The sequence below is a fragment of the Acipenser ruthenus genome, chromosome 55 (assembly GCF_902713425.1).
Source record: "Acipenser ruthenus chromosome 55, fAciRut3.2 maternal haplotype, whole genome shotgun sequence".
Classification (NCBI taxonomy): Eukaryota; Metazoa; Chordata; class Actinopteri; order Acipenseriformes; family Acipenseridae; genus Acipenser; species Acipenser ruthenus.
This window is the reverse complement of record NC_081243.1, coordinates 5648940-5721028: the sequence shown is the minus strand read 5'-3', so window position 1 is coordinate 5721028 and position 72089 is coordinate 5648940. Positions and strand designations below refer to the sequence as shown.

Here is a 72089-nt window from a genome sequence, read left to right as displayed (position 1 = left end):
CCCCCGTGTCCCAGAACGCCGCGGGATTTGAATCAGCTGCTCCGAGTTTCAGCTTATCAGCAAAATACACGCAGCTGCAAGGCTTTAAGCTGCAATGTTTTCTGATTAAAGCAACTCCAAATTTAAAGATGTAATTCCTCCTTTCTGCTTCTAACTGCGTTGTACTTGTCCACTCGTACTTCTCCCACGATGTCGCTTCCACACGTTGTCGCTGGGAAGCTGGGAGTTAGAGATCACATACATTGTCTTTACTTCAGCTTCAGTGGTTTCAATATCTCCACACACAAAATCACAGCGTTAGCACTGAACACGGCATTCTTTATATTCCCTTGTGTGATCGAGTGGAAATCTGCTCTGCAGCGCACTCCATCACCCACACAGCTCCCTTACCTGGAGACCGCAGGACAATTGATGCACAAAAGCTGTTTTATCAGTCGCTGTTGTGGATTAAAATAGTATTGGTTTTAAGAATAAATAATTAAACTCACATGGGGAGGTGTCGGGTCGCGGGGCTTCCTGTGCTGTAAACCTGGACTTCATGGAGACGTGCAGAACGCAGCTCTCGCTATACCTTATCCAATGCTGCCATCGTGTGGCCATTTAGTAGAAATGTTAGTTCTAATAAAACTAACTTATTTATTTTATTTATTTTTTAAAATCTGAACACAGCTCAGTAGCCCTTTGAAATTACTCAGATTAACCTTAACTCCTGTACAAAAACAGACATTTCAGATACATTCTTAAAATACAGCAGACAGAATATTTACAGGATAACCAGGAGAGTATTGTGTATAAATAATAAGTCATTACTGAATTCACTAGCTGTACTACACACTGCCTAGTATGCTGGGGTTGAGGCTTGTTTAAGCTTTAGCTTTTTATTTGTTTTAGAAATACAATTGGTGTTTTTTTTTCAACGTGTTTAATGTGTTGCCTCTATTTCAGAAGCACTTGGGATTAGAATCCTACTTCAAATGTAATTTAATATCAAGCTAATCATTATTTGTAAGGCTGTAAACTGAAACAATGAAAACGACCGTATGTTTGTTTAATTGTATTGGTGAAATTACATTGAGCTCTATGGGAAGTTTTCGAAATTGATACTATTCAGAGGAATATGAGCTATAAGTATTATTTTATGCAGAGATGTTAACAAAATAATATGCATATGAATTACTGTAATGTGCAGAAATATATATTATTGTTGTGCTGTATCGTGAAAGTATACATTAGACACCAGTTTCTTGAGCAGCATAATGCCCAATGACAATAAATATATTTTCTATATTAACTTAGTAAATGTGTTGCCTCAGAATGGATGTTGCATTCTTAGAAGATGGAACAGTATTCTGAATGTGGGTGAAAGGGAGAAGCACAGAATTCCCAAAAAATATGATGTTCCTACAATTGTGTGTGTGTTTATTTTTATTGTTTAACCAGAAAAAGGCTCCTCACCACACAAATAGAGATACTAACAATTTAAAACTAGAATCAATAAAGAAACATTGATCCTGACATCCAGCACCAAACCCTTTATTTTAAGTGTAGTAACAGAGAAATACAACCAATGATTTTGTCAATGCTTTGTTGAAGCGAAGCAGTTTCACACTTTTCTCGGCTATATATCATGCATGAAGCGTTTTAATCTGGTATCAGATGTCGCAAACATGCGATTCATCAACTCTCTCTGACCCAAATTAGACTGGCTAAACTTATTTTACGCCCGCATTTCACAGGTCTCAGTCTCATAATCTCTATGTTGTTCACATTTTGATCATTTTCTAACCAGAAAGCCATGGAGCCAGTTGCATTTCCATTATTGACGCAGCAGAAGGCACTCCAGATGGAGCTGGGGATGGTCACGCGCTCATTCGTTATGTTGTTGGAGGGAATCGCACCAGTGAGAACAGCAGGAGAAAACCGGAAGTCTGCCATCTTGGGGGAAGTGCGTTAGCTGCAAGGACTCTAAGCATTTTAAAATAAATAGCTTTCTATAAATTACCGCATACATGTCTATAAATAGGTCTGTGGCTGAGCTGTTCCAATGATGACGTCACGGGCCAGGAAGAAGCAACACAAAAGCAATGAATGGGAGGTGGTGAAACTGAGCGCTACGGCACTCAGCGTATTTATTAAATAATAAAACAAACACAAGATTTAAACAAAACAAAACACATTAAACAAAAAGGCGCGTTGGCCAAACAAACAGAAACTAACGAGTATATTAAGCTACAGCAATTGTTAACTTTCGTTGTTCGAACACACTCACCTCTCTCCTTCTGACACTCTCTTCTGAGCGCGTACAGCTGCAGGTTTATATACAGTGACCATCTCCGGATTAGAAACAATTAATCAATGAATTAACTCGGGAGATGGTCACTGTCTGCACGAGTTTAATAAGGCTGTGTGACTGTCAGCTAGGTAAATAAATCACTAGCTGCTCAGTCACGCATCCTCACGAGGTTTTTAAATATAAAAACAATAACAAATAACCGGCGCTTCGCCGAAATATAAACATAAATCATAATATAAATAAATAATAAATAACGGGGCGGGACACTCCGCCACAAGGTCTTTTACATCGGCTTTTCTCTCCTTAAATGCAATTGATGCCTGTTAATCCATTCGTGTATCTCAATCACAACTGAGAAACGCGTTAATAGTAAAATTGGTTTAATTTACGGGTTTTTTTCTTCTGTGAAACCACTAAATGGGCTTTTAAATCTTACTTTTTCATTTAAATGCCGAAGCGACTCATATTTATTCATTTGAATTGTTACTCGTCACAACGATTGTAATAGTGTGACCAGCAAAATGCTTTATTTTGAATTACAGCTTTAATAAAGTTAAGTCGCTTATTAACATGTTGTGATCTCATTTGTACGTGAAAAATGAAACCTGTCTTCTGTAGGTAAGCCAGTGTAAATTTCATATCTTCCACAACATGTATTTAGTACCATACCATGAAGGTCACTGTATAAATTAAAGCTGTATGACTTTTGAATTTCAAAATTAATTTTTGTCTGACTTTTGTACAAAAAAATGGCAAATATACAGTGGTATTTGTTCTGTTCTCTGATTATGAAGTATGCAGTAACACTTTATTCAAAAGACAACTGAGAATTCACCACGCAAGTCTCACTCAGCATGTAATATATATATATATAGATATAGATATAGATATAGATATAGATATATAGATATATATATATATTCTCTTCACAAAACAGAAGAAAAACCCTAACTCCCTTTGGAGTACTGCCTATACTTTTGCAAAAAACTAACTATAACCGGGTGGCTGGTCCGCTTACCGGTAATCCAAATACTTAATTTGCTTTATGTTTTAACTCACAATCCACTTCCTGTCTTTAAACCTCCATAGCCAATAACCCACCTGAGGTTCATTTATATCTCCGCCAAGATCAGATGCAGCTGATTGGCATTTCCCATTATCTTTAATTAGTCAGTGCATTATTCAATTTAGGATGTTTTTACCAAGATGGCTCTCTATTGCCTTCAGTCATAGTAAACAAGTTAGAGGTGTCAATATGGGAACAAAAATGGGGCCCTCTTATGCCTGTCTTTTTATGGGATGGATTGAAAATAAAGTTTTTCAACAGTACAAGGGACATACACCAATTTTATATCTCAGATACATTGACGACACATTTGGCATCTCAGATAACACTAATGAAGATTTAATGGATTTCATACATTTTATTGACCAGTCTCATCCAGCTCTAAAGTATACTTGGAACATTTCTAAACAAATTTCTTTCTTAGACATTACCATCACATTTTTTAATTGTACCATCCATACTACAATTCTCTACAAAGAAACAGACTCTCATTCATATCTAAGATACAACTCCTCACATCCCAAAGCTTGTCGCAACTCCATTCCATACTCCCAATTACTAAGACTGAGACGCATTTGCAGTGATGATAGTGATTTTTTGAAAAAAACAAATGACATGTGTGCATTTTTCAGAAACTGTGGTTTTCCAGAGACTATACTTAGAGAAGCTCAGTTAAGAGTATCGACAATAAACAGAAAGGATGCCTCGTACAAAACCAAAACACAGAATACCAACAATCGCATTCCCCTTGTTCTTACATATCATCCTATGACCAAAAAAGTACAACACATCATACAAAGAAATTTGAGCATTCTTCAAGATGATCCTTCTACAGCTCTTATTTTCAATAACCCTCCTCTAATGTCATAGAGAAGAGACAAAAATCTAAGAGAGCATCTGGTCCACAGTAACATTCGACCCAATCTGGACAGTCTTAAGGGTACGTTTCCATGCAATAGGTCACGCTGTGCAACTTGTAAATACATTCACAGCAACCCAGTAGTTAAGGGAGCAAAATCCTCATTTACTATCCATGATACTTTTACTTGCATTAGAAAAGAAATAGTATATTGCATTGGCTGCATCAAATGTAACAAGCTATATATTGGTGAAACAAAACTACGCTTGGCTGATCGCTTCATGGAACATCTGAGAAGTATACGAATTAACACCTCTACCTTTCCTGTCGCCAGACATTTTAACAGAAATGACCACACTATAGAAGACATCACAATTTGTGGGATGGTTCAATGCTATGGAGCTAATGCTGTCAGGAAACAAAAGGAATGTGAACTTATTTTCAAACTAGGTACTTTGGAGCCATTTGGAATGAACATTCTATTCTGAGGTCATCATCATCATCATCATCATCATCATCATCATCATCATCATCATCAACAACATTCTGGAATTTTGTTTAAAAGACTACTTGTTTGTTTTTTATCAACTTCTTAAAGCACTGTTTTTTGTATTCAGCCGATAATTGATTTGTAATCAATTATTCTACCTTTTTAAGTACCTGACATATCCTTCTCTTTTTTCTTTTATATATATATATATATATATATATATATATATATATATATATATGCAACAGTGGCATCTGCTTATTAAACTAAATATCACGTTATAAGGGCAGCAGTGTGGAGTAGTGGTTAAGGCTCTGAACTATTGAGGGTTCAATGAAGTCATTGAGAGCGCAGTTGGAACAAAAACCAGCAGTACAGGGTGGGGCGCTCCAAGGTTGAGACCCACTGTTTTAGTGGGATTTACAGTTTTGGAATGGCCATTCATGTTTGTTTTTTTTGTCAATTTGTTCTGTGGGATTTTGAATTTTCTGTGACTGTGCTTTGGTTTATTGATTATTATTATTTGTTTATTTAGCAGACGCCTTTATCCAAGGCGACTTACAGAGACTAGGGTGTGTGAACTATGCATCAGCTGCAGAGTGACTTACAATTACGTCTCACCCGAAAGACGGAGCACAAGGAGGTTAAATGACTTACTCAGGGTCACACAATGAGTCAATGGCTGAGGTGGGATTTGAACCGGGGATCTCCTGGTTATAAGCCCGTTTCTTTAACCACTGGACCACACAGCCTCCTATATACATATCTATTTTTGTGATTACCTTTTTTGATGGGGACTATTCCAAGTATTTTTGTTATTGTTCTTTTTCTCTATTGCCATACTGAATTCTTTGTGTTTGATTTTTGTTTTGGTTTTAAATCCCTCTCTGATATCATTAGTGGCAAATCAATCCACTTTATTTGGTAACCTGTTTTGGCCCTTTTCATTTTTCTATTTCGCTGTGGCACTAGATTGATGGTCAAATCTATGCTGTTCCAACTGGAATGAAGTCCTATTCAACTAAGTTCCATATGAAACCTGGGCTGGATTCAACAGCACAGCTTATTTTACTACAACATTACAGAAGAAAGTTGTGAACAGTCACAGAACTAGTTATTCAAGTAGCCAGCTGTTGAAATGTGTATTAATGTGGGCAAACCCTCTTGTCAATACCTACTTTCAGTGACTCCACAGCCTGTTTCAGCTTCTCTAATTCTTTCAGTTTCTCTTGGATTCTCTGCTGTATTTCTGTCTGTGTGCCTCCGAGCTGCTTCTGTGTAGAAACACAGTGACACAGTGACATTACTGATGGGACATGGAGCCATATCCTGTCACACCCATACTGTCTGCTGCCTAATACTACAATTAAGAATAGGGTTAGGGTTAATGCTGTACACCCACTATTGAAAATCTTTGCAATCTTATCTAGCCTAAGAAGTTATCAAAGCCTATTAATTTGAAAATGGCCTCTCTTTGTCCTGTAAAATGCTATGAGGAACAGAAACAGTTTGTAAAAGCAAACACACAAGCATTATAAACCACAATCCACTTTTAAATGTCTGTTGAGCTTTAAAGAGCGTACTACTACTACAAAACAGAATTGCATACTGTATTTTGGACTTGATCTTCGTCCAACTTGCTCTTAATTGCTACTGAAGTTACTGTATGTCGTACTTGCTCTTTGAATTGTGGAGATGTCTTGTGGATTTGTTTATAGTACACAGAATATTGGGGTAGAGTACAGGCAGTTTTGATCCTATCTCTTGCCTACACCCCACAATCTTAAAAGCAAACTATACAACTCTCTCCATTATACACAACCTGTTAACTTCCATAAACAAAGTTGTTAAGTCACATCTATGTAAGCAAGGTTCATGCAAGCAAGGGCCAACCACAGAATTGTTTTTGGAACAATCTATCCCTGTCCTACATCAACAGTTCACCTACAAGTGCTGTAAAACCGTGATAGTCTTACATGTTTCCAAGTTTTGTGCTTTTCTTCTATTTCTGTAACTATTAGTATTAGAAAAATCAGTGGCGCAAAATCTCACAATCTCGCACAATTTCTTGCTGCATTCCAGTAGCCCTCTGCTGCCTTATCTTCTAGGATAGCTACAAAGAAATGGTTCAAACTCTTACCTGTTTCCCAGTCCTTTCTTTCTCAGCTGAGATTGTATCATGGCCCCTATGTTCCTCCTTCTCACACAACCAGCAAATACACATCTGATCGGTTCTGCAGAAGACCTCACATAATCTTTGGTGCTGATTACAAAGTTTCTGCTCCAGATTTCCAGTTGCATTGATCAGTTTGTGCCTCTTCAATACAGCAGTTTCAAGGTGGGGCTTGACGTGAGTTTCACAGTAAGAGGCCAGGCATGTCAAACAGGAGTTTACAACTTTGAACTTTTTCCCAGTGCAGAAATCACATGGCACAGCTCCAGGTCCAGCATAGCTTTGAACAGGAGGAGGAGGAGGATTGAGCCCTGTCTTCTTTAATTTCTCCACAATTTCAGCCAGTATGATATTCCTGCCCAGAACAGGCCTTGGGATAAAGGTCTCTCTGCATTGGGGGCAGCTGTAGACTCATGGCTGATCAGTCTGATCCCAGTGGTTCTTAATACACCCCATACAGTAACTGTGTCCACATGGAACAGTGACCGGGTCCTTCAATAGATCCAGACACACCGGACAGCTAAGCTGCTCCTCTGACCACAAGTTTGAAGCCATTCTTGCTGCAGTGAGACAGAGACTATTTCACAGCAAAAAAAAACGTAACTGTGCTTCTCATTTCCTGGAGTTGTGTGTGTAGCTCTAAGAGGCGCGGTTTGGGAGTGAAGCCAAGTTTAGAGAAGCAGGCTGAGCCGACACTGTGCGAGAGGGGTGGGGAGGAGAGAGAGCTTTGAATGGGACTGTGACAGTGATCCTTCCACATCTATGCCTCTTTTTCCCATCACATCCCTAATTCATAAGCACTGCTTATTATATGATTGTTTTGCAAATCCAATATTCATTTACTCAGATATAGATAAACCTTTAATTGTGTTGTTTTGATCTTGTTAAAAAGCTCTGATCACAAAATGGGTCTCGTCTTGACTTGACCTGACTGGGAGTGTATCGTATTATATATATTTTTCACTCAATCTTAGAATTCAGTCATTATTCACTGAACAAAACAACCAGTTTGAGATTTTATCACATTTTTCAAAGATTGAAATTAAATGTTATTTTGGTATTTGTGTAAATTATTTTGCTGAAATTGTGAAATATAAAAAAACAAAGAATAAAAAAGAAAAATTAAAAACAGCTGCATTGGTTTTTGTGTAAAACTATTTTAACAAACTGCAAAATGGGAAATGAAACACAAGCAGAGTGAATTCACTGAGTGACTGAATTCTAAGAGTGAGTGTAACATATATACTCTCAAGGCATTGTCCTGTTAGCAGTGTGTCAAATCTAGCCCTTTCATTAGGATTGCCATTGCATATATGCCCTAAACTGGATTTCAAGCTGTATATGTAATGAATTGTGACTCAGAACAGCAAGTTGTTGATTATTAGATGTTCTTTATTTGCAAGTTTAGAAGAATAACCAGGATTAACAGCCACACATCTGTAGCTTAGTCCAGCGAAGAGGGATCTGAGCCCCACAATAAAGGAGTTATCCTTCTTTATACAATTCAGTAATAAGCAACCACAGCCTCTTCACATCTTCCATTTAATTGCTAAAAGGAGAAATCTACTTTCACAGTAAATCACTATTCATTGTAAGAAGTAAAGTCTCCAATTAGAACCTTCTTTGTCACTGTGGGTAAACCTTTCACAGGGATTCTATATTCTCTATTGCAGACTTACTTTGTTGTCATGTAAGCTATGAAACATGCATTGAAACTTTGTAAAATAATATTCTAAATCACAATTTACAAACTGACTTGATCGGAAGGCTTGTACAATGAGCCCTTTGCAATATTTTATTTGATCAAGTGAGATGTTATATTTTTCTTAGTAAGGGTTCTTGGTAACCTCTCATTCCTCGGTCAAATAACATACTACATTTCCCATCATCCTTCTGCTCACGTACGTATGATGGGGGTGATGGAAAATGTAGTTCTTAAGTTCTTCTGATGGGTCGATGTGAAAGCCATCTTGGAAACAGAGCACTTTTTATAAAATCAAATTCCATAATTGACTCCCTAAAAATGACATTAATTTTACCTTAATTTCTCAATTTACTTCAATCATACTTTCAATAGAAAATTAAGGCATTCACCACTTCATTTTCCATTAATGTCCGCACAATTTATCCCTTAAATACACCCCTTAAAAAAGTGAAATGAAATTAAGGGGTTTTAAGTCTGAAGAGACACATTTTAATTTGTCCTTAATTTAAGTGAATGGATGATTTTTATTTTCAGGGATAAATTAATGACTAAATGAGGACATTTTAAGGGATTTTAGTTTCATAGAGACTGTAGACTGAATTTAATAGTGTACAAAAGATATAATAAAAGCAAACAATACACACCTTACTTAAACAGTTGTAACAACATATGAAAACATGTAACAAACACAAACAACTTGAGTTACATGTTTTATTTGCAAAGGTTTTATTGTTATATACTAAATATTAATATAACTTGGATACTTTTAATTGCATTGTAATATAATGTGCCTTAAGTCAATGATATCAAACAGAAAGAACTTTTATACATCCATCCATCCATTATCAATAACCGCTTAATCCTTCGCGATGAGCCGGTCCAAAACCCGGCAGACATAGGGTGCAAGGTAGGACTACACCCTGGACGGGACACCAGTCCATCGCAGGGCACTACACACACACACACACACTCACACAGAAGGCAATTTAGAGTGACCAATCAACCTGAACAGCATGTCTTTGAACTGTGGGAGGAAACCGGAGTACCCAGAGAAAACCCACAATGCAAACACATTGGGGCGAACATGCAAACTCCACACAGACAGACCCCTGAGGCCGGAAACGAACGCAGGACCCTGGTGCTGTGAGGCAGCAGCACTAACCACCACACCACCATGCCACCCAAACACAAATACTAATTAATTAAAAAATAAAACAACAAATGTACACAATATTAGATGTCCAGGGCATATGCCCAGACACAATTATTATATAGCCTTTAAATTTAGCATTTGCACCATATAGTTTGCTTTGCAGCACTGACTATCAGATGGTGGTAAGCATTGATGACATGATGTGCTTGCCAATACCATAACTGCTCCTCAGGATGATACTGTTTGAGCATGTCATTTTCATGAGATTTATACTCAAATGTATTATTGCACGGACACAGAGATGGTACAGTGGGATCAATCTGTATGCAAGAATTCACAACACTATCATCTTGAAAATCAACAAATGACCAGTTACCTTTAGGCATAGTAGAAAGATGTACTTTACTTTTCTTATAAACATCAAAAAACAGTCCTGGGTACTTAATAGATTGGATTGAGTTGGATTTTCTGGTCCACAATTGATTTAACACAAGTCTATCTTCCAAATCTCTAGGAGATGTTGAAATAATATGATATGAAATCATTTTGTCTTGGATTTCAATCAACTCTAATGCAAAACCTGAGTTGAGGTTAATAATCCGTCCGTTACTCCAGTACCAGAGCTGTAGTTCCTTTATACTTTCTCTGTAGCTTGTAGCACGGACGCATTCTCCGTGCTTTGATCCTGTGAGCAGTGTACAAGGTAGAGTATTGATCATAATAAAGAAAGGACAAGCTATCATTCCATCTTCAAGTTTATAGCTCTTAATTGGTACTAGTTGCCACTGTTGATCCTTAGTTGAAATTGATGGCTTTAAAAATATTGAGCAATGATCTAGACTTAAAGAAAGAACATTTCCATTGTTAACAGAACATCCTATAGGAAATTCAGAGAAGCTGTTAGGTTGGTTGATCATGTTTGTTTGACTGCATTTAATAGTTTCCATACTTGTCTTGCTTCTGGTAATGTTATTTTTTAATGTTTTCTCGTTTTCCCAGTGCCATACAAAGTTGTCAAATTTGTTTTCATCATAGTCTTTAGGCACAGGTAGACTGGTATTAAGATCACCGGATAAAAGTTTGCATTTGGTGGTTGATTTTAGAAAATAGAACTGCGTTACTGAATTTCTTGTTAAATTTAGGATTTTCGTGTCAAGTCTTTTGAAAAATGCCAGTTCCTCAATTTCTCCACTTTTATTGTTTGTGTCTCTTTGTTTTCGACTCACTTTGCACTGTGAATGTTCATCTTCACAAGAACAACCCTGATTGGAATCTGTTATGTATTGCAAAGAATTCTGTTGTTTTGGTGGCTCAGGAATAAAGGAGTCCATTGGTCTTGGACTTGGTGAGTTTTTAATAAAACTGCAAATTTGAATCAAAGCATCTCTTCTTAAAGAGCTCTTCAGTTCCTCTTCAGTTATGGAAGTTGAATACGTTCCATTGAGGAGTTCTCTTATGATTGCAGTAGTTTGAGACAAAACTGCAGGTTTTCTCCATACAGTGCAATACGTTTCCAGATCACCAACAAGATGCAATTCCTCATATAAAAAACAAACCTCCTTTAGTATTTCACTCACCAACTCACAGCCCATCTCATTCACAGCTTCCTCCAGTCGCTTGCCAGCCATACCAGGACAGTCACTAACAGAATAAAGCACTGCAGATAGAAGTGTGTAGAGATTTCTTGCTAAAGGTTGAGATTTCCAGAACTGGTACAGTTGTTGCTCTTCTGTGGAGTTGCACAAAGTTACCTGCTGGTTTTCCAATAGCGTTAATTTCCTGCATTGCTGAACTTCGGTCTCTTTTAAGATGTTTGCCAAGCAATCAGATGCCTTGTTAGTGATCACTTGCCTTTCATTTTGCTTTAAGCCAATTGTTGTATTTTGTTCATGGAAATCTGCAGTTGAAAATGAAGTGTGTCCATTATTCAAAACTGCAGACTCAATCAGAAGAAAGATACTACAGTAACCAGCAAAATGCTGGTAGTTTTGTCCCCTCATGGCTTTAAAACTCTTTGTAAATCTTTAAGCAATTGCTGTGTTGGATAGATCTTGGTGTTCTACAATACTAGGAAAGGAAATGCAACCTGTTTAGTCAGTAGGGAAGTGTATCTAATTTTACAGTGAAATCAGCGCAGAGTTCTGCTTTTTGTAAAGCCAGAAGCTACCGTTGTTATGATCTGTAGCACACTACAGTTGTACACTACACTATAGTAGTGTACACTACACCACTTTAAAGATGATAAAATGTTGAATTGCTGTTTGTGATTTCTACTTCAATATTCTGGTTATTCATTTAAAACTTCACTGTTAACGTCAAAGAAACAGACTTTCTCTTGTGATTATTGATATGAAGTGGGGGTGCAATGAATTGAATGTATTTTAAATTTGATAGATAATATTAAGTGTGACTATAAAAGAAGGAATCATCCATCCATCCATTATCAATAACCGCTTAATCCTTTACAGGGTTGCGGTGAGCCGGTGCCTAACCCGGCATACACAGGGCTCAAGGCAGGACTACACCCTGTACCGGACGCCAGTCCATTGCAGGGCACACACACACACTCACACACAGGGCAACTTAGAGTGACCAATCAATCTGAACAGCATGTCTTTGGACTGTGGGAGGAAACCGGAGTACCCAGCGAACACAGGGGGTAAAATGCAAATTCCACACAGACAGACCTCCTAGCCGGATTTGAACCTAGGACCCTGGCGCTGTGAGGCAGCAGCGCTAACCAAGGTGTGTTTTTGATATCCTGAACACATTAAATTGCAGTCTACTTGCTTAGTACATTTCCAATCAGCCCCACCATACATACATGAGCAAGAGGATGATGGGAAAGCTGGGAAAACTGCCAGCCATATCAGTCATATATGTAGTTCTTCTGAAGGGTACGTTTGAAGCCATCTTGGAAACAGAGCACTGTAGACTGCAATTTGATAGTGTATAAAAACCTGCATGATCTTAAAATGTGCATCATAGTTGCCTCTTCTTAATCCCTTTGATACTTGCCTCTTTTTCAATCCAGTTTTTTCCACATGCAGCTCGGTTTATCCATTTTCAGAAGTAAGCCTATTCTAACACTCACTACAGTGAATAATACACGCTTACACATTTACACCATTTCATAACTGATGTCTGAAATTACCGGTAGGGGGCTACAGACATAAGTGAGCATGTCAATTGGACTCAGAGCACAGTCAATTCAATCATTTTGATGTATACAATATGCATATTTCTGAAAGGTCTAATTAGGAAACATTGTTAGTTCAACCCTTTGCGGTCCATTGTTGGACTGGGTCCGACATTGCAATTATTCCTCACAGGTCCTTTGTCGGACTTTGTCCGACATCATTACAGCAACGCAATAAACGGGTGTTTAGTCGTTTTTTCTCCGGAAAAAGCCGAGAAAACCATTCAATTGCCGAGTGGGAGCGACAGGAGCCGAGACAAGTCGAAAAAAAAAAAAAAAAAAAAAAAAAAGGCGTATCTCATGAAGTCATACATGGTATCAGGTATCAGATAACGGGGCGTTCATAGTAAACAAGCTGGCTGAGTGCGTCAGCGCACAGAGACTATCATGGACATTTGTAGAGCTTTTTTCAGTTGTTATAGTAATAAAATAATGACTTGGATCGCATTAGTGATCCGGAGATGATCGATCGGTATGTACGACTATTATTATTATTATTATTTATTTCTTACATAGGTAAACGCTATAGCAAACGAAAGGGTGGGGCGGGGCTGGAGATACCTATTGAGTGCTTTGTTGATGTGCAGGGCCATTTAAACCCGTTTGACTGTGAAAAAAAATACTTTTAAACAGCGCGTATAAAATTAACTGCGCGTGTGAAAATTAATTAGACCTGGCGTGCCTGACGCGCACTTAATAAATGGACCGCAAAGGGTCAATGAAGTCATTGAGAGCTCAGTTGGAATAAAAGGACCAGGGTTGAGAACCACTGTTTTAGTGGGATTTGAAGTTTTTGAATGGCCATTCGTGTTTTGTTTTTTTTGTCAATTTGTTCTGTGGGATTTTGGATTTTCTGTGACTGTGCTTTGGTTTATTGATATATAGTATCTATTTTTGTGATTCCCTTTTTTAATGGGGACTACTCTAAGTATCTTTGTTATTGCTAGGGGGACCCAAGACCAGGGTGGAGAACCACTGATCTGGATGTTTTGTCTCTTTTACATGCATAATCCATAGCCACTTTATCCTATAGAGCAGTGGTTCTTAATCCTGGTCCTGGGGATGCTCTGTACTGCTGATTTTTATTCCAACTCAGCTGTCAATTACTCAATTGAACTAATAGCGTAATCAGAGGTTTTTATATTATTTTAAATAGTTGGATATTTCAAGTTCAATATAAAATGACATAAGGAACTTGAATTCTCTTTTTGTAAACTAAATAATTTAAAACGTCTAAGTAATTAGTTCAATTAAGTAATTGAGAACTAGATTGGAAGAAAAACATGCAGGGCAGTGGGTCCCCAGGACCAGGATTGAGAACTCATGTCGGAGCCTAACCCAGCAGACACAAACAGGGCAATGCAAGGTGGTTCTACACACCCTGGACAGGACACAGGTCCATTGCAAGAGCAACTAACAAGTCTGTTGTAGAGTTAATTTACAATTAAAAGCTTTATTTAAATGAATTTTGATTATTGGCAGGCAATCCATATGTTTTTTTTTTTCTAATAATCTCTTCTGCCTAGAAAAGGTCTTTCGAAGTATGACCAGACCCAAACTGATGTTTTCACTTCTCGAATTACACTGGAAGACAGAAGCAGTACAGAACTGAAAGTCAAGATATAGCAGCTATGAGGAAAACGCGTGTCTAAAGAATGCAGAACTACAAGTCAAGACTCTTAAAATAAAATATTTTTCCAAGAAATGCAGAAGTGAAATTCAAAACGAAAAAAAATATTATTTCGTTTTATTATTTTGGAATCAGCATTTTTTAACCCTTGTTTTCTCCTCAATTTGGATTAGCAATTTGTTTTAAGACCCTGTCTCACCGCTGCTGAAACCCCCGCAGTGACTCGGCTGGGAGAGGTGAAGACAGACAAGCGCACTCAAGCTTTAGTACTAGTGGGCATTAATATGTTAACAGTAGATGCCTGCTGGAACGTCTCAGCACCGACTGTAAATGACATTTAAAATCAATCCGCTCACATCTGCTTTTTTTTTTAATATAAATAGGGGGGTTGAAAGTTATTAAATAAAATACACACGCTTTTCTAAATAAATGACTCATTGCTTTTTTCTTTATATGCGGTCATTCTCACTTTTTAATCAAATAATGTTTTAAGGTGTTTTTCTTTTTCTTTTAAAGAAAATGCTAAAAATAATTTTCTAATAGCGCTAGTGCCTTCTCCATAAAGTGTTAATCAGCCACCATATAGCAAACACTAAAATGGTTTTATTCACAAGTTGTAAAAATAAAACAAAATTACGGAACAGCCCTGGGCCAGATGAAAAAAAAAGCATTTTAAATTTCGACTTTAAAACTCGAGTTTCGAAATTAAAAAAAAAAAAAAATTTCCTCTGGCCCTAGCGCTCTTCTGTACAAAATGGATGGCGACTGACATTCAATAACCTTATTTCAATGGATCACCAGAAACAGATAGGCCTACAGATTATCTGACAGCTCTTTGAATAAACTTTATGAACACAACAAACAGCACGGTTACTGAGATTTAGTTGGCTGCACAAATATGCACTCAAATCCTATTTAAAATATATCGATAACCATTCACAAAACAGCCTAGCCTATGAACAGCTGCAGGTCAGTAGAATATTTAAATTGAATACAGTACTAAGAAGTTGTTATATTTTACGCTGCAACTGGAAGTAGCCTACAGAGGATCCACTGCTTGGCTTAAACCAAAGAGCATGAACTGAAAACGGATGCTTTCTGAGAAAACTGCATTACTTATGGAATACTGAGTTAAACACTTATGAACAAAAACTAGTTCTTCATAAAACCAGGATAAAACTATTACTGTTTAGCGTATCCGTATTCTGGAAGCTTATTTGCCTTCGGCTCAGGCATGTAACTACACGAGGTGGGCATTACCACACGATTAAGCCTGCTCCTTCGGGCTCCAATGCTTAAATAATTTACCTTGGCTTTTGTTAGCCTTCAGCTCCCATTGCAGCCAATTATTACACCATAGAGCCATCATCGACGGACGCTATCGCTTAAATACTGCAGAATTCAGAAACATAAACCAACTTGAATAGACGAGATTGAAAACTGAAAATCAACTCAAGAGGCATTTCATTTTAAAAGTTGGTAAGAAGTCTTTCTAAGACAATTTGGATGTGGTGAATCCAAATATGGTTGTTACCAAGCTGTATTTTAAACCCTCAAAAATGCTTTTTACTGTATTTTAATCCTTTGACCCTGCAAATGAAAATGGCCACTAACATTTACATGACACATGCTATTGTATGATGAAAATATTGACGGCCATTTTTTATTTGCAATTTTGAGGGTGAAAGGGGTCAAATACAGCTTGGTAACAAGCATGTTTGGACTCAGCAGGTCCCAATTATTTAAAAAAAAAACAGTTGTTACCAACCTAATAAAAAATGCTGTTGTAATATCTGGTATGAATTATGAAAATGTTGGAGGTCATTTTGATTTTGATTATACAACTCAGCCATATTTGAATTCATCCATCCACCCGTTATCAAAACTGCTTATTCACCTAGAGGGTCGTGGTGAGCAGGAGCCTAACCTGACAGGCAAGGTGGGAATACACCCTGGACAGGCTGCCAGTCCGTCGCAGGGCACCTCACACTCACACTCACACACTCACACAGAGGGCAATTTAGAGTCAATATTCAACAGCATGTCTTTGGACTGTGGGAGGAAACCAAAGTACCCGGAGAAAACCCACAATGCAAACACATTGGGGCGAACATGCAAACTCCACACAGACAGACCCCTGAGGCTGGAATCAAACCCAGGACCCTGGAGCTGTGAGACAGCAGAGCTAACCACCACGGCACCGTGCCGCCCCTATTTGAATTCAGCACTCCCAAATTATCTTAGAAAGAATTGTTACCAACTTTTAACAAGAAATGCCTCAAAGTTGTCTTCTCTGAAAACCTGTCTAGTCTAGAAATACAGTACATTCAATGCACACACAAAAAAAAGGAAATATGGTGAAGTAACTTTGGATAATATATTTAATGTAGTTAGTTAACTTCATGTTCAATAGATATTGGTAACACTTTAAAATGTCTGTAACTCATAATGACATGAACTAATTCTGTACTTCAGCATAAGAAAATAGGAATTTATGATTAACACACTCATAATTTCTATATCTGTAATTCATGATGAATTACATATGAACCAGATATGTGGTCAAATGCATTCAAATGACTGCATGTATTTGAAATTCTGAATTGGAAAAATGTGATACATTTATTACCAAACTAAATACAAATATGTGACAAATACTAAATACATTTTAAATACTTTCCCATACATCTGTCAACTGACTGATTATTAGTTTTATTATCATTAATTTGGCAGAGGCCTTTTATCCAAGGTGACGTAGAAGGAGTCCAGTTTATATAATAGCAACATACACACAGTAATCATGTAGTTGATAATAATTACCAGGTATGTACAATAGAGGAAGCAAGTTACATAAAACAGTGTTCCCAGTTTTGGTCCTGGGGACCCAGTGTCTGCTGGTTTTTGTTCCAACTTGACCTCTGAATTACTTTATTGAACCCTGAAATGAAATAATAATTTGTCTAATCAGAGCTTTTGAATATTTTTTTAGCCATTAAATGGCTGGTGACACAGGCTCCAATTAGCACTAATCTTGGACTAGCTAATCTGAACTATTATAACTTAATATAAGGTAGTCCAGGATTAGTGCTAATCAGGGTCTGTGAAACCAGCCATTTGGAGATTTCAAGTTATGTCTAAAATTGTATTAAGTAACTAATTGTTAGTTCAATTGGGCATGAATTGAATAATTGAGAGCTCAGTTGGGAATAAAAGTAGATCTATATTTTAATTTATTCTTGTACAGGTACAAATGTATTGTCTCAAAGAGTTAGAAAAATCAGTGTGCTGTGTCTTCTTTCAGTTGAATTCAGAGAGGTTCTGTTGTCAACTTGTTTTACTGGATTTGTATATTTCCAGTCAGTATTGCCTATGAACCCTGCTGTTTTGGGAAGGAAACAGATGCTATTAGATTTATAACTTTTGCAAAATTGCAAAAAAACATTTCTCTGGTACTGTTTTTGATCATATGCAAAAGTTCCACTGAATTCAAGCAGTAAAGCAGAAGTTACAGTTTTGTTGGTCAGTAGATCCTTTCTTGGTTGAAAAGCCTTGCTATTGGGAATTGACTTAAGGTAAGTGATGGAGCTGGGTTGAAAACATATATCCAGCAGGAGAAATTGAATCTCTGTCTTGTCCTCTCTTGTCCATCAGTAACCACAGAGCCTATTCTCCCTGAACACAACCACTTGTTAGATGTGTATTATCCCAAATGCAACTAGTGCAAAATGAAGCAGCTTTTTTAAATGCAGTTTTGAATAAAAACAAATAAGTTTGATCACATAGCACCTAACCTGTCAACCCCTTTATGTATATTAAGAACATCTGCAAAAGTATCATTTTTTCACCTTTTTTCACATAACTCAACAGAGCTCTCAATTAGTTCATTGAACCCAGAATTGAACTAAAAATTTGCTCAATTGTACTTCTTAAATTGTTTATAAAAAGTTGGAATATTAAAGTTTCTTATGAGAATGTATACTAAACTAAAATCTCCAACTGTTTAAAAATAATGAAAAACTCTTATTAGGCAAATTATTAGTTTAATCGAGCGATTAATTAGGAGGTTGTTTGGAACAAAAACTAGCAGGGTAGACAGGGGGGTACTCCAACACCAGGGTTGAGAATCACTAGGTTATCCTTATTAGTAATTTGGCAAAAAGCTACAGTAACCAATTCAATTAAGTAATTACAAGCACATTTTGAACAAAAACCAGAAGACAAATGGTATCCCCCAGGACCCGGGTTGAGATCCACTATCCTCAACTAAAGATCAGATTCTGCACTGTGTGTTTCTGTTTCCCTAGCTACCTCTAGTGGCACTAATGCTTGGTTATAGCTAGAGGTTAATTCCTCTTTTTTTTAATTACTGATGACATTACAGAAATTAGAGCATAAATAGCTATCCCCTTTAACCAGACTTCAAGTAAAGATGTTCCGAAGCTGCATGAAACGCAGCCACCAGCGCTTTGCTGGTGTCTGGAGCATTTTTCTTTTACTTCAGCAGTTTCAAGTTGTCCTTTTGCAGAATATTCAAGGGACTTCATCTCCCTACTTACAAGATGCCAGCACCGTAGACAATTCCTGGATGCCATATTATTTCAGCACCCCAGACTATGCCAGCATTCCAGAGCATGGAGAGGAATACGGACAATGGGAGGAAGGAGGAGGAGAAGAAGAAAGTATATCAAATGATACTCTGAACTGTTGGGAAACCATCCGCAATCTTACAACAAGCATTTCAGCAGTTGTACACCAGCAGCAGAGTGAAACAGTGTCCAAAATTAATGAATGGATAACTTCCTGCAACTCCACAGATGAGCAACAACTGTACCATTTCTGGAAATCTCAGACTTTTCTAAGCACTCTGTACACAGTTCTGTCTGCAGTGCTTTATTCTATCAGTGACTGTCCTGGTATGGCTGACAATCGACTGGAGGAAGCTGTGAATGAGATGGGCTGTGAGTTGGTGAGTGGATTATTAGATGCAATGCATATGATGATGGATAATTCAAGTAATATTTCTGATGAAACAAATGCTACAGAGACAGAAAGCTGCTTGCCTGAAGAAGCGTTGCTTTTAGATGACCCAATGGAAAACGAATTAATGGAGAAGAAAGCTGAAGTTCTATCTGAGAGTGTTGTAGGAATGGGAGAAGTGCTTAATTTGCTGAAGTCACTTTTTGAAACCCAAGTGGAGTCTGAAAGGTTAGAACTGCAGGCTGAGATTGTCAAAATCACAGACAAAATAAAAAAATCAATGAACTCATTGGAAAAAACATATGAAGAGACTTTAAAGGGTAAGGACAATGCTTTCCAGAATGGAACAAGGCATCACGGTTCAAGACTATCCAAAAAATCCAGCAAATGTTTAGACCCTGCCAAATTGAAAGAGGCGTCTGTTCCAAAGCTTTCCAATTCATCCATAAGACAAGTCTCTCGAGCGAAAAGGAGCAACAGTGAAGCGTTTCAACAATACAAAGACAACAGCTTGAAAAAGGTAAGAAGAAAACGTGATATCGATTTCATCAGCCCAGGCTTTCAAAACTACACAGACAAAAACGCAACCAAAAATCTACATGCGTCACTCAACTCATATGCCAAAGCAATGACCAATCAGTCTGCACAGCAAGTGTTTTATTTCATGAAAGCAGTAGACAAATGTAAGTTGTTAACAACTGACAGCAAGACAAACTCAACTGAGGAACAGGATTACGATGGAAAAAAAATAGAAAATCATTTATGGTACTGGGAAAATGGGACAACATTAAAGAACAAAGGAAATGGACAGACTGTTAGCCTCAACTCTATTGACTGCAAGCAAATTAAATTTGCTTCTCAAACATTTGGGCTACCTAGTTTCCCTTTGGGCTGTGTTTCTAATGATGGAAGCACCTTTGCTGTGAATTACCATGACTGCTCAATGGTTTTTCAAACAAGTCAAACATCAGATCACCAGAGTGCTAATTCTGATCGTTCTATTGATAATACTACAACACCGAAATGGCAGCTGGTGTCTGTAAAAGACAAAGATGCATTTAAAGAAGTAGCTTGTCCTTTCTTCATCAAAACAAATACATTCCCTTGTATGCTACTAACAGGAGGCGATGAAGGAGACATTGTCAAAACCATGCCTTTTGATGAAGATTCAATGGAAAAACAACTTTGGTATTGGAATAATCAACGTCTCATTAATGTTTATTCAGGACTTGCATTGGAAGTCTCTCATGATGGACCAGATCAGCCCTCATATATTACATTAGGCACCCCACATAACTTAGAAGACAAAGAATTGCTTTCTCAAAAATGGACTACAATGGAAAACCAGATTCAATCTGTAATGTATCCTGGACTTTACCTTGAACTTTCCAAACACAAAACTGCTGAGAATTACGCTGTACACCTCTCTGATAAATCTGAGCTTCGATGGTCTTTTATGGATGCTCGAAATGAGGGGGACATTTTAATTGTAACAACCTGTGTGAATGTGTTTTATGTCAAAGTGAAAGCATTACCTTGTAAACTGCTCACAGTAACTGAAGAAGGAAAAGCACCTGAACTCAATACTTACAACAGTGACACAATTCTTAATCAGCTCTGGTACTGGAGGGGAGAACATTTGGCAAACGTGGCAACTGATTTAGCCTTTAATATTCAAACAACAGAAAACGTCACCTACTCAGTTATTCTACAGCTACTGAACGCATCTATGGAATCCCAAACATGGCAAACTAGCAAGAGCCTGATGAAATCAGAATGGACAGAGAGATGTTTATTTTCCATCAATGAAACATCAGCCAGTTATTATCTCAGTGTGGACTGCAATCCCCAGAACAGGAGCTTTTCTCAACAGTTGGAATTCATAAATTTCAATACAGGATTTAACAACATTGAAAAAATCAGCTGCTTATATTTCATAAAGAGTGGACACCCAGCTTGTGAATTTCTCACAGGTTTTCAAGATGAACACGTTGTTAAAATGAGGCCGATTACTGAAGAGCTGATGGAAGCTCAGCTGTGGTATTGGGATGGGCCACAACTCATCAACGTGGTAAGTGACTTGGTTCTGTCTGTTATTAAGGGGAATACTAGTGAAGAAAGCAGTCTGATTTTAGTAAAATCAAACAAGGACAAACAAAATCAAAGTTGGAAATCAGCCAATGATAAGATAATCCAGGTTTCATGGAATACTAGTGCCGTGACATTAAACATTAGCAATGGGCATGTTGCTCTCCAACCAATAGGTGATGGAAGCTTTCAGAGTTGGGAATTCATTGACAGCAATGAAGTCTCTTCTAATCCTGACAGACTTCATTGCTCGGACAGTTCACCACAGGATCGCACATATTTTTTTATCAGGAACAAACAGCTGCCATGTTTATTGCTTACAGCAACATCCAAGGGACAAAGCCCAGTATTTATACATTATAATACAAGGACTTTTGAGAAACAACTTTGGTACTGGGAACAAAACCATTTAATTAATGTAGATACTGGACTGGCGCTGCATATTGAACAACCAAATCAGTCCAGAGAGTCTCGCGTTGTTCTGTTGCCCATGTTTACCTTTGAAAGCTCTCAGAAATGGGTGTTTGAAGATGGGGTCTTTGAATCCATGTTTGATGAAGAATGTGTTTTAGATACTGTAAAGAATGACGAAGAGATGCATGTACTACACATTGTATGTTCCGGTGGAAGAAAAGTGTCTCAGTGGGAAATGATTATATTGAACGAAATCTCAAACAGGACAGAAGAGGTTGTGTGTCTCTTTTTTATTCAGAATAAACATTTTCCATGTGAGGTTCTGACTGGGTTTGCTGAATCCCAAGAGGTCAACCTCAGACCTGTAACTGATGAACTGATAGACTCCCAGCTCTGGTACTGGGATGGAAATTATCTTATTAACTCTAATAGCGGTCTAAGTTTGGGGATTGTAATGAATGAGAACAATTACGTTGCTTTAGTGAACATAACTCTTCAAGGAAACTACACTTGGGCAAAAGATGCTGACTATATCCAATCAGACGTTCTGAATAACAGTGTGCTTACATTAGATACTATCAATGATGGCAAGGTGCAAGTTGTGGGAGCATATTCTGACATGATTCATAGAGCTTACACTATTCAAAACTGGACATTCCTTCAAAAAAAAGATGCTTTACATAACTCTGATGTACTTTACTGTAAGGATATTGCAGAGAAAGTGGATCTATATTTCATAAAAAGTTCATCACAGCCTTGTAAACTTCTGACAGCAACAGCCAAAGGTGAAAGTCCTCAGTTCAAACATTTTGATGAAGACAATATTGATATGCAGCTCTGGTATAGAGAAGGAGATCAAATACTCAACAAAGCTTTAGGGCTTGCATTGCATGCTCATCAAGAACTAAAGGATGTGTCGGTTATTCTATGGGACAGTTTTGCATTTGCCACAAGCCAAAAATGGGATATACATTCAAGTACTCTGAAATCAAAAAAATATAACCACTGTGCTCTCACTGTTGAAAACGGGGCTCGTAACCCAGATGAGTTGACAATGACATGTAAAAAACATGTTCACCAGCACAAGCAACACTGGGAGTTTGTAGATTACACAATTGCTACTAAAAACCTTGATGCTGTCGCCTGTTTCTATTTCATAAGGAATGGACATGAATCATGTGAATATCTGACTGGATTTTCTGAAGGGCAGCAAGTTAAACTACGCCCAGTAATTAAAGAATTGTATAAAAATCAGCTTTGGTACTGGAATGGTGCTTATCTAACACATATGAAATCTGACCTGGTACTGGGTAAGAAAAATACATCTATCAATGCTATTTTGCAGAATAAACACTCTGGCTATACTAACCCTAATGCCCAGATGTTTTTGTATGATGATAACAAATTCCTTTCCTCATTTGATGACAAAAAGGTACTAGATATCAACATTGATGATGATGGTAACATATATTTTAATCGCCTGTCTTCTGGGGTTTCACAACATTGGACATTTATTGAAATGACCCGGGGTTTAGAAAATGAACATCAACTGTCCTGTGCACCAATCAAACAAGATCCAACATTGTTTTTTATTAAAAATTTCAACAAGCCATGTGAATTGCTCTCTGCAATTGGAAAAGGTGAAAGTCCACAATTTAAACATTTTGATAGTGAGAATTTACATTTGCAGCTCTGGTACTGGGACAGTTTCCATTTGGTGAATATAGGGACTGGTCTGTCTCTACAAGTACAAGGTAAAACCAAAAATGTAGTGCTGTGGCCTGTCTATGCTTTTGGTAATGGTCAGAAATGGCAACAGAATGAAAACAAAATCGGACTTGTGAAAAAGCCAGACTGTTTGCTGGATACCTCAACAGACGGAGGTGAAGTGACACTAAATGCAAACTGTGCTGCCAGTGGAAACAGCAGTACCTGGGAAATGGTAGAATTTGATGATGAACTGAGCAATCGTAACAGATTGCAGTGCACCTATTTCATAAAAAATGGATTACAGCCTTGTGAGCTCTTGACTGGGTTTTCAAAAGGAGAAAGTGTTAAATTAAGACCCCAGTCTGAAGAATTTATCATGAGCCAGCTGTGGTATTGGGATGGAAAACATCTAATTAATGATGGGAACCATTTGGCATTACGTGTAGACACCCAAGGACTTAATGTCATTCTGTCAACACAAATAAATGCGTTTAAAAGTCAGATGTGGGAAAGGGATAGTCTATATCTGAAATCACAGGGGAAAGATGGACATGTTATGGATCCTAATGGAGTAAATGTTGGCTTCTCCATTCCTGATAACAGTGACAGACAAAAGTGGCATTTCATTCGAAGCGAAGTCGGTCTTAAAAATCCTTCGTTACTGCACTGCCAACCAGATCGAGATGGACTTGAAAGATATTTTGTAAAAATTGAGCAGCACCCATGTCATTTGATGACACAGATTGAATGTGGAGACGTGAATCTGCATGCCTATAATGAGGAGAAAGTTCAGGATCAACTGTGGCTTCAGGAAGGAGCTCATATCCTCAATGCTAACAATTACCTAGCTCTCAGTATCAAAAACCCTAAAATACCAAATGCATTATCTGTATCATTAAAGACAAAGTACAGCTACGAACATTATCAGATGTGGGAAAGACATGAACATCTGATTAAGTCTCAATTTAAAGATGCGTCGTTGGCTCTGGGTTATTATATAGATAGCCTACAAATGCATGAAATTGATAGCACAGATGCACAGAAATGGACCTGGCTTCTTTTAAAAGATGTTATAGCAGATAACAAATTATTAAGATGTTCACGTTGTTATGATAAAGCTGAAGAGAAAGCAGCAATGGTTATGGGATTTATACCAGTTGTTTCTTTATTTTACAACCTTATCCGAGCTGCAGTATATGCAGGGAAAGGGTGTAATGATGTGGCTATAGAGAGCCTTCAGGGTGCAGCAATTGATATTGCAATGGATCTGGGCATTTTGGTAACAGGAGGTGCTCTTTCTGCTGTAGCTTATGGAGCAAAAACAGGATTTAAATTTGGGGTAAAAGCTGGGGTTAAAGCTATAGGTAAAGCCATAAGGGCTTCTGTCAAACTACCAGTACTTGCAATGAAGATGAAAATGAAAATAGCGATACAACAAGGTATAAAAACAACAATTAAGAAGTCTATTGGCCAAACAATAAAAACAGCATATCTGACAGCGAAAAACACTGTCAAATTAATTAAGCAAGTTTCATTGAAAACAGGAAAAGTTTTAAAGCAAATCCCCCAAAAGAGTGTCAAGATTGGGAAAACTTTGAAGAAACAGATTAAAGATGTGTCTGGCAGCAAGATGTTTAAAAAGACAAAGAAATTGTTAAATGTAAAGAATTTTAAAAGGACAGGTATAATCGCAGGACAAAATGTAAAGAAAACATCGAAAAAAATGGCAGGGAAACTGAAAGAAATGGGAAATAAATTGGCATCCAAAGCTGAGAAGCAAGTGAAGCGATTGGATGACATTGAACATGGAAAAGTTAAGAGCACCAAGATTCGATGCAAACGTATGCTTGTACATTGTCCAACTGGATTTTCAACTGATCCTGAAATTAAAAACAAATTTTCAAGAATTAAGGCGCAAGGAAAAATAGATTTTCCAGAAGTTCAGAACTCACGTCAACATGTCTATCTGTATATCGAAAATAAAGATGATGAATTAGTGAAGGTCTTTGGGACAGATATATCAACGTCTAAAAAACAAAATCTACATACTGAACAAGCACTGGATAACAATGCACTAGAAATACTAAAAAGACAAGAAAACACCAAAAAAACGGTATATTGGTATAGTTTAAACACTCCTTGTCAAACTCCTACTAAAAATAATCAACAAAAGCCATGTTTTCAATTTATTATTGACACATGTAAGGAGTGGTATAATAGTCAGAGGATGAAATGTGTGGTGGGATTTGACAAGTGGTATGCAACTCAAGATAAGTCTTTAAAACAAGATATGTATAAAATCTATACGTCTCCAGATCAGAATACAAATGCTAAACTCATAGACTTTCAAAGAGACTATATAAAAACCATGGATGATAATCTAAAACAAGGCATACCTTTATACACTGAAAACATTGTCAGTGGATTTGTTGATAAAAATAAAAGTAAATTAAAAAGTATACTGAAACAAACAAAAGTAAAAGATACAGATATCCTGTGGGAACATTTGAAAGTGTTTTGCAGAGACCATCTAGCTAAACTAAATATAATCAGTCAAGCAAAGTGCAATTTAGTTCAAGACCTTAAACAGGAAATCACTGAGAAAATGTTAGAAGATTACATGCCTGACTATTTAGAACAAACATTGGGATTGCAAAAAGTAAAACAAACGAGAACATTGATTAAAACAAATGAAGAGGCTTTGGAGAAAGGTCGAATGCTAATGAATAATCCTGACAATGTTTTTCAAAGAGCCTTTATAGATGAATGGAATAAATCTATTTGGCAAAATACTGTCGAGGAATCTTTTGATAAAATAATAAATAAAAATCTTTACGAACAATTCCTCAAAACGCAGGACCAAAACACCTTCAGTGACTTCCTAAAATTTGTTAATCTTACAGAATAAAGAGGTCTGATCAGTCACATTACCTTTCTTGTGTTTTAGATTATTAATACTTCCCCCCAGATCTTTGTATTAGGAATATTGTTAGTTGGAAATTGCTTTCTGACTTCTTATATTTTGAATGAAAGGGTTTTATTAATGAGATATTGCTATCAGTTGTGCACATGTATCCCCCTTAATTAAATAGGTGTGTAACCTTGGATTAATGAGTCTTAAACTTTTTAAAAATGTCTTTATGTGTTCTAACCGTGAACTTCCATGTGACGAAAGGCCAAAAATTACTCTGGCTATTTTAACCCTCTATTGCAGGTAACAATTGTTGCTCAGGTAGCTTCAATTCTGGAATTGCTGAATTTCTGCATGGAATTATTTAGACTTATCTGGAAGTAAGAGCTACTTCCAGATAAGTCTAAATCCTTCCATCCATAACCCTAACCCATAACTGTTTAATCCTTTAGAAGGTCACTGTGGTAAGCTAGAGCCTAACCCGGCTGGCACAGGGCACAAGGTGGGACTAAGTCCATCGCAGGGAACCATACACACACAAGCACACACTCACACAGAGAGCAATTTAGAGTGACCAATCAACCTGAACAGCATCTTTGGACTGTGGGAGGACACCGGAGTACCCAGAGAAAACCCATGCGAACATGGGGAGAACATGTAAGTCTAAATCAATAAAGGGCATTATTTTTGTAAGTTCCCAATTGAACTAACACTTCATAATATATTTATAAATATATATAATATATTTTGGTAATAGCTTCCCAAAAATGCTAAGATTTTTTTTTCTCTCGACCATACAGTATAAATATTTTATAATGCATGCTATAGAAGGTTAAACTAATACAAACAGCTCCCCCTAGTGGTCATCATTATCTCAGTGTCATTGAACAGATTGGAAGGGAAAATATTAGCTGAGAAACTTGATTAATATAGTGATAATTCTTAAAGAATCATTAGTATAGAAGTGTTCAGATGGAGAATTATTGATAGAGTGTGAGATGTAAACTCTTTAATACAAATAAATTTATTCTGAGCGAAAATGGTAATGGAGCAATTGAATGTTTTTTTTTTGTTCAAATTTCACTTTTTACTATGTTTTATTGTGTTTACACTGTCTTGAGCTGTGCTAATTACATGATGTGAAAGTTAAATAATACAAAAATAGGCCTTACCTCTTTCCTCTCTGAATACATGCACAGAATACACATTCAGTAATGTTATAATTAACCAACTTTCATTTTATCCATGGAAACAGTCTCCATGACAGTTATCTAAACTTCTAAATCTAAACTTTAGTTTTCTCTTCATAATTACAGTATTAAGGGTACTACCTAATAATCTTAGCAATAACATACATTTTCTCATTTAACTCAATTCTAACCACATATTTCAATTCTAACTAAATATTTACAGGTTTTTTTACACTTAGAATGACATTTTCAGTGTTTATATTTTTTACTATCATTTAGTAATCATTTTTCCATTAATGGGTTTTAGATCATAAAGTACTAGAGCTTTTTTAAAGGTGCTTTGTGTTCCTAATGTTTATTTCTTCGATTATATCTGCTTATGAGACATGTAATGTAAGATTGTGTTGAAATGCTGAGTGATGCACTGAGTAACTATTGACTATTGACAGTTACTAATCACTGACTGTTATCCTTAGTTATTGATGATTTATTGACTGCCTCTGTGATCTTTTGTTATTAAATCATTTTAATGTGTAATAGTTGTAAAAACAAGTGATTTGTACCATGTATTACATTTTGTATTACCTTTTTATATTTTTCTTTTGATTTACTGTATGTGTCTTAAATAAAGCTTTGCTGAACATGTATTATTATGGTTATCATTTCTTTCAATTTAGGTTTTTAAGAGACATTTTGGAGGTGTTTTCTTATTTGATGAATTAAAAGATGCATTTGATTTCAAAACATTATAAGGAGTATTGTGAGACTTCAGTGGTAGGTAGGCAATTCCATTCCTATATTGCAGTGCTTCTCCAACCCTGGTCCTGGAGAGCCCCCCCTGTCCAATATATTGTGTCTCCAACCCTGGTCCTGGAGAGCCCCCCCCCCTTTCCAATACAGTGTGTCTCCAACCCTGGTCCTGGAGAGGCCCCCCCCCCCCATCCAATACAGTGTGTCTCCAACCCTGTTCTTGGAGAGCACCCCTGCCCCCCCCCCCCCCTGTCTAATACAGTGTGTCTCCAACCCTGGTCCTGGAGAGCATCTCTCCCCATCCAATACAGTGTTTCTCCAACCCTGGTCCTGGTTCATGAGAAGCCAGCTAATAGTATATTTTAAGCGATATTTCATAAAGATTAGAGGTGTTGTGTGTTGCTACAAACGCACAGGCTGATTATTAGTGTGCCACTGACAGCACTGCACTTTTTTATTTTATTTTTTGTATTAAATTTGTACCTTTAAGCTCAAAGTCACAGCCCGCCTATGTAATGAATAATACCAGCGTGGTTTCTATAAATAGACGCTGCACTTGCGATTGGCTATTGTATTCAGAAGCCAACCAATCAAACACAGAACCGGTTTTGTCGCAATGTATCCTAGGAATTGTAGTCATTTCCAGTGAGTTGAGATGTTTGATTAGGTTGGGGAAGGCTCGAATTAAAAACTACAATTCCCGTAAACGCTAAGAGCCCATTTCCTGACCAAATGGCCTGATTACAGGTCTTGACATAAGTTGCATCAGCTGTGCCTTTCTGACTGAGAATATAACCGCATTTTGTGTTCATATTTAGAATGGTGTGTTTTTGCTTTTGAGACCAGTAAAAAATGGGAGTCGAGCCCAGCTGACTCGGCCTTGTTTGAGCCCGTGTGGGACTGGAGCAAATTCGTCCGGAATTGCCCTTTCGGTGATATCAAGGAGAAAACAACACAGCTTCTCCGAATAGCACAGGTGAGAATATACCTTGGAAAGCAGATTAGAATTCAAATCTTTACCTAACTCCAGTCGACAAATTGAATTATCGTTCTGCTGTCAAATAATTTGATTAACTTCAATAATTTGATTAACTTATTCGAATATTACATTTTTGTCTTTCATGCCTCGTTCTGATCTTGTAATGTGATTTTCCTGACTCGGATTTCGCTTTCACTTGGCTTAAATGTTAATGCTGCTGGCTGATCGTGAATGTGTGTAATGTAACTCGATCTGCAGCAAACTGTATTTCTATGGCTGTGAATGATGTGTGAAACGGCAGTTTACGTATGTGAATATTGCTGGACGCGGTGTACGTGCGACTCGTGCTAGCTTTAATTTAGAAAAAACAATTATGTGAACAAAAATCATTTTCCCAGGCACATTTGCAAGTTAAAACGAATGTTCTCCACCGTAGCACACCAGTGTAAGAAATTCGAACAAAGTATAAGTATAGCATTCAAACAAACCCTTGATAAATTTACAGTACAGTAATACGGAAAACCGAAATAGGAAATTGTAAAACAATAAAATCAAGCAAAAGAAGAGTTCCCTCTGGCAAATGCAGGGTATGCAAAATGACCTTGGTAAACTTTAAAGCGATTTATTTGTCCTTTTAAAACCCATTAACAAAACACTAAAACACAGACACGTTCTCTTATTTATTCCAACGTTGTTGTTTAAGTTTATACAAATATAAACCAACGTATTTAACCAGCCTAAAAAGACAGGGCAAAAGTGTATACTATGACATTTGGATGATCTCTGTGATCACAGCCTGTTGATTGACTGTGTGGAGGGGGCGTGGTGTGTGGGTGGAGTTGTAAAGGTACTGTACTGTAGGTGATTTCCAATTAAGTCAATTCCTAAAAAGAAAGAAAGTCTTTCTCAGTGTTAATATTTGTAATTCCTTGCCATTTTGTTAATTGAATCTAAACAAATTAAAATATATTTTGAAGCCTTCAAGTTATCTTCCCACAAAGCTGATACAATTAGTCATTTTACATGCAAATTCTGGTACAAATTTATACAGTTTGGGTTTTTACTGGCTGGAGCAATCTAGATAAAATACTTGTGTCAAATGTTTTGAATGCATGTATTTGCATTTAAATGCATTTGAAAGCAAATGGGGATCCAATAAATGATTGCGTTTAGATGCTTTAAATGCCTTTGATATCCATGTCTAGTACCTGCCTGCTTGCTCAAGAGTACTGACGTTATTGTATTTTGTATTTTCCTCTTAAATTGTATTGTAATTATTTTATGTATTTTTGGTATTCAACTGTAAGTCGGGATGAGGAATGGCTGTGGAATGATCCTCTGTCAGTCTGCATATGTGAATTCCCTCCCCCCTCCCTCTCTCCTCCCTCTCTCCTCCCTCCCCAGGCTATGAGATTGCTTGTTCAAACACAGGCTTTGAGATTGCTTGTTCAAATCCAAGAAAGAAAGTGGATGGCTTGACAGCTTGAAGCACTTTGTTTCAGAGGACACTTGAGTGCGCTTGTCTGTCTGTCTTCACCTCTCCCAAATCACTGTGGGAGTTGCAGTGGTCTTCAATATAATTGGCAATTCTAAATTTAGACTAATTGGTAATAATTGATCCAATTAAGTAATTTAGAGCACAGTTGGAACAAAAGCTAGGAGGGACACCACTGGCCTTCCAGGACCAGGATTCCTCACCCCTGGTCTAAGTACATGTTGTACTGTATCTAAAAAGTTCCTCTTTTGTTGAATACAGTAGTTGTGGGTCAGGGTGTACTACCTTCTTCCATACTGACGTTTTAAATGACTACTATTTCTTTGTACTATTATTTTTAATGAAGGAGTTCTTTTTTTGTAATCAGGGATGAACAAAATGTTCTATCCTTGCAGAGTTAAGAGGTCTGTACTGTTCAGTTTTTTTTTTTTTTACATTTCACTCGCTGACTTCAATTTGATCTTTATTTAAAGGGGAATTCAAGTTTTTGTGTGTGTGTGTTACATATTCCCATATGGTGCTAGTGAAATCTGAATTGGCTAGCCATAGCTGTCAGATTCTTGTTTTGTTTTTGATATGTACCGCGTGTGTGCGCGCTGTCTACTGTACTTTACCCTAGTTCTGTGTTATTTTCATCAGTACTGTATTTTGTTTTACTGGTTGCATTGTGGTGGCACAGTGGTGTAGTGGTTAGCGATGCTGCCTCACAGCGCCAGGGTCCTAGGTTCAAATTCGACCGAGGGGGTCTGTCTGTGTGGAGTTTGCATGTTCTCCCCAATGGGTTCGTGTGGGTTTTCTCTGGGTACTCCGGTTTCCCCCACGTCCAAAGACATGCTGTTCTGGTAGACTGGTTACTCTAAATTACCCTCTGTGTGTGTGTGTGCGTGGTGCCCTGTGATGGACTGGCGTCCTGTCCAGGGTGTAGTCCTCCCTTGCGCCCGGTGTATGCCACGTTAGGCTCTGGCTCACTGCGACCCTTTAAATGATTAAGCGGTTGATGATGGATGGATGGTTGCATTGTAGAAACACAAGCCATTTTACAAACAGACAGTGTTAATGTTTTTTTTTTTAACCAAGAAAAAATACTGACCACTTTTTTACACTATTAAATACATTTTAGTTTACTACAGTACTTTGTTTCCAAGACGGCTTCACATGTACCCTTCAGAAGAAATTCAGAACTACATTTTCCATCCTCCTCCTGCTCACGTGTGTATCATGGAGGTGATGGGAAATGTAGTGAAGCCATCTTTGAAACAAAGCACTATAAACTGCAATTTATTTAATAGTGTAAAAAAGTGGTCAGGATGTCAAATACACAAAAACAATACACACACCTTACTTAAACACTTGTAATAGCAACATATGGGAACATGTAACACACACAAAAACAACTTGAGTTCTTCTTTAAAATGTGTAAGTGAACAAGGGGTGAAAGTTCATAGTTTTTTTCTGCTATCAGCAGACACCCTTATCCAGTGTGACTTACAATTGTTACAATTATATCACATTATCTTTTACATACAATTACCCATTTATACTGTGTGGTTTTTACTGGAGCAATCTAGGTAAAGTACCTTGCTTAAGGGTACAGCAGCAGTGTCCCCCACCTGGGATTGAACCCACGACGAGTCCAAAGCCTTAACCACTACTCTACACTGCTGCCCAATATATATACATTTGGAATCGCCAATTGTTTTACCCCCATTTTCTCCCCAATTTGGAATAACCAATTGTTTTTAAGACCTGTCTCCGCACTGCTGTGACTCGACTAGGACAGGGGGAGACAGACAAACACACTCAAGCTTTAGTCCTCTGAATCATGCTTCAAGTTATCAAGCCGTCCGCTTTCTTTCTTTCTTTCACACTGCAAGCCCACAGTGAAGCCAACCAGACCTGTGACGCCATCAGAGGACTAACGCAGATCTAGTTACAACACAGCCGGCTTTGCAGGCGCCTGGCCACCCACAGGAGTCGCTGGTTCGCAGTGGTGAGACGGGGATTAACCAGCCGACTAGAACCCTCCCCAACAAGGCGGCTCTTGGCCAATTGTGTGCTGCCCCCTAGGAACCCCCTGGGAGCTCCCTGCTACAGCTGGAAATGGCATAGCTTGATTTGGAACCAGTGACCTCCGGGCTATAATAGCCCTGCACTCCAGTGCACCACTTGGGAGCCCCTAATTGAACTCTTAAGTTAAGCTGTTTAGCTTAGAAAAAGTTGCAGATTTCAATACAATAAAATACCAATTTTAATAGGTAACATGAAAAATAACCAAGTCTTTTTAAATAATACAGTATAGTGCTTCACAGCCCTACTGATCCATTCATTCATCCATCCATTATCATAACCGCTTATTCCTTTAGAGGGTCAAGGTGAGCAGCCCTAATAATGAATGCAGCGATCCCTGGTAACTCTTTTACGAGATTAACCTGCACATGTTCACAATGTGTCGTGTGTGTGTCTTGAGTCGCTGTGTATTGCGCTCGGTCGCCCCATATTGAATTTTCACCTTATTCCATTGACGAAACAAACTCGCACTCCACAACCTCGCGACGAGACCTTTGAAGCGATACGTGCAGAAACCAAAAGAATGTGAAATGCAACATGTGTCACTTAAATTGGAAAGAGGGTTTATAAAACAAATAATTCAAAGCTGGACATCAAAGCCAGCCTGAGCCGGGAACAGGAGTACGCTGCATTCTTTTAAGTGAAGAAATAGTGCTTGTATTTTATCTTAAAGTTCTTTTGATCATCGTTTTCAATATAGATATAAATCACACTTTCATTAAGTACATTTTGTAATTTATTTTAAGACTCTGGATTAGCTATTGGCATTTAAACTTTTGTGTGTGTGTATACAAAACACTGAAAAATACCGGGTAGTTAGCCAATACAGTAACGTAAGGTTGCCTAAATTTATGAACAGTGTGTAAAGTACGTGCGGGTACATTAACCCATTACATCTCAGCGCTGGTATTTGCGTGCGGGTAAGTTACAAATTATTTGGAATATTACTGTTAAGTACAATGTACTCAAATTGATTCGTGTAAACAATGATTCAATTGTAAACAATTTGTTTGCATTAATTAACACTGTCGGGTAGCAGTGTGGAGTAGTGGTTAGGGCTCTGGACTTTCGACCAGAGGGTCTTGTGTGGGTTCAATCCCAGGTGGGGGACACTGCTGCTGTACCCTTGAGCAAGGTACTTTACCTAGATTGCTCCAGTAAAAACCCAACTGTATAAATGGGTAATTGTATGTAAAAAAAATGTTGTGATATATTGTAATTGTAAGTCAACCTGGATAAGGGCGTCTGCTAAGAAATTAATAATAATAATTAACTGTTGTATTTATTTTTTAAAGTCGATTTCTGTAACCGTATCGCTTTATTTAAATGTTGTTTAAACCATTTGAAATACTCAAACGACCTAGTTTTCATTTTGCCCTATATCAAAAATAAAACCATACATCTACGCGTCCCATCTTTGGGATGGTTTATGGAGGAACAGCTCATAAATCACATACATTATTAGAAAAAAGTTTTTTATGCTAGTTTTTGTTTAGCTACAAATGTTTCAAATATTTGCAACTGAATTGAAGTGTTTGTTTGGTTACATAGAGCAATACCGAACTGCATGTATTGCTTGGTTCTTTGTGTTTAAGGATTGTATAATAATCTAATTTACTTTGGCTAGCGCTTTTTTCCAAAGCGTGACTTTTAGTCAGTTTACGTACAAATTACCCATTTTTTTTTTTTTTAAATAAATTTAGTCGTTGCCAATTATCTTTTTTTATTATTTTCTCCCAATTTGGAATGGTCAATTATTTTATTACGGTCGGCTCACCGCTACCACCCCTGCACTGACTTGGGAGGGTGAAGATGAACACAGGCTGTCCTCCAAAGCGTGTGCCGTCAAGCCGACCGCTTTTTTTCACACTGCAGACTCACCATGCAGCCACCCAAGAGCTACACCGTCGGAGGACGACGCAGCTCTCGGGCAGCTACAGGCAAGCCCACAGGCGCCCGGCCAGAATACAGGGGTCGCTGGTGCGCGGTGAGCCAAGGACACCCTGACCGACCTAACCCTCCCTCCCCCCGGGCGACGCTCAGCCAATTGTGCGTCGCCCCTTGGAAGCTCCCGTCCTCGATCGGCAAAGGAATAGCCTGGATTCGAACTCGCGACTTGCAGACTATAGAGCGCATCCTGCACTCACGTGGAGCGCCTTTACTGGATGCGCCACTCGGGAGCCCCAATGACCCATTTCTACATTTGGGTACCATTTTGGTACAGTTTACTGAAGAAATTGATAAAGTATGTGTATGCTGGTTTTTGTTCCAACTACTAAATTGAAAACGTAATTTTAAATAATTTGCCTAATCAGAGCTTTGTAATTATTTTAAACAGATTTCAAGATGCATATAAAATTGTCAGTCTAAATTGCCCTGTGTGTGTGGTGCCCTGCGATGGACTGGCGTACTGTCCGGGGTGTGGTCCTGCCTTGCGCACTGTGTGTGCCAGGTTGGGCTCCGGCTCACTGCGAACCTGTAAAGGATTGAGCGGTTAATGATAATGGATGGATATAAAATTATAAGGATCTTAAACAACATTTTACAAACGGAACAGTTCAAATTATTTATTCACTTAAAGGAGAACTTGTTGTTTTTTGTGTTATATGTCCCCATATGTTGTTACAACTGTAAGTAAGATGTTATTATCTTTTTATATACCCTGACCACTTTTCCACCTTTTAGTTTCTAAGATGGCTTTCCAAATGTACCCTTCAGAAGAACTTCAGAACTACACTTCCTATCACCCCATCACGGATACATGAGGATTATGGGGAATGTAGTTCTCAAAGTTCTTCTGAAGGGTACATTTGGAAAGCGTGGAGAACCACAGAGCCTCTCCAGCGCCAGCGTGGAGAAGCACAGAGCCTCTCCAGAGCCAGCGTGGAGAAGCACAGAGCCTCTCCAGAGCCAGCGTGGAGAAGCACAGAGCCTCTCCAGCGCCAGCGTGGAGAAGCACAGAGCCTCTCCAGCGCCAGCGTGGAGAAGCACAGAGCCTCTCCAGCGCCAGCGTGGAGAAGCACAGAGCCTCTCCAGCGCCAGCGTGGAGAAGCACAGAGCCTCTCCAGCGCCAGCGTGGAGAAGCACCGAGCCTCTCCAGCGCCAGCGTGGAGAAGCACCGAGCCTCTCCAGCGCCAGCGTGGAGAAGCACCGAGCCTCTCCAGCGCCAGCGTGGAGAAGCACCGAGCCTCTCCAGCGCCAGCGTGGAGAAGCACCGAGCCTCTCCAGCGCCAGCGTGGAGAAGCACCGAGCCTCTCCAGCGCCAGCGTGGAGAAGCACCGAGCCTCTCCAGCGCCAGCGTGGAGAAGCACCGAGCCTCTCCAGAGCCAGCGTTGAGAACCACCGAGCCTCTCCAGAGCCAGCGTTGAGAACCACAGAGCCTCTCCAGAGCCAGCGTTGAGGACCACTAGAATAGGGGGCTTAGCCCAGGATTGGTAACCCCTACTCTCAAGTAACATAAAGGGGAAACAGAATTTTAAATGTAGGTATTTCCTGGTGTATTTTTCTCATAGTTTGTTCTTTATTTTTGTGATTTGGTGTTGGGATGGGGTGACGGGATGTCCTGTTTTGGAAGGTCCCTATCAATCTCTCTCAGCCTTGCTTTGCTGTCTGTCTTTCCACAGGAAGAGACTCTGACACTTGCTCCTGGAGTTTTATTGTAACTTTGTTGGTAGTAACTCTTCTTGTTGTGAGAATGAAAGTGATTTGTAATCTGAAACCTTGTGAACAGACTTTGGGGTCAATTCTTTTATATTCAATTCCAATCACAATCACAGTTCCCCTTTAATCAGTTCCAATCATTTTACAACAAAGGCTTTATTATTTAGCAGCCAACAAATACTGTATAACTAAGATATTCAAACCTGCTCCAGGAGTACCACTACCCTGCTGGTTTTTGTTCCAACTGAGCTCTTAATCAACTAATAATTTGCCTGATCAAAGATTTTTAATTATTTTAAAGAGTTGGACATTTCAAGATATGTATTCAGTTGTATAAGGAACTTGTAAATTCAATTTTTTTTAAACATTAAAGGTCAAATTAAGCCAATTATTAGTTCAATTAGGGTTCAATGAAGTAATTGGGAGCTCAGTTGGAACAAAAACCAGCAGGACCAGGGTTGAGAACCACTGCTGTATACAAGCTAATAATGAATAGGCTATGTCAGCTTGTATATCCAGATAATAAAGCCCTATAGCAGAGGTGGGGAACTCTGGTCCTGGAGGGCCCGTGGTGTCCCTCTTGGCTTTTGTTCTAACCGTATCCTAATTACTTAAGTTGACTAATTATTGGTTCAATTAAGTCGTTAAGGGGACAGTTGGAACAAAAACCAGGAGGGACACCACCAGCCCTCCAGGAACAGGATTCCCCACCCCTGCCTTGTGGCATAAAGACTATTGGCTGGTTTCACAGACCCCGATTAGCACTAATCTTGACTACTCTGTGTTAATTTAGGTTAGGAAATCCTAGATTGGTGCTAGTCAGGGTCTGTGAAACCAGCCCTATGTCATAGAACAGTAATAATAATAATAATAATAATAATAATAATAATAATAATAACAGGAATTGGAATGAATTCAAAGGGAATGGGGACTGGAATTGAAAAATGGCTTTAGGGGAACTCAGGTTGTCTTTGTGTTTGTGTGTGTTAGGCCTACATGTTCCCATATGTTGCTACAACTGTTTAAGGTGTGTTTTGTTTTTTATTTATTTATTGATACCACTTTTTTACACTATTAGATTGCAGTTTAAAGTCCTCTGTTTCCAAGATGGCTTCACATGCAGCCTTTAGAACTTCAGAACTACATTTCTCATCGTCCTCCCGCTAATGTATCTATAATGGGAGTGATGGGAAATGTAGTTCTTCTGAAGTCTACATGTGAAGAAATCATGCATACAGAAGAGCACTGTAGACTGCAATGTAATAGTGTAAAAAAGTGGTCAGGATATAAAAATAAACAAACACACACAATACACACACACAAAAAACAGTCAAAAGCAGGGAGGGACACCACCTCCAAGACAAGGGTCCTCCACCCCTTCTTTCGACATATGAAAAGTCATGGAGGGCAGTTCATTGCAAATGACCCCGTTCCAACAGATACGCATTTGCTTGAGAAATGTTGAGCCATTTTAAATCTGAGCAGCAACAGGTCACCTGTGAGTGGCAGGCTGGAGACCCTCAAGTGTGTTTGGAGTTGCACCTCCGACCGTGGCTGTGACGTCCAATGGGTTCAGTGTCCTTGAAACAAAATCCTCAGTAGCAACAAGAGACTGAGCTACAATCACTCCCCACCAACGCATAGGTGTCTTTTACAATGCCTGAGTAATATGTGCTTACATTTCGGTGCACCGGTGTCAATTGGACTTGTCATAGTCTGCGAATATAAGTTGAGTTGTATTTTTGAGATCTTACTTTGAAGAAAAACCCTGGCTGATATTCAGAGCAATATGCTATCAGGGATGGGAGGCAAACTGTGTAATGCAGGGGTGGGGACATGTTCCTTGTTAATAATTGATCCAATTAAGTAATTTAGGACACAGAACAAAAACCAGGAGGGACACCACCAGCCCTCCAGGACCAGAGTTCCCCACCATTGCTTTAGTGTATTCTTACGGCTTGGTGTTTGTGTATATGCTGATTTGCGAGGAGTCTTCTGAGATTTAATGCCAGGAACCAGATTTCTGTCTCTCAGTGCTCCAGGCTTCCTGCCAGTAGTTTTTTCTAGTGGAGTTTTACTTTGAAAATGAGAAACAGGCATGTGTTCAACACTTCCTCTCAGCAGACTGACTTGATTGTTTGTTTGCAGAGCAATTGTTTTTCCCTTTGTTCTGGTTTTTATTGATCATATTCACAGCAGTTTAAATATTTGTATAGATGGCTGTGTAAAGTTGTACATTGTGTTCTACTTATCCAACTCTGGTACGTGTTAAGAACATTTTGAATGCTGTTTTGGAGCAGCAAGTCGTTTCTTGTTAAGGGTTGAGTGCTTGGTTGTGTCCTCAAAAGTCAGCTGTTGGTTAATCTTGACAAAAAGTCCCATCTCCCTACCTTCTCTCACTCATACAACCACTCAGTGCATGTTACATCAGTTGTATGCACCCTGTACAGCTCCAGCTCAGAGTGGCATGACTGTGTTTAATGGACTTTCCTTCTATAATGAATAGTGCTAAAGAACATGGAAGTCTGAAAGCAGCATTTTGTTATGTATGTATTTCATTCATATTATATAGCACTTTGGTGCTTTACAGAAAACATCAAACATAATACACATACAATTACAAAATAATAGACTTATGTTAGAATATGCTTCTATTTGTATATTTAAAAAAATAGTATAACAAGATACACATATACATAACATATTAAACCAGTGACACGGGATATTAAATAAATACAATAAATACAAAACTATACTGAAAAGGTTTTCTTACATAAATTAGTTTTCAATCTCGATTTTAAAATTGATTTAGAAAATTTTAAAATAAAATTCTTCAATGAAAGCAGGCAGAGCATTCAATGTTGTATGAGCCTTACAAGAAGAGGCCCTTCCTCCTGTGATTCATATTTACTCTTGAAATAACCAAGAGCCCTGAATTCTGAGATCTAGGAGTACGTTTAGGAGTGTATGGGATCAACGTAATTAACTGGGTGCTAATCCATTAAGGGCTTTAAGTTAAAAGTAAAATACATTCTAAACTGCACGGGAAGCCAGTGTAAGGAAGCCAAGACAGGAGTAATATGTTCAGCTTTTCTGGTCTTGGTTAAAATTCTTGCAGCAGTATTCAGAATAAGCTGCAAGCGAGAGACCAAATACTCCAGAATCTCAGAAAAAAAGTGCATTACGATAGTTACTTGATGAAACAAAGGCACGCAGAAATAATAAATCTGGGCGGTTCCGTGGGTGTCATACGGGACATTCAGACAGCTTTTTGGTTTCTGTATCAAAAACTGCTTTTAAATGAGTCAAAATATGTTTGACAAAGTATATTACCAATGTAAACTAAGAGTATTAAACATTAAAGAATATGTGATATATATAAGAATATATTTATTAAAATGTAGTGTCGCACTGAAACCTGTCTCATACGACTCCCTACATTTTAATAAATATTTCATAGTACTGACCACATATTCTTTAATGATTAATACCCTTGGTTTACACTGGTAATAAAAAAACATTTTTTACTTCAATTTCAAAGCAATTTTTGATACAGAAACCAAAAACCTGTCTGAATGAATGTCCCGTATGAGACACACGGAATCACCCATCTAAGTTCAGCTGTATTTCTCAAATGAAAAAAAGATTCTTTAGTAATTGTTTGTCGTCTCTCCCCAGGAGCGAGGGGTCCAGATCCCACGGCCACTGGGCAGGGGTCCCAGCTTCTTCATCCCCAGCACAGGAGGTGAGTGCTCCTTAACCTGATAGGATTGATTTAGCACAGCTCTAACCCCGTGTGACAGGAACGGCTGAGCGATGACGTCAGGCAGCAACACACTGACACCAAACAAGTACTGCAGTTCAAAGGCTTGCACCAGTTTAATTCAAGTAATAACAAAAATAAATATTTGAACAAAAAGAAACTTGCTCACAGAGCGAAAATAAATATTTAAACAAAACAAATCTTGAACACAAAATAATATACAGGTCAGGCTGGGCAGTCGCTGTCACTGTATATTAAATAAAGTCTCGGTTTTTCTCTTGCTCCTCTCACTCGCTCTGTCCTCTCGTACACCCACCCTGAGTGCAGAGAGCTGCCGGTTTTTATGCAGGTGACCATCTCCCAATTAGCAACAAATTAAATCACTTAATTCGGGAGATGGCCACCTTCTGCATGAGGTTTATTAATTATTCCTGGCAGCGAACGAGCACCAATCTCGCCTCTGCCAGAACACGTTTTAAAATAAACAAATAACAAACACGGCCCTCGCCGTCATTTACACACAATAACTAACATACAGAAATAATATCAGAACACACGGCGCTCGCCGTCATTTACACACAATAACTAACATACAGAAATAATATCAGAACACACGGCGCTCGCCGTCATTTACACACAATAACTAACATACAGAAATAATATCAGAACACACGGCGCTCGCCGTCATTTACACACAATAACTAACATACAGAAATAATATCAGAACACACGGCGCTCGCCGTCATTTACACACAATAACTAACATACAGAAATAATATCAGAACACATGGCACCTCGCCAGCATAAATATAATAATACATAAACAAACAAACAAACACACACAAAATAACACGGGCAGAGGGGGAAACCCTGTTCTAAAAATAAACACACATTTACACAGCAGGGCTCTCTATCGCCCTGCTACACCCCCTCACCTGTCTGCTGCTTTTTATTCCAACCAAGCTCTCGATTACTTAATTGAACACTCAATTGAACAAATAATTTGCTTAATTTGAAGTTGGAAATTTCAAGTTCCTTTGTACCATTTTATATTTAACTTGAAATCTCCCATCTGTCTGTTTTAAAATAATTTAAGGGTTCAGATTAACTAAATTTAACTAACAGTTTGCTTAGACTTTTTCAATTGTTTAGCACAGAAAGTCAGAGATTTCAAGTTCCTTATACAATTTTATACATAACTTGAAATCAACAATTAGGGGTGGGACGGTATGAAATCTAATTTAAAAAATACTGCGTAGGTTATCGTAATATTACGGTATTCATTTATTCGCACTTGTACCACAACAAACTAAGTGATGTATAATAATGATACTGCTGCACTATACAAGAGGTTGTGTCTGTGTTTAATTTACCAAAGCAAATGACACTAGTTAATTTTTTTTAATGATTTTGTATGTGTCGCGTAATCATAAGCGTACTATTTTGAAGTTCTACTCGCTGATCTTACTTTGGAAATGTCTGTATAAATTATGGGTCGCTCCTTGAGGTGGCTAAAGAGATTTGAGGTGTTCCCTCCTTGAGCTACGACTGCCCGTCTGCAGATTCTACAAAGAAATAAACTAGCAATGCACCCTGGGAACAATGACGTCATTACAGTATTGACGGTATCACATTTTTTGGTGGATGGTTTAATAATTTCATAGTCTAAACCGTGATATACCGGTACACCTGTATACCGTCCCACCCACCCCAATCACAAAGCTGTGATTATGAATGTAGTTTTTTAAATTGAGGGTTCAGTTAAAATTGAGAGCTCGGTTGGAACAAAAACCAGCAGGTGAGGGTTGAGGCTCCAGGACCAGGCTTGAGAACCACTGCACTAGACCCTCCTCAGCTGTGATCTCTGGCACACTTCATGCTCCTCTGGGCAATGCTGTTTGACTGCCTCTCTGAGTCACAGGTGTATGGTGACACAGTGTTCAGGAATGCAGTTTCACAATCCCTTGCCCTGCAGCAAGCGTGGGACAGCGTTTCAGAAGAAAGAGGAGCATCCATAGGGTTTCTGTTTGTCATGTTTTATTTTCCATCCCTCTGCCTCCCTTTAAACCTTAATAGTTATTATTATTACACAAAACACAGACCCTCTCCGCATCCAGTAAAAGCATTTGCATGAGTGCAGGATGCGCCCTACAGCCCGAAAGGAGATCGCTGGTTCCAGTCTGGGCTAGTCCACTGTCAGCTGTGGCCGAGTTCCCAGGAGGTGCCCAGGGTGTTCCCCGGGGTGCGGTGCACAATTTGCCGAGCCTGAGCCGCTCGGGTGGGGAGGGATCTAGTTGGCTGGTTAATCCTTGTCTCACCACTGCAGTGCACCAGCGACTCCTGTGGTTGGCCAGTCGTCTGTCTGCAAGCCGGCTGCACTTTCACCTGATCGGTGGTGTTCTCCGACACGATAGGTCTCGTGGCTTAGCTGTGGATATAGATATACAGACGTGCTCAAATTTGTTGGTACCCTTACAGCTCATTGAAATAATGCTTCATTCCTCCTGAAAAGTGATAAAATTAAAAGCTATTTTATCATGTATACTTGCATGCCTTTGGTATGTCATAGAATAAAGCAAAGAAGCTGTGAAAAGAGATGAATTATTGCTTATTCTACAAAGATATTCTAAAATGGCCTGGACACATTTGTTGGTACCCCTTAGAAAAGATAATAAATAATTGGATTATAGTGATATTTCAAACTAATTAGTTTAATTCAACTAATCCTTCTGGGAGAATGTCCTTTGGACAGATGAGTCAAAACTGGAGCTTTTTGGCAAGTCACATCAGCTCTATGTTCACAGACGAAAAAATGAAGCTTTCAAAGAAAAGAACACCATGCCTACAGTGAAACATGGAGGAGGCTCGGTTATGTTTTGGGGCTGCTTTGCTGCGCCTGGCACAGGGTGCCTTGAATCTGTGCAGGGCACAATGAAATCTCAAGACTATCAAGGCATTCTGGAGCGAAACGTACTGCCCAGTGTCAGAAAGCTCTGTCTCAGTCGCAGGTCATGGATCCTCCAACAGGATAATGACCCAAAACACACAGCTAAAAGCACCCAAGAATGGATAAGAACAAAACATTGAACTATTCTGAAGTGGCCTTCTATGAGTCCTGATCTGAATCCTATCGAACATCTATGGAAAGAGCTGAAACTTGCAGTCTGGAGAAGGCACCCATCAAACCTGAGACAGCTGGAGCAGTTTGCTCAGGAAGAGTGGGCCAAACTACCTGTTAACAGGTGCAGAAGTCTCACTGAGAGCTACAGAAAACATTTGATTGCAGTGATTGCCTCTAAAGGTTGTGCAACAAAATATTAGGTTAGCGGTCCCATCATTTTTGTCCATGCCATTTTCATTTGTTTTCTTATTTACAATATTATGTTGAATAAAAAATCAAAAGCAAAGTCTGATTTCTATTAAATATGGAATAAACAATGGTGGATGCCAATTACTTTAGTCAGTTTCAAGTTATTTCAGGGAAAATTGTGCATTCTTCTTTTTTTGTGAAGGGGTACCAACAAATTTGAGCACGTCTGTATATATATATATATATAGGAAGCAAGTTTATATAAAACAGTGTTTACTAATCTTGGTCCTGGGGACCCACTGTCTGCTGGTTTTGATTGTTACATTTAATTAAGTTCTCAAAAGTACTTCCGAGTCCTTCAGTTAGCATCTTTCAGGTCAAACTTTTCCAGATGAAAAGTCTCTCTACTTTATTATTAGTATTATATTTTTGAAGCTTTCTTGTGCTTTTAAATATAAATGCAAATCCGTATTTCAGAATATTCAAATACCAAGTAAGATGCAAATAGTTCAGCAGACTACATTTAAATGTATTTAACCCCAAGTCTGTCTCCAACTGTTTAGAGCAATTAAAAAGCTCTGATAAGGCAAATGTGTTAGTTAAATTGAGGGTTCTAAGCAATTCACTGCTGTCTCACAGCTCCAGGTTTCTGGGTTCGTTTCCGGCCTCAGTGGTCTGTCTGTGTGGAGTCTGCATGTTCTCCCCAATGTGTTTGCATTGTGGGTTTTCTCTGGGTACTCCGGTTTCCTTCCACAGTCCAAAGACATGCTGTCCAGGGTGTAGTTTTATTAATTTAGTAATTCAGAGTTAGGTTGAAACAAAACTAGCAGGACAGTGGGTCCCCAGGACCAGGGTTGAGAACATGTTCTATGCTGTGGAGCTGATGTCTGTTTTTCAGTTTTGAATGTAAAATAAAGTGAATATAAAGAGTCTCTGTGTGTTCAGATGGTGGAGGAGGGAGTTGCCCAACAAGAACAGCGGGTCTTGATTGAAGCCTTCGTCTCATTTAGCCGGCGGGATAACGTCACCATGGTGATGGGGCTATACCCAGAGTACCTGGGCTGCTTCCTGCGCACTCAGAGCTGCCTGCTGCAGACGGACGGAGCCCTGCCCTTCTCATAGAGGCACTACATCGCTATAATGGTGAGTGCACTGCAAGCTTGGCCATTTCAACAACTTCTATTGGTGTCAAGTTTTGTTTTAGTTTTTTGTGGTTTTATCTGGTCACGTGACCACAAAATATTAGGGAGGGGAACCGGGAGGGGAACACAGGGAAATTTTGGAGTTTTTTTTTCTCGTTGTTTCAAGACAAGTAACTCCTGCACGTAGCGACGAAAAAACATTTTCCCCATGCTGTGTGTATCAAGTATACGCAGGTCAGTGGTATTTTATTATAGTGAACCCACATGCATTCTCATTTCTCTCCTTCATCAGAACGATGACAATAAGAACATTAGAAATTTCAAAACGAGGAAAGGCCTTTCGGCCCACTTCTGCTCGTCCGCTAGATTGCTTATATGATCCGTTAGCACTCAGGAGAGGAAAAACAAAACCCCCAGTTTATTAGGGGAAATAAAACCTCTGGGGATCCATGGCTAAGTGGACCACCCTTCCTCCAGGCAGGTAATCAAAATGTCTTATTGTACAGAGGTTATAATGATAATACTGCTCATGACAGTATCCAGTCTCTTCTTGATGGATCCCAGAGTTTCAACTTCAATGTGTTGCAATTCATGTTGCCTCAAGTGTTGGACTCGCTGCGTTTTTCGTCCAGAAATCAAACCCATTTTGATTTTTGCAGTATTTCTCGCAGAGATTACTCTCCAGTGTGAATGGTAGCATTTAATTCAAATGGTTCTATTTTTCACAACGAAAAATGCCGCAACTAAACGCTGTACTGTGTTTTGCACTTTACATTGTTTTTTCTTAGTATTTGGACCTGTGAATCTGACTGTTGTAGCAAGATATGGGAACTTGTAAAACACACACACACATGCTAACAACTTGAGATCCTTTTCGAAACTTACAAGGTCTCTCCTCCTCTCTCTCTCCTAGGTTGTGGCTCGTCACCAGTGTATGTACTTGGTCCAGCTCCATGTATCTCAGTTCTTGCAGGTGGGGGATCCTCAGTGGCTGGGCGGTCTCTCCAGAGCCTCCCAAAAACTGCACAACCTCAACAAGCTGCTGGCACACCGGCCCTGGCTTATCACCAAGGAGCACATGGAGGTGAGTGCCCCCCGCAGGACAGAACAGGGCAGGGCAGGAACTGACTGCAAAACTGCCCCCAACAACCCAACAAACCAAGTTTACATTTACATCAAAACTACAGAAGTAGTTCAGGAAACGTTTTGAACAGTCATTGTTCAAAACGATGGGAGACTACATTTGGGGGCTGATTCGTGAAAGTGATTTACAGTATAATCGTAAATCTCGAAAAACTACTCACTTCTAAATCTTTTGTAGTCATTTTTGTATTACTTTAGTATAAATACATGTTAATTTGGATTCATATGTTGTTTTTTTCTGACTTTATGTGAACGAAAAGACACAAATTCGCCCGTTTTCTCATTGGAAATAGGTACATTTCAAAATATCACTGTCCTGGTCACAAAAGCAAAGTTTGTGGGGAATAATAGCCATGTTCTATACTTTTGAGGCATAAGCAATTAGGAAATAACACTTACTACCCAGGAACAGAAAATGTCTTGCATAGTGTAATTAATAGTATCTAAAATAAAATTAAAAAAAAACATCAATTTACCAAAAACAGTGAAAATGGATTTAGAGCATTCTGGAATGAAGCTCTTCAATTGTTAAAGGTTCAGAGAAAACACAGAGAGCAGCACAGATGAGATGAAAACCAGAAACTCTTCCTCCCTGTAGCTTTTAAAGAGCAGCCAATCAGGAATATTCACAGTGAATATAGTGAATGCCAACCTCGCACCTCAAGATTGATTTGATCAATTGACATTCTTATCCACTCTTTAACAATGGAGTCATTAAGGAGAACTAGAAAACCTGCGGGACTGTGGATCGCATTGGCCTTCATCACTGATTTGAAGTGATTATTATTTAAGCCGCCTCCTCCTCCTCCTCCTCCTCCTCCTCCTCCTCACCAGGCATCACCAGATCTCATTGACTCCATCACTGACAGGTCCATAGGCAACTAGACAACTAATATGACATTTCTATTGTGTTACAACACTGATGGCCAATGAGATCCACAGTACAGCAGGTTTTCTAGTTCTAGTTGATGCCTTCATTGTTTAAACAAGAAGCAAATTGGTTTCAAATAAGTTTAAAGAGATCACAGGATGATCAAAAATAGACGCACAAAGCATCAAGCCCTAACTATTGGAATCCCACTGTTGGTAATGTGGGTGTTTTTCTCACTCCTGCTGGTGGAGATGTATGAAGTTTTGAGTTTTTATTTTTTATCATCCTGTGATGTCTCTTTAAACAGATTTTGAGACGATTCCTCGCTTTCTTTCTTAATCAAACTCTAACTCCAAAGGAAGAAGTTCCTTCTTTTTTATACTTTTTTTTTCTCTTGACTTTATTTTAAATTCAAACAATTTAACAAACAACATTGTGCATTGATCGCATCTCATTCCAAACCTGCATTTTGTTCTGGCGTCAGTCTAATCATTGCAGAATTCAGTTTATTATTTTCCACACTGCTTTAAGCCCTATTCGCATAGGACTAAAAATCACCAGATTTTCAGTTGGCTCTGGAATTTGTACTGGAATCAGCGGTGAAATTTAGTCCCGTGCGAATCATTCATTTAGTTTTACCCCCAGCAGTCCTCCGCTTGTTTTACAGGGCATCGGGACCTCCTGTAAAATTTCAAACTCACTGTCGTGTGTCTTTTTAGTCCTGTGTGAACCGACCATGTCAGTGTTATGTTAAAATTAATAATATTTCTGGGTTATTCGCTTGAATGCTTAAGAGAAGACTATAAATACTAGAGAGTTGAAAAATAGATGCTGCAGAGTGTTTCGATCTTCACTGCACTGGTAAATGAGGTGATTAATTTTTTTTATTTTTTAATGTAGTAATTTTTTTATTGTGATTCAGTTTATTGTTCACAGATCACGTGCAAAAGCACTAACCCAGGTCACAATTTTGCATTTAATTAAAATGTTACCAACTTCTGTAGTCCACATCTGGGAGGTTACTGGACCTCCTCTGTTTCTGACCAACTCTGAGGACCCTCTGTTTTTTAATCCTGTGCACACGGTACTTTAGTTAGTTTCTAGGAGTGCTAGAAGTTTGTTTTCTCTTGCTAATTCAAACAATGTTTGTCTTATCTAGTATGCAGATACGGCTGAACAACTATTAATTAAGGTTTAAAGGGATGAAAACACAAAGTCCTTACTGTAATGTATTGTCACTGTGTGTTGTGGGTTTGTCTCCCCCTGTTGGTTGTGTAGATGACAGCAAATGGCCCCCTCCTGCCAGTGTGTCCCGCTTTGTGGAGGACCCTGATTTCGGGTACGAAGATTTCACCCGGCGGGGAGAACTACCTTCCGAGCACAGGTACTGCAACTAACAAACGCACAAGCAAGCCAGCATTGCTGTGTCTGTATTGTCTTATTCTGGTCTTTCGTAGTACAGTCATAGCATTTACATGCAGGCAGTATTGTGAATACCTGAGTATTGTGAATACAATATTGTTTACATGAGTGTAGGAATAGCTATTCCAAATGGATTCCACTACGTTTATTTGATGTTTCTTTAACAGTGCAACACGTACTACACACATGCGCACACAGCAATAAAACAAATATTTATATATAGGACCTATATCATTATTCAATGCATACAGCACATCAGCAGCAACAGCTAAAATACTTTGTGTGCTGCTTCATTATGTAAAAATATAAACTCACTGAAGAAGAATACTGTATGTGAGTGGTAATAGCAGCCTATTGTACAAATTAGGAAGATATCGCGTAGTCGGCAACTAGTTTGGCATCATAAAGGTACTGTGAATACATTTGTGCAGAGTCTTTGCAAAAGCTTTGTTCAGCAGACGAGCCGTCGTCTTATAAAAGTACGAGGAGATGAAGCAATGCGTATACTATAAGGGGAAGGCTTTGAATTCTGCTTTGGACTGCCACAGGTAAAACACAGTAAAAAAAAAAAATAAAACTGGTATTCTGAATAATGTGTTTACAAAGGCTAATATTCCCTATGCGATGGGGGGATTCCAGATTATATATTCGTAATCATGCTATTCGGAATACGGCCAGATTTCGGAATACATATTCGGAATACCCTGTTTACATGGTGTGAAATTACTATTCAGAATACTCGGCATTCACAATACTGCCTGCATGTAAATGCATGCAATGCAAGTATCTAGTTCATATATTTTCTTTGTGTCATTTATCTTTGTACCTAGTCTTCACTCTGCTCCTTGCTGGTCTATGCTGGAGTCTTCACTCTGTGTTCACTCTGCTCTGCTCTGCTCTGTACAGGATTACTCCTGGGAGGATCACGGCTACTCTCTGATGAACCGGCTCTATCCAGACATGGGGCAGCTGTTGGATGAGAAGTTCCAGACTGTCTACAACCTCACCTACAAAACCATGGCCATGCACAGCTGAGTCGACACCAACATGCTGCGCGAAGCTGTGTGGAACTACATCCACTGTGTCTTCGGAATCCGGTGAGGGAGAGGAGAGAGGCTAGGAGGAGGGGGCTGGGGAGAGGTGCTAACTGGAGAGAGATGGAAAGCACGGGGTGGCCAAGCCTGGTCCTGGAGAACCTCAGGGTCTTCTGGTTTTTGTTTTCCTGAGTTTGTTAGGCAGTAGGGTTTGACTAGCTCAGTGATAAAAGAGAAAGAAGGGAAAGAAAACGCTAGACTGCAGTGTGGAAGCCAGTGGTACTTAATTGAACACTTAATCAAACTAATAATTTGCGTAATCATCCATGCATCCATTATCATAACCGCTTAATCCTTTAGAGGGTCACGGTGACCTGGAGCCTAACCCGGCTGGCACAGGGCGCAAGGCGGGACTATACCCTGGATGAGACGCCGGTCCATCGCAGAGCACCACACACACACACACACACACACTCACACACTCACACAGAGGGCAATTTCGAGTGACCAATCAACCTGAACAGCATGTCTTTGGACTGTGGGAGGAAAACTAAGTACCCGGGGAAAACCCACAATGCGAACACATTGGGGAGAACATGCAAACTCCACAAAGACAGACCCTTGATGCCAGAATCGTACCCAGGACCCTGGAGCTGTGAGTCAGAGAATATGATGAATACACTTCTAATTTATATAATATTAGTGTTTATTAGGGATTTTAATTCTGTGTGTCTGCAATTCATGCTGAATTCCATATGAACTCATTCTGTACTTCAGCATGACGAAATAATAATAATACGAATTCATCATGAATACTTTTATTATTATTATTATTATTTCTTAGCAGACGCCCCTCTTATCCAGGGCAGCAATTACCCATTTATACAGTTGGGTTTTTACTGGAGCAATCTTGTTAAAGTGCCTTGCTCAAGGGTACAGCAGCAGTGTCCACCACCTGGGATTGAACCCACACAAGACCATCCAGTCAGGAGTTTAGAGCCCTAACCACTAATCCACACTGCTACCCTGATACTAATGATAATAAAAATAATTAATACACTTCTAATTTCTTATAATATTAGTGTTGTTAATTCTGGGATTGTAATTCTGTGTGTGTGATTGTATATTTCAGGTCCATGTGAACTTGTTGCTCTTGGAAGCCCGAATGCAAGCAGCCTTGCTGTACACACTGAGAGCGATTACTCGCTACATGACGTGACCCGCCCACCAATCATACGCCCATGTGACTTGACACACCCCCTCCCTTAACCAATTGCACCCCACATGACTTAACACGCCTCCCATTCATCAGCCTATCGCATAATACATGGCACTCCCCCACAACCCATCACACACTACATTACATGACTTGACACTCCCCCTGCTCTGCGATAATCAGACACTACATGATGTGACACGCCCCCACTTGCCCCTCCCTTGCTTTTACTGCTGAGACTGCCCAGTTAAACACCAACAGCAGACCAGAGACATCTTCTATAGACTTCAAAAGAAACACACTGGAAGACTTATACATGTTCAGAATACATGCTATATATCAGGGCAGTGTGCGTGCCTCTCAGTGTGTGACCCTATCCCACAGTCTACTAAGTGTTAGGAAAGCTGTGCTCCGCTCAGTGCTGTTGAAAAAATCATTTCAGCTGCGATGAAACTCCTATAGACTCTGATCCTGTGTAATAATATTGAGAAACTATCGACTGCCCAGACAGAGAGGAATCGCCTCGCTCTGCACCAAAGCTGTTCCATCAGAGGGAAACGAAACAAAATCCTTCATATTTTTCTTCTTATTTCAGTATTTAAAACCTCTTACGCCCCGCCTGTCCCGCGGGCGGAACATGGTACTGCAATTACACATTATATTTCATAAATCATTTGTAATATTATTACAAAAGCAAAAGAGAAAAAAAAGCTGATTCAACATCAAAATCGTTGTTTTCCTACCGTCAAACAGCGAAGGAATTTTTCGAATCCGTCATTTCACCGCTGAGATATCCCCTTGGCAATGTGACTTTTATCACATGCTTCTACAACAGCTGCAATCGACTAGCTGTGCGTTTTGCTGCTCTGGTCTTACAGCTGTCTGATGATGGTGAAACCTCCCTGATTACGTTGTAGGGGAGGTCACAAGCTGTCCAATGATACCTTGACTTTGTTTGTAGCCCAATCCATTACAGAGTAATCGATCTGCGCAGTAAACATACCCCTATCTATTGCAACCGAGTGCGCAGCGGTACGCACAACGGATCACGGTTTTATAATATTTTCTGATCATTTTTCAATTTATAAAATTTGTAAAATCGAACAAAATGTCGAGCAGTGTTCCAAAGCATCCTAAACAAAGTAGATTCAGTCTTTCTGAAGTTTTGGAAGAGATGGATAGGAGTGAAAGTGATTGCGAAAATGATCAGCTTCCTGGTTTGGAGAGCGCAGATTCAGTGTCTGAAGCAGCATTGAAGATGGATTGGATCCTCTTCAGGATTTGTAAGTATAATGGATCCACACTACATATTATTATTATTATTATTATTATTATATATATTTTTTTTATTTTTATTTTTTTATTTTATTATTATTATGCATAATTTTCAATATGCATTTTTTACTGTAAGTATGTTATTAGAAAATGCAACCATTTGACTCTCAAGGGACACATAGAAATAACGTTTTTTTAATAATTTTTAAACAGTGTAGGTTTTCTTATCCTTTCAAGATAAGCTGTCTGCCTCCCCCAACAGTCACTCACCCAGTTCCTTTGTTTGCCACATGTCAATCAAAGTAAAGATGAAAGGAACTGAGGTGTTTTTAGTCTGGCAGCTTGATTTGAGAGCAGCCAAGTTCTCTGCAATCTCATTATTATTAGTATTATTATTGTAGACATTTGGCAGACACCTTTATCCAATAATCAATGTTCACCTCTCAGCAGTGCAAATACTGTGCTTGAATCTGTTGCTCATTGATACTGATAATGGAAATGTTATTCTAATTTTCAATTCATTTCACTTTTTATTTTCAGTGAGGACACTGAAGAAACCCCCCCCCCCCCCCCTCAACAAGTGAGAGTTTTGATGTTTCTCAGCAGAAAAGGCATACTCATCATGCATACTCATCATGGATACATTTCGGGCACCCCAAAGCTCTCCAAAAAGGCCACCTTTTGAATGAAATATTGGACAAAAAAAAAAAGGGGGGATTACAAAATCTAATTCATGTGGCAATGGATAGCATGTGAGGTGCCAGAAGTTCACATCCCTTTTAGAACTTGCTCAAGAAACTAGTGTATCACTGGACATAAAGATTTACACAATGTTCATTTTTGGAGAGGTTTGGAGAGGTTTGGAGAGGTTTGGGGACCCTTTGTAAAAACTCCTGTAGAATTTGATCCCTTTATTCAAATAGTTCCAAATTTTTACCCAGTATATTAGACATGTTGGTGAAGCTACAAGTTGAAAAAATGACTATAGAACATAAAAAAATGAAAAGCGTTTGTTGTTTTTTTATGTATTTTTTCTGGATATCTCCTTCCAGTGTGGTACTGAGTAAGACTTTTATCACACCTGAGGTTTTATTCTTGATGCCCAAGGGGTTACCTTGAATTCAAGCCCTGAACCATGCCTGTGCTGTCTATACTTTGGAAGATATTGTGATTTATTTAAGGGCACAGCCCCCCAGGCGGAAATTGTCTGTGAGGGGCTGGGGGTTTTGAGAGGTTAAGTTGTTTTGATTATATGCTCCTCCAGTTCATTGTGTGATTTATTTTTATTTTTTATTGTATTTAATTTTTATTTTTTATTTGTATTGCTGTTATTGTTTTTCTACCAAAGCATTCTTAGGAAGTGACAAAGATTGAAAAACTGCTTGTGCAGTTAATGTTATTTGTATTTATTTTTTTGAAATATATATATATATATATATATATATATATATATATATAATCATTTGCATTACTTTAGAGCAGTGGTCTTCACAGTGTTTTCTATCTCGGTGTAACATTTTCTAAAATAAGAAATCCTAAAAGGGGCTCCCAGCCAGGACAGATTCTATAACACATTAACAACATGAACCTTTTAAAGATTGATTTAAGCAGATAACATTTCAGCAATGCAGTTTCCCTACCGATGGATAACAACCTAAACTTAATTTGCATCATAGCTTCTTCTTCTTAATCCCTTTGATACTTTCCCCTTTTTCAATCCAGTTTTTTTTTCTCCACATGATCGGTGCAGCTCGGTGGTTTATCTATTTTCAGAACCTATTCTAACCCTCAATACAGTGAATATTCGCGCTTACTTTTTTGAGTCGTTTGTAACTGATGTCTAAAATTACCAGAGGGGTGTATGTAGGCTACAGACATAAGTGAGCATGAGGTCATTTGGACTCGGAGCACAGGCTGTGAATATAAGTTGAGTTGTATTGTTGATCTTACTTAGAGGAAAAACCTTGCCTTATATCTGGGCTAATATGGTACTTTTTACTGAGATTGCTGTCATTGGCAATAGATTATCCAGGTCCTATTTTTAACCAATTTGAGCTGGTTTGTAACTGTCGGAATATATATTGGATAAAGTACAGTAGATCTCGTCTTTCTAGCAGTATTAACCCAAGTAACAGAAGTCTGCATTGTCTGATGTTCCAAAACATGACTGCTAAATTTTTCAACATGTCAAAAAAAAAACCAGAACCTCCAGTTATTGTTCAATGCATAACTATGCGGCACGTTTTTTTGTTTTTTTAGCATTGATAGAACAAAAAAGAAACAGTATTTATATATGTATTCAGAATTATGAACCCAACAGATTATTTGTTGCCCTTTTTTGCCTTTTTATCATGCAGACAATTTATTAGAATAGAATATCAATAGCCAATACAATGTACCCTCCCTATAGTCGCACTGTACCTACAATACATACATCAAGCATGATTCAGGACACATTTAAGTAATAGACAGTCAAAACCACTTAATATTGCTCCTGTTAATGTCACACTCCGTTTATTATCATCACAATTTAAAATATCTCAGCTTGAATATAATGTAAGTCAATGGAAACAACCTTTATATATATATATATATATATATATATAAATAATGAAGAGCTTCATTCCAAAATGCTCTTTATCCATTTTCACTGTTTTTGGTAAATTGATGTTTTCTTTATTTTAGATACTATTAATTCCAGTGTTTAGTAGGAAAAATCAAGCAAACAAGTTACAAGTGAAATATCACATGGTTTCGCCTGAAGATTTTTGATGATAAGGCTACCCCTTCAGGAGTAAATCTGTAGCAATATCTGGAAATGTGTGGAACTGGCATTGAACTCATTTTGGTTTGAAGAAGCTCTTCATATGCATCACTTCTGTTCTTGTCGCACTCCTGGTTAATAGCAATCAAATTTAAGACATTCAATACATTTCACTCCTACTTAAAGGGGATCTGAAGTTGTTTGTGTGTGTGTTACATATTCCCATAGTAAGGTGTGTGTGTGTGTATTTGTATTTATTTTTGGCATCCTGACCACTTTTTCCACTATTGAATTTCAGTCCACAGTGCTCTGTTTCTAAGATGGCTTCACATGGACCCCTCAGAAGAACTTCAGAACTACATTTCCCCCTCACCACCAATCACACGAGCAGGAGGATGATGGGAAATGTAGTTCAGAAGCTTTTCTAAAGGGTACTGTGAGGAAAGGATAGCGTCGCTGTGACAAGGAAATGACCGAGGTTGAGGCTCAGAGACAGTTTAAAGTTCAAAATAAAACTTTAATAAACAAAAATACAAAATAAACAAGCACAAGGGCCAAACAAAAAGGTTTTAAACAGAAAATACACACAAAACAAAACTTATAAATAAAGCTTCCAGGCTGGGCGTTGCCTTCACTGGTTTCAAAAACCGCACACTCAGACAAACACAATTGCTTCTTCTCCTCTAGAACTCTCTCTCCCCAACTGGGAGGCTGAGGCCTCCTTTTATGCCAGGTGGCTGAGTAATAATTGAATAATTAATTGGTGGATTGCTCCCACCTGAAGCCTGAAGGACCTTCCAAGAACATGAACGCTGGCAGGGAACCTGGACCCTCCAGCAGGAACAGCGATGGTGGCACCTCTAGTGGCGGAGGCAGGAACGGCAGCCCGACTCCCTCTGGTGGCGGAGGCGGGAACGGCGGCCCGGCTCCCTCTGGTGGCGGAGGCGGGAACGGCGGCCCGGCTCCCTCTGGTGGCGGAGGCGGGAACGGCGGCCCGGCTCCCTCTGGTGGCGGAGGCGGGGACGCCGACGCTTGTCCTTCCGGTGGCGCTGGACCCCCTGGCCCCTCTGGACCCCCTGGCAGCGCGGGACCCTCTGGCGGTGCTGGACCCTCTGGCGCTCGGGACGGTGACGGCGGACCAGCATCCCCAGGAGAAAGCACACCTAGAGCCTCTCCAGACAATGCGGGCAGGCAGGCAGGCAACCCCCGGCGACGTGGACAGGCAGGCAACCCCCGGCGATGGAGGGAGAGACAGCTCCGGCTGTTCCGTCTCTGCTGGCGGTGGAGGGAGAGACAGCTCTGGCTGTTCCCCCTCTGCTGGCGGTGGAGGGAGAGACAGCTCCGGCTGTTTCCCTTCTGCTGGCGGTGGAGGTGGGAACAGCCTGTATTCTTCCTCTGCGGGTCCCTTCAGCCCTGGGCCTGTGGGCTTCCCCTTCTCGGGCCGTGGACGCACAGACTCCTCCCGCTCGGGCCGTGGACGCACAGACTCCTCCCGCTCGGGCTCCTTCCCCTCGGACTGTGGACGTTCGGGCTTCTCCGTCTTGGGCTGTGGACGTTCGGGCTCCCCCTCTCTGGGCGACGGCAGCGGCTCCCCCTCTCTGGGCGACGGCAGCGGCTCCCCCTCTCTGGGCGACGGCAGCGGCTCCCCCTCTCTGGGCGACGGCAGTGGCCTCCCTTCTGGCTCTCGGGACGGCGGCTCCTCCCCTTCTGGCTCTCGGGACGGCGGCTCCTCCCCTTCTGGCTCTCGGGACGGCGGCTCCTCCCTCTCTGGCTCTTGGGACGATGGCTCACCCCTCTCTGGCTCTCGGGACGACGGCTCACCCCTCTCTGGCTCTCGGGAAGACAGCTCCTCCTTCTTTGTTTGAATGACTGGGGCCTCTCCCATATCTACCGCCAGGTAGTTAATGACCATGAGGGCAAGCTCTGCGAAGGACACCGGGTGATGCTGTTCCTCCCACTTTTCCCACCTCCCCCCATCTCGACGCCACAGTGTGTTGATAACTATGGGGAGGTCGTGGAAGATGTCCGCCTCAGGGTGCATCAACCAGTCCCATATTTCCTGGGATGGTGGTGAAGGTGGTGGCACTGGAGGTAGTGGGGTGGAACCAGATAACCGGGGTGAAAACTGCACCTCTTACTGGGCCTGATTGTAGGGGCATCCTGCCCAGTTGTGGCCGTCCTCCTCACAACGGCCACACCAGTGTGCCGGTGGCACTTCTGGGCAGGTCCTCCAGCGGTGGTCCACCTTCCCGCACCAGGAACACCAGGGGAAGAGGCTGGCCGGGTCCTCCAGTGGTGGCTGTTGTTGCAGCAGCTTACATTTCTTTGGCTGCTGCATCTCCTGCCTTTGCCGCTGTCTGCTCTTCTTCCCCATTTTTTTTTTTTTTCCAGAAAAAAAAAACCTCAGAATTAAAAAAACAACAAAAAAATACTGCCCTGAGCCTCCAGGTAGCGTTGTCCCACTTCTGAGCACCAAATGTGACAAGGAAATGACCGAGGTTGAGGCTCAGAGACAGTTTAAAGTTCAAAATAAAACTTTTTAATAAACAAAAATACAAAATAAACAGGCACAAGGGCCAAACAAAAAGGTTTCAAACAGAAAATACACACAAAACAAAACTTACAAAATAAGGCTTCCAGGCTGGGCGTTGCCTTCACTGGATTCAAAAACTTACAAAAACAGCACACTCAGACAAACACAATTGCTTCTTCTCCTCTAGAACTCTCTCTCTCCCCAACTGGGAGGCTTAGGCCTCCTTTTATGCCAGGTGGCTGAGTAATAATTGAATAATTAATTGGTGGATTGCTCCCACCTGAAGCAATCAACCTGGGCAGGGAGGAGAATTTAACTCCTTCCCTGCCAGTACTTCTAAGGGCAGAGCCCCGCTCTGCCACAGTCGCCTTTAAGAAATGGCGGCGCTAAGGAAGAAACTACACAACCCAGAAATCCGAGTGCCAATTAATTGGGTGGGGTTTCTGGGTTTAAAAAGGAGCAGGGCAGAGCCATAAGGGAGAGAAGTGTGGGGAACACGGCCCGGTTGTCCTGCAAGGAAATAGCGTGCAAACTCCAGTGTGTTGGAAAAACAACCAAAAAGAAAGAGCTCGCAAGGTAAAGCTATCGTTTGTGTTAAAATATAGTCGGCGTTTAGTTTTTACAAAGTGCGATTTTTCCTCTTGCTGAGGTAGCCTTTTGTTTGTTAAAGTTTATTTTTATTTTCTGTTGTCGGGGTGCGACTTGAAGATATTGTACTCCTTAGCAATTTAAAAGAGACCCGCGGTGTTCTGTGCTATGCGGTTGTGCACCGCCACAACCATAGTGTGTTGTGCTATATGCTTTATAACCCGGAGAGGTATTGGTTATTTACGTGTTGCAGAGACAGTAAATAATAACCAGAAAGAGCGGACTTGTGAGACTGGAAGTGCAAGACATTGTTTATTCATAACACAGACACAAGATACTTTGCATATAATTAATACAGGGAAAATGACACTGGCTTTTAGAAGGAATACAAGTTGCTTCTGTGGACGACCGGCAGTTGGCTGCAGGAGTTCTTTCTCCACAGCCCGGATATAACTTGTTTTATCTTTGTTCAATTCTTTGGACGTCTGGGGTTACCTCTATTGTGTTCCTGGAAGTCTTCTTTAAAAACGGATCCATTCTTATACTTACCTGTGTTACAGAACTACTCCAGCAGAGGGAGCCTGTCTGGTACGTACCTGTGTTCCAGGACTACTCCAGCGGAGGGAGCCGGTCTAATACTTACCTGTGTTACAGGACTACTCCAGCAGAGGGAGCCTGTCTTGTACTTACCTGTGTTCCAGAACTACTCCAGCAGAGGGAGTTTGTCTTGTACTTACCTGTGTTCCAGGACTACTCCAGCAGAGGGAGCCGGTCTAATACTTACCTGTGTTACAGGACTACTCCAGCAGAGGGAGCCTGTCTTGTTCTTACCTGAGTTACAGGACTACTCCAGCAGAGGGAGCCTGTCTTGTTCTTACCTGAGTTACAGGACTACTCCAGCAGAGGGAGTCTGTTGGATAGTTAACTGTGTGGCGGATCTACTCCAGTAGAGGGAGCCGGTCTTATACTTACCTGGGTTACCGGAATACTCCAGCAGAGGGAGCTCAACTTACACTTACCGGTGACCCAGGATAGCTCTAGGGAAGAGAGCTGACCCTGTTCTTACCCGCGGACTGACTCACTTCAGTCGGAGGATCCTTGGACTTCTTTTCTATCTCCATTTCCTGATGTAGCTAGAGGGTTGAAGAAGTGAGTTAGTCAGTGGCCCGTACAGGGCGAGAACTGTGACAGAAACTGCTTATTTGATGTAAATATTGTAAATAAAAGATACTTGCCTGCAAACGTATTGAGTCTGTGCCAGTTGGTGGAACGGGAAAGCAGTGGGTCAGCAGCACGTGTCTACTGGATCTTTTACAGTACATATTGGAAAACAGCACAGTGGACTGCAATTTAATAGTGTAAAAAAGTGGTCAGGGTGTAAAAATAAATAAAAACAATGCACTATACGAAACAGTTGCAGCAACATATGGGAATATGTAACACACACTCACACATAAACAACTTGAGTTCCCTTTAATATCACTTTAGAACTGCTAATGTATGACCAACTGTTGGGCACATGTTAAAACTCTGAAAGGGCAGAATTTAAAACTGTGAAATTTGACTAGTCTGATTAGACTAGAATGTAAATAATTGAGTGCTTCTCAACCCTGGTCTTGGTAACCCCCTTGTCTGTGTCTGCTGGTTTTTGTTTCAAGTGAGGAGCTGCTCTCAGTTATTTCAATGGACCCTCAATATGATTAATTAGGCTTTTTAAATTGTTTATCTTATAAACAAAAAGTTAGATTACAAGTATACAATATTTAATACTGGCGTCCCATCCAGGGTGTAGTCCTGCCTTGCGCCCTATGTCTGCCGGGTTAGGCTCCGGCTCACATCAGCGACCCTCTAAAGGATTAAGCGGTTATAATAATGGATGGATGGATGGAATTTAATACATAACTTTTTATTGAATACTTTAATAAACTCTTTAAAATAAGCTTTGATTAGCAAATTGTTCAATTTACTCCTGCTGGAATTCTGCACTGCGCTGTTTTCAACTCGGCTCCAGTCTGGAACAGACCTGCTGTTTGAATTCACCGCTAAATCAGCAACAAATTGGCAGAAATATTAACAAGCGAACGAGTCTGATATCTTTACTTAATTGTCACATCTTTTGAACTTATATACTAGTGTTCATCACCTGTGACCAGTTCATTTCTCTAACAAGTTTGTTATTACTCTCCATAGTAACAAAATAGTGGTCCTTTAACATTGAATTCATTCTGTCACGTATTTATTTTCTCTTCTGTGTACATCATCATGTTATTTGATAACAATATGACTATCTGAAGAAACACAGCCTGACCAAATAAAAAAAAACTACATATACAAGGTTTTTTTAAGATGTGGCGATTAAGCAAAGATATTGGAGTCACTTTTGTGACAATTTGTTGCTGATTATTTAGCGGCGACTCCTTCAAACGCAGGTCTGTTCCAAACTGGATTGAAAGAAGTACACAGAATTCCAACAGGAGTATCGATTAAATTGAGAGCTCAGTTAAACAAAACCAGCAGACAGAGAGTGGACCCCCAGGACCAGGATTGAGAACCACTGCTTTAAAGAAAGTGTCACTGAATACTGTATGTATAGCGTATGCCAAATGTCAGCAGTTTCTCTCTGTCTGTTTGTATCTGTGAATGTTTGCACAAAACAGAGAGCTAATATAGGATGCTGTATTTTTTTTTTGTTCTCAAAATATAGAAACGTTATTAATAATAATAAAAAAAAAACCATTCTAAATAGAAATTGAATATTTGAATATTTGAATTGATCAATGTTTCAAGTGCCGAGTTTTGTGTGTCTGTCCGTCTCTGTGTCCACTAGTTTTTTCCAGTAACTCTGAAATCACTTGGGCCCATTTCAGACAGCGTTCCAGAGTCGCAGCAAACTCAATTCAAACACAACATTTTTAACTAAAGTACTGTCCACACAGGATTAAAAAACAGAGTCCTCAGAGTTGTTTTTTAGCGCTGTGTGAATAGTACTTAAGTCAAAAATGTGTTTGAGTTCAGCACGACACTGGAGCTGTCTGAAACAGACCTTAAGTAACAATCTATCTTCATTGTTTAACTGAGGAACACATGCTTCAATTCTGTAGTTGTTGCATGCTGTTACTTACAGATCTAAGTAGTTCTCAGTCCTGGAGACCCACTGTGTCTTGGTTGTTTGTATTTAGCAGCAGTGCAGCAGCACGGTGGCAAATTTGCTTAATTGTTTTTTTTGGAATCGCCAATTATTTTTTACCCTCATTTTCTCCCAATTTAGAATATCCATTTTTTTTTTTTTTTTAAATCCTTGTCTCGGTGCTGAAACTCCCGTCTGGACTCAGGAGAGACAAAGACAAGCACACGTGTCCTCTGAAGTTCTGTCAGCCGACCTCCTTTTTCACACCGCAAGTTGACAGCGAAGTCAACCAGAGCTATCGTGTCGGAGGAAACACAGTTCCACAGACAACTCAGCCAACTCGCAGGCGCCTGGACGCCACAGGAGTCACTAGAACGCTGTGAGACAAGGATTACCTTGCTGCCTTCCCACCCTTGCAGTGCTCGGCCAATTGTGCACCGCCCCCAGGAACTTCCGACAATGATCGGCGATGGCATAGACTGGATACGAACCAGCGATCTCCAGGCTATAGGACACACCCTGCACTTCCGGTGAAGTGCCTTAGCTGGATGCAATGCCACTCGGCAGCCCCGAATTATTTCAAACAGATGGAGATTTCTAGCTAAATATAAAATGGTATAAGGAACTTGAAATTGCCAACTTCGAATTAAGCAAATTATTAGTTCAATTGCAGGTTTAATTACTAACAACCAAACGAGCAAGATGGGCTGAATGGCCTCCTCTCGTTTGTAAACTTCTTATGTTCTTAAGAGGCGGGGTTTGGGAGTGAAGCCAAGTTTAGAGAAGCAGGCTGAGCAGACACAGTGTGAGAGGGGTGGGGAGGAGAGAGAGTTTTGAATGGGACTGTGACAGTCACCCTTCCACATCTATCCCTTTTTCTCCCATCACACCCCTAATTTAAGAACGCAGGATTGAGTCAGCAGTACTGCTTATTATATGATTCTGTTTGGCAATTCCAATATTAATTTGCTCAAATTGAGTTTAGTGAAACTGCTGGAATACTAGAGTAACTAGAGGAAGATATTTGAATCTAACTAAAGTAACACAATAGTTTTTTTGTAGTGCTTCAATGTTACTACAGAAAATCTAGTAAAACTATAGTTTAGTATCAAATACCACACTAAAACTACAGTTATGAATATTCTTTACTTTCAAAACTGTAGTAAATATGTACTTTCAAAACTTGTAAAAAATAAGTGTTATATTTTTAGGAGAAAGTTTATTTTGATTTGCCAAACATACCCTTACAAAAAGGTAATATACTGCAAGTATACTTTTGCCAAAATAAAATGGTTCAGAATTCTTGTCTTGTTCCAAGTAACCAAACTATTAATAGATACAAGCATGGGGTGAATAGCCTCGCTCACACAGGCTCAACCTGTTTTTCTGAACAGGCGGGGGGTGAATTGTAATCACTGATGCACACTGTGGTGCATGGAATCTCTTTGATTCATTGCAGTTCATCTTCAGAATGTGTGGATTTTGTTTTAAATGTACATGTCATATTGTAGTGAATGTTTGTTGAATGTCAGTGTTAATGTCCCTCCCGCTGGCTAGCCAATTAATAAAAGGCTGTCCTGCCCGGATGTGACAGCTTGCATGCTCCTGGTACAGACGTATAGTTGATGTTCTGCGCTGGAGCTAAAGCGATTGATAGAAAACATTTAATTTTTATCAGAAGTGCCTTGGCGTTATCTAAGTGAGTCTGGAATTTTGTATCCTGCATATTTGAAGTTAAATAAATGCATTTGGAGTTCTTATAAATTATTGCTGTCTCGTCCATCTCCCCACGCTGCATACAAATAATAAGCAGGACAATATGGATGGAACAGGTGGATTTATTGTGTTTGTATGCACGCTTGATTTGAAATTTCACTGATAAATATTTGTATTATTTTGCACTTTAGTTTATTACTTGTACCTTCACAGTTTATGATTTAGAATTGAGCCCCTTATTTTCAGCTCGCCTGCCACAAAGTGGAGATGATCTAATGCACTCCCCTCGTGTGAGTTTGTACAAATGAGAAACTTTATGTTAACATTTTTATATGGACTGCTGCTGTGTTTGTTTTACATGTGAAGTGTTTGAGAGTCACTTCATAGCATTGATACTCATACCCTCAAGCCCTGAGATTCCTGGGTTATGCCCCTGGGTGGGGGGCATCCAAAAGCAATCCCATTAGGTATAATGAAACTAATGTGACTTAATCACCCATGGCAGTAAGTGAGTTTATACTATAATATTAGTGATAGTTTTTAATACAGAAAGTATAGTAAACACAGTAGTATTAACTACTGTAAATACATCAGTAAACTATAGTATATAGAATTAAATAAGCTATAGTAAATTATTTATTATTACTACTACAGTACAGTGGTTCTCAACTCTGGTCCTGGGGACCCACTGACCTGATGGATTTTGTTCCAACCAAGCTCTCAATTACTTAATTGAAACCTAAATTGAACTAATAATTTGCTTAAATTGACCTTTTAAATTGTTTAGCTTGCAAAGTTAGAGAACTGAAATCTCACTATTGTTTAAAATAATTTAAAAAGGCAGTTATTCAAGGGTTCAATGATGTTATTGAGAGCAGCTCAGTTGGAACAAAAACCAGCAGGATAGGGGGTCCTCCAGGACCAGGGTTGAGAACCACTGCCCTAAATAACTTAGACCAGGGGTGCACATCTCTGGCCCTCGAGATCCACTGTTCCAGTCCAGGTTTTCACTTCAAGTAGGTTCTAAAATAGTTCATTTAACCTGTTAAGAGGCAATTAACTCATTTAAGACCTGGTTGAAATAAAGACCAGGACTGGATTGGTTCTCCAGGGCCAGAGTTGTGCACCACTGATTTAGACCAATAACTGTCAATAATTTGTCCAATTAAGTAATTTAGGACACAGTTGGAACAAAAACCAGGAGGGACACCACCGGCCTTCCAGGACCATGGTTCCCCACCCCTGCTTTAGGGGAAATAAGTAAATGAGGGCCTATCCCCTTAAGAGATCCTTGTGCTCATTTCTAGGATTGTCGTTTTGTACTATGGGGGATGGGGTGACAAACCAACTCCATTTTATAGACTTTCAGGTTCCAGCTTTGTTGAGGATCTTTGTTGTTTTCTTTAGGTTTTCTTGTCCAGTCATTCTTATATATATATAGGACTGCATCCTTTACTTTTCTGAAAATTATTTGGCCGATTCCGTGGGTGTCATACAGGATATTCAGACAGCTTTTTGCTTTCTGTACCAAAAACTGGTTTTAAATTAAGAAGTATTTAGTATATAGTAGTATATTAAAAATGTAAACTAAGGGTATTAATCATTAAAGAATATGTGATCATTACTATGAAATATTTATTAAAATGTAGGGTGTTGTACGGGACACTGAAACTGAAATAGAATGTCAAACCCGCTGCCAATAATTTTTGGGGCCAACAGCCGCTACTGCATACAAAGTGTCAGATTGAAGATTCCCTTCACCCGAGGAGTGGAGTGGAGAGGACAGACAGGGAGTTCAATACAAAGGGTTTCCTCAAACACTGAAAAGGCTACTTCAGCTGGCAGATTCTTTTAATTCCAGTTTAACAAACACACCAAAACCCAGGATAGAGCGGCTCAGTGAATGTGGTTTGGAATCTGTGCAGGAGGGTCATTGTGTCACCAGTGACTCCATAAAATGACAGAGTGCCGGCATTAAAGTCCAGATACACTCCTACTCTGGGGGAGCGGGGGGCAGTTATTGCAATTTGATTATTATTGTGCCAGGCAGTGTACCTGGAATCAAAGCAGTCCAAACTCCAGGACTTGTCATTCCCTCCAAGGAGACAGGAAAGATCCCCTCCCTTCCTGCCGATTCCTTTATATGTGACTCCTATAAAAGTCTCTTCCCCCACTCCTCTCAATCTCCCAATAGCAGCGAGTCCCAGACAAACCCTCTCTGCAAAGCACTAGGCTTGCTGTCAAATCTCTCTGGGTGATCCAGATATGGCTGGGTCTGTAACCTCTGTGTCACCTTTGGGATCCCTTCAGACAGACAGAGCCCTCTATTCGCTGTGTTGGGGTCCAGTGTGAGCTGACAGGAATCTGATTGAAGAGACGAGGACGGTTAGAGGAGAGGTGGTTAAATAATTGAAATCACTGAGAAAATCTCCACTAGGTTTGGATGGTAGAGAATGTAGAGAAATCAGAAACAGCAGCATAACTTAATCAATGGTGCAGCTATCTTGATTAACCCTTTCAGTGGTACATTCAATATGCCCTGGGTTTTTTTCTGTATTCTGTGTTTTCTTCGTTATTACGAGTACAGCGTACAAGCAAGCTGAAAATAATAGTGCTTTTGTATGTATATATCGAATATCCAAATCTAATGTTTGAAGATATTATTTATTTTTAACATGTTCAACTAGCTTAAACATCTATCCATCCATTTTCATAACCGCTTATTCCTCTAGAGGGTTGTGGTGAGCCGGATCCTAACCCGGCAGACACAGGGCGCAAGGCAGGACTACACCCTGGATGGGACGCCAGTCCATCGCAGGGCACCACACACACACACACTCACACAGAGGACAATTTAGAGTGACCAATCAACCTGAACAGCAGTTTCCTCCTGTGGGAGGAAACTGGAGTACCCAGAGAAAACCCACGCAAACACGGGGAGAATATGCAAACCACACAGACAGACCCCTAGCCAGAATCGAACCTAGGACCCTGGTGCTGTGAGGCAGCAGCACTAACCACTATGCCACCGTGCCACCCATAGCTTAAACAGTTATATAATTGTATTGAACACTGCAGACAAAATACAGATGAAAAAAATATTTACTGCTTACAATTGTCGGCCAACACTAACACACACCAGATAAACCGTCAAGATTTTTTTTAATTACAATTAAACAAGTATGTCCGATTTGTCTACCAAGCTCATTTTCACCTTTTTTTTCTCCAGCATGATTGACTTTGTCATTGGTGACTTTCATTGCTGAACTTCTCACTGTGGTGTCATTATTATTTCGTAGCATCATCTTGTTAGTATGTAAAAACTAGACGTCACCTTTCTGTACTTTTCTGAAATGGAACATTCCTTTTCTATTTTGAGTGCACGGTGCCATGCGCACCAGTGTACTGATTGAAGCTCAAATAGTTTTGGGTTGTTGTGTACGATTTGTCAGTGGAGGATGGGGCCTTCAGGTTGCGGCTTCATTAGGGTCATTACAACTGAGCCGGTCACTCTGAGATTTGTGTTGTGAACAATATCAGTAGTGCCATCAGCATAAACTATAAACATTAAAATGTAGCCAGTCTTCACGTCGCTGATGACCAACAATTCTGGTCAGATTTGATCTCCCGTGGTATATAGATGTATACTATTAGCTGTGTTTATCATATGTAATTTGTTGTTATTCCGTCAATATCCAACAGAGGGCAAGAGACCAATGACAAGTGTTTACAGTAAACTATATCAGAAATATCAGGGCATCGTAGGATTTGTAGGCAAAGTAATTTAAGTCTAGAGTTGCAAAACTTACCGGTGCTTTCATACTCCCTGGGGACCTCAAAGAGTTAGCTCTTCTCAAAATAGAGTGACGCATCTTTCAATCAAATGTTTCAGTGAAAACAGACTTACATTTTAAAAAGTCAGCTCTGGTCCTTGGCTCTGGAACCTGCAGACTGTAAACTGCAACTTCATTCACTGGGTAGAAAAAATAGGAAAATATAATTAAACATGAATTCAAATCTAACAATCTGCAACATTCATATAGCCAACAATCTGCTAGAGGTGTGTTTAATTAATGTCTTGCAAGTCCTGTCCCTCCTCAAGCCATGGTCTATTTGAGAAATCTCTACCAAAGGAATCTATTTCACACCAACCTGTTTTGGTTATTTTGACTAATTCCCCCTTGCAGAAGTCCTCAATATGGCCTTTAAGTTCAGACACAGCTTTCCTCACAGCCTCAAAAGAGATGTCTGGATTGACAGTAACTCTGTCTCCAGCTTCAGGAGGGGCACAGAGAGACTGGAAATTCTACAACAGGAAAGTGGAGCAAAAGACATTTCAGTGAAACACAATAGAGTTCAAAACATTGCTGGGGGAAAAAGCAAGTGTTCATTCAATTGGAGAGAGGTCTATCTGAAAGCACCCCCCAGTTATGTGCTTGAGATTTTTCTAGCAAGCAGTGATGTTACCTGTAGAAAATGGATGTGATCCTCTGTCTCTGAAAGCTGTTTCAGCTCAGCGTTTCTCCTCCTCAACTCAGCAATCTCCTGCTCCAGTTTCTTCATGCGTCCTTCAGCCTGATTCACTGCAGCCTTCTCGTTAGCTCCAATCAGCTCAGTAACCTCAGAGTGGATCTTCTCAATGGATCGGATCAGCTGAGTAAAGATCTTCTCACTTTCATTTCTTTCTTTCTGTGAAGATCTCTGAGTGAAGAACATAGAAGGTGAGACATTTCTAATTTCTATATCAAAATCACATGAGTCTTATACAGTAAACTTGTGTAGATGTGTTCCAGTCCATTTCATGATAATATTAATAATAAAAGGCAGAAGTGTGGAGTAGTGGTTAGAGCTCTAGACAATTGAGGGTTCAATTAAGTCATTCAGAGCTCAGTTGGAACAAAAAACAGCAGTAAAGGGTGGTGCGCTCCAAGACCACAGTTGAGTTACAGAAGAAAGTTGTGAACAGTCACAGAACTAGTTATTCAAGTAGCCAGCTGTTGAAATGTATATTAATGTGGGCAAACCCTCTTGTCAATACCTACTTTCAGTGACTCCACAGCCTGTTTTAGCTCCTCCAATTCTTTCAGTTTCTCCTGGATTCTCTGGTGTATTTCTGTCTGTGTGCCTCCGAGCTGCTTCTGTGTAGAAACACAGTGATACAGTGACATTACTGATGGGACATGGAGCCATATCCTCTCACACCCATACTGTCTACTGCCTAATACTACAATTAAGAATAGGGTTAGGGTTAATGCTGTACATCCACTATTGAAAATCTTTGCAATCTTATCTAGCCTAAGAAGTTATCAAAGCGTATTAATTTGAAAATGGCCTCTCTAAACAGAATTGCATACTGTATTTTGGACTTGCTCTTCGTCCAACTTGCTCTTAATTGCTACTGAAGTTACTGTATGTCGTACTTGCTCTTTGAATTGTGGAGATTTCTTGTGGATTTGTTTATAGTACACAGAATATTGGGGTAGAGTACAGGCAGTTTTGATCCTATCTCTTGCCTACACCCCACAATCTTAAAAGCAAACTATACAACTCTCTCCATTATACACAACCTGTTAACTTCCATAAACAAAGTTGTTAAGTCACATCTATGTAAGCAAGGTTCATGCAAGCAAGGGCCAACCACAGAATTGTTTTTGGAACAATCTATCCCTGTCCTACACCAACAGTTCACCTACAAGTGCTGTAAAACCGTGATAGTCTTACATGTTTCCAAGTTTTGTGCTTTTCTTCTATTTCTGTAACTATTAGTATTAGAAAAATCAGTGGCACATTTTCTGTCACAATTTCTTGCTGCATTCCAGTAATTTGCAGTTCAGCCCTCTGCTGCTTTATCTTCTAGGATAGCTACAAAGAAATTGTTCAAACTCTTACCTGTTTCCCAGTCCTTTCTTTCTCAGCTGAGATTGTATCATGGCCCCTGTGTTTCTCGTCTGAACACAACAAGCAAATACACATCTGATCAGTTCTGCTGAAGACCTCGCATAATCTTTGGTGCTGATTACAAAGTTTCTGCTCCAGATTTTCAGTTACATTGATCAGTTTGTGCCTCTTCAATACAGCAGTTTCAAGGTGTGGCTTGATGTGAGTTTCACAGTAAAAGGCCAGGCATGTCAAACAGGAGTTTACAGATTTGAACTTTTTCCCAGTGCAGAAATCACATGGCACAGCTCCAGGTCCAGCATAGCTTTGAGCAGGAGGAGGAGGAGGATTGAGCCCTGTCTTCTTTAATTTCTCCACAATTTCAGCCAGTATTATATTCCTGCCCAGAACAGGCCTTGGGATAAAGGTCTCTCTGCACTGGGGGCAGCTGTAGACTCATGGCTGATCAGTCTGATCCCAGTGGTTCTTAATACACCCCATACAGTAACTGTGTCCACATGGAATAGTGACCGGGTCCTTCAATAGATCCAGACACACCGGACAGCTAAGCTGCTCCTCTGACCACAAGTTTGAAGCCATTCTTGCTACAGTGAGACAAAGACTATTTCACAGCAAAAAAGACGTAACTGTGCTTCTCATTTCCTGGAGTTGTGTGTGTAGCTCTAAGAGGCGTGGTTTGGGAGTGAAGCCAAGTTTAGAGAAGCAGGCTGAGCAGACACAGTGTGAGAGGGGTGGGGAGGAGAGAGAGTTTTGAATGGGACTGTGACAGTCACCCTTCCACATCTATCACTCTTTTTCCCAACACATCCCTAATTTAAGAACGCAGGATTGAGTCAGCAGCACCACTTATTATATGATTATGTTTGGCAAATCCAATATTCATTTACTCAGATATAAATAAACCTTTAATTGTGTTTTGATCATTTTTAAAACGGTTCTTTTCTTGACTGGGAGTTTATTATATTATATTGTGGTAAAGTGGACTCGTGGTAGAACTGGTTTGGTGTTGGAAGGAGGCAGATGTGCAGTTCAAGTACCATCTTGTGCACGTTTATTCTCAAACACAAAATAAAAGTTTTCAACAAAACACTCCAAAAATCTGAAGTTTATACACAAAAAAGTCACAAACTCTTAACACACAGTATATCGTCTGGAGCACACAGCAACACATCTCTCCAGTCTCTGATTGATTGATTGATTGATTGATTGATTGGCAATCAACCCAACCACATGCTTATGTCTGAACATAACAGTTGTGGGCAGGTCAGACACACGCGCACACACACACACACACACACACGCATGCACGCACGCACACACACACGAACACACACACACACACACGCATGCACGCACGCACACACACACGAACACACACACACACACGCACAGGAACTGCATCCAATGAAGTATAAATATTCAGACAGACAGAGACGCAGCTCTGCCACAATATGTTACACTCAAACTTATAGCACTACTAGAAACTAAAACAATGGAAGTTAATAAACTGAATTCAGCAATGATTAGACTGAGACAGAATGAAATGCAGGTTTGGAATCCGGTGAGATCAATGCACAATGTTGTTTGTTAACTCAATCATGATATATATGAGGGTACAAAAAGAAGCAATTTCCTTTAGTAATTAGAGTTTGATTTAAGAAAGTGAATCAGTTTAAAATATGTTTAAAGGGACATCACAGGGTGATCAACAATAAAAACCCAAAGCACGGAACCCTAAAGATACTCTAGCAATAGTTTCTTTTCCAGACACCATTGATTTTCTTTGTGTTATTAACATTGTTTTGTAATCAATATTCCTGCTTCCAAGAGAACAGCCAGTTTCCTTTCTCCTGTGTTTCAATTGCTTGGAAGGGCTTGCTTCTTGTGGGGATTCAAGTATTTGTGGCATATTGTGGAACGTGTTAACAGAGGTTGTATTCCTCATTAAACTGTAGATGGTGCTGTCAGGTTTAGTGAGAGACTTCATTGAAGCTCATTTTTGCATCCCGAGCAGTTTAGAAAGAAACTTGCTCTAGTAAACATGCATTGTGAGAATAAGACCTACATTCTAGCAGTGTTACAACCTTGGGAATTATACAAAAAAAAAAATCATGCACAATTAACTGTATTTATTATTTTACAAATAAAATGAAACATTACACTATTTGAGCCTTCTTTAAAAATATATGCAGCTGTTTTGTATTTCTCTGGTATAATACACACCAGTAATACATACAATACATGATATCTAGACAGAATCTACTGCAGTGCTGCTTCATCATTCCTTGAACAAAACAAAGTTACTCAGCAGGACTGCAGTACAAATACTACATGTACTGCACTATAGGCTACAATAAGCACGTTTTGTACAGTACTTACATATTCACTTCCCTTGTATTATTTGTTTAAAGTATATTCTCTGGCCTAAACTTTGTGCAGTTGAATAATTTTCTTTCGTTATGATCTTAACAAGGGTCTGTCTGTGTGGAGTTTGCATGTTCTCCCCAATGTGTTCACATTGTGGGTTTTCTCCGGGTACTCCGGTTTCCTCCCACAGTCCAAAGACATGTTCAGGTTGATTGGTCACTCTAAATTGCCCTCTCTGTGTCTGTGTCTGTGTGTGTGTGTGTGTGTGTGTGGTGCTCTGCGATGGACTGGCGTCCCGTCCAGGGTGTAGTCCTCCCTTGCTCCCTGTGCCTGCTGGGTTAGGCTCTGGCTTACCATGACTCTCTAAAAGGATTAAGCAGTTATGATAATGGATGGATGGATGAACTTAACAAAACTGAACATGTGTTTGAGAATAAAGTGGATTTAAATTCCAGGCTTTTCTGAGAAACAACTAAATGGGCTTTAAACTCATCTAAATGTTATTTAGTTTCACTTTGATTTGAAATCAGAATGAAGACAATGTTTTATCAAGCACCTTGTTGGACACAATGTATTAAAAACCAAGTTATTAAAAAAGTTGTGCTTGTTAAAACATTGTGCTTTTTCAGTTTCTTTATTCTGCTTTCAAATCAGAGTGAAACTAAATAACATTTAGATGATTTAAACCCCATTTAATTGTTTCTCAGTAAAAGTCTGGAATTGAAACCAGTTTGTAATTGAGATTCACTGGAGAGAGAGGGGAGGGGCTTCACAGGGAGGGAGGGGCTTCACAGGGATTGGTGAATTGTTAAAGGAGAGGAGGAAAGTCAGTGGAAAACACAGAAAACCAGAAGCCCTAAATATACAGTCTCTCTCCTGACAACATCTGAATCCTTGAGATGAAGAACCATCCATGTGCATTATTATTGTTATTATTCTCAGCCTCTCTGCTCAGCATGCTGCCGCCGTTGCGACCCTCACCAGGAGAAGCAGAGTGAAAATGGATGGATGGATTATTATTCTCAGTAGTTTTGACACACCATCTTCTGACATTTGAATTCCACACACAATGTACTGCTCAGGTGGGTCCATTCTTTGAATTAGTCAAACC

The 72089-nt window shown here is 39.6% G+C and overlaps 3 pseudogenes; 1 reads left to right on the top strand and 2 right to left on the bottom strand.

Annotated features, from left to right (window-relative positions):
- Positions 1 to 5451: 5451 nt before the first annotated feature.
- On the bottom strand, positions 5452 to 7456 carry LOC117401649 (E3 ubiquitin/ISG15 ligase TRIM25-like; annotated as a pseudogene).
- Positions 7457 to 25480: 18024 nt separating this feature from the next.
- LOC117401650 (sestrin-2-like) lies at positions 25481 to 51373 on the top strand (annotated as a pseudogene).
- Positions 51374 to 63016: 11643 nt separating this feature from the next.
- LOC117401651 (E3 ubiquitin-protein ligase TRIM47-like) lies at positions 63017 to 69241 on the bottom strand (annotated as a pseudogene).
- Between the last annotated feature and the right edge of the window lie 2848 nt (positions 69242 to 72089).